Source organism: Rhea pennata, chromosome 19 (genome assembly GCF_028389875.1).
Source record: "Rhea pennata isolate bPtePen1 chromosome 19, bPtePen1.pri, whole genome shotgun sequence".
In the NCBI taxonomy this organism is placed as follows: Eukaryota; Metazoa; Chordata; class Aves; order Rheiformes; family Rheidae; genus Rhea; species Rhea pennata.
The window spans coordinates 9,878,788-9,950,876 of record NC_084681.1 but is presented as its reverse complement, the minus strand read 5'-3'; the positions used below and the strand labels follow the sequence as shown (position 1 = coordinate 9,950,876).

Sequence of the window (72,089 nt, the reverse complement as noted above, 5' to 3'; positions counted from 1 at the left end):
TCTGAACATCAGAGTGATGTGCCTCCTATGTAAATAAGCATTGTTTTCATTAACAGAATAGGATTATCTGAAAATATCCTGTTCAGCAGAAATAAACTTCTAATTAGTGAATTCTGAGAAGCCAAATTCAACAATTCAGTTCTTCATGATTAACAAGCCTATTCCTACCCCCAAACTACCAGCTGAAAGAGATCATGTCTTTCTCACAAAAAAAAAAAAAAAAAAAAAAAAAAAGTCAGCTGAAACACCTTATTTTATTTATGTGGGTAGTCCTTCAGAAAACACAATACTGATCAGAATAAATAATTTGACATACATAAGGACCTCAGATTCTGGGCACGAATAGGCAAAGTCCAAGGTTAAGCCAATGTGCAAGGTAGAGCTGAACATACTCACTCAGTACACAGCTCTGCCTAGAGGCCCCTAGGGGTCACCCTGCCCCAGGATGATACAGGCTAACTGGAGAAATTCCTGAAGGGAACAGCAGGCCCTCAGTGAATTAACAGCACGGATGCAGAAGGGAAAGGTTACCTTTGTATACTTGGTAAAGCAGCGACTGAGTGAAGTGGTCTTTACAGTTTAAGATGGAGAGGAAATCTTTACACAAAGTTCATACAATGCCCAGTTAAGTTGTATTTTCCATTTATAGCATTTGAGAATCACACATCAGAGCTATTGCTAATCTGATTTCTATTTTGTCACAGTCAGCATGGCAACGAAGGAACATACCATCTAACTTCTTTTTCTGCTCGAGTTATTTGCATCCTGACCTTAAAATTATACTAGTAACCCTAATTTGCCTTCCATCCACCTCCTTGTCCTTCTCTGACTCTTTCTGCCACCTGTTGTCCCTTTGCTTTCTGCACTCACCCAAAGGCTTCTAAGCCTTTTCACCCCACTCACCTGTTCTGTAACTGGAGTCACTCGGCTGCTAGAATATGTGAAGGAAAGGGCATTCTGAACGTCACTCTCTTCAGCTAAGAGTTACTTAATGCTTGCTGTGGAAATAGGAGGTGTCTAAATAACTACGCCTTCAGAGCACATTCAGTACTGCCCATTTTCAACCATAGGTTGCACATTTACCCAGCTTTCTACTCTCAGTTGGTTGTTTCAGGAACTTTCATGAGATTAAGGTGCTTAGTTGACACTAAGCAAGTTGCTTTTAGTTGCTTTTTATCTACGGAATTGAGAGTTATTACTGGAAAGAGAAGCGTTAATCTGCATGAAAGTCCATTATCCAAATTTCATATGTAGAGACATTAAATGTTTGCTTTCCTTTTTACGCAGTAAGACTAAATTACAAACGCAGAAATTAGTTCCTGAAAGTAACAGTATCAGGATTAGGAAAGAACGTGGCTTCTCTGCTGCTGCCATGTCTAAACTGCAGTACAAGCTAGTCTTCATCAATAATGTTCTCAAAGTGCTTATATTTACTCCTAGTATTGTATCATTCATTGATATATGTAGACAAATTATTAGTCCAAACTGGCTTTCTTCCTTGAAGATTAGTTCACAGCTCACATTAATAATGGTCCTTACTTGGTTATCTCCAGATATCTGTTCAAGTTTCCATCTTTTTTCTCACCCTCTCTCCTCCTCAACATCTGAAGACTTTATCAGGAACATTCAAGTAGATTTTTAGAGGACATCTTAACTAGGCAACACAGTGAAGCTCCATATTTAACAAGCATGTTCTGCAGGGAATACAGAAAATATTCCCTGTAAAAATTAATCTGGTCCAGTATTTATCAAATCTAATAAAGAAAGTGTGTCCTTACCATCACCAGGTCCAGTTCACCGCAACATGTTAGTGGAAGTGTAGCAATGAGAAGATTTGCTCTGAAGGATTAGTGTTCTGGCATTTCTGCTTATCGTCTGCCAACATTCCTGGGACCTCTCCTTTTACCCAGGGAACAGCAGGATGGGACTACGTTTTCTCAATCATACTATGTTTTACAGGGCCGCATTGATCTCTCCAATCATGCCCTACAAATTCTAAAGCACGTCTGACATTCTAAAGCACGCAGCATGTCTGACAATAGCATTCACAAGCTATAGACCATACAAGTAATGCTTTTTGAAATGAGTGTGCCAATTAAACAGGGAAAATGCAGATTTGTCTCAGATATTTTCTTTTCTGGAGAAATAGCAGGCTCCATTTTGTAGATGAGCTACCAGAAGCAGGGAAAGTAACAGCACCCTACAAACAGTCTGGTGACTGATATCTGAAATGTAATTTCATTGCTTTATCCAGAATGAATTGTGTTAATGTCTTGTGTTAATTGTGTCATTGTCTCACTCTCAGTGATACTTTTTTTCTGAAATCTCTTTTTTTATAGGATTTTGTCAACAGTCTTAAAACCAGCATAGAGATATATTCTCTGCTAACTAGTGCAACACCTAAGTCTGTTCTGTCTATGAGATATACACTGGGCAGAACCACCTCATTAAGTTTTCTGCAGTCTACTCAAAGCTTAGTATCCCATGCTTCTTAGGTACAATAATTAATGAGGAAGCATAGAGTAGGTAGACACAATCCCAAGTTCCAATGTTCCTTATAGAGTTGCTCTCAAAATAACATCACTTGGATACACTTCACTGTATATTGGCTGTTAGTTTCTGGTGAGAATAGTGTGAATCAGTTGAACTTGACTTTAGAAAAAAACCTCTTTTGATCCTTCAGCAAAAAATTATGTATTTTTTTTCTATATAATTCTTTCTCAAATTATAGGTTTTGACAAAGTTTCTTTTGAATTGTCAGTAAATGGATCTAGCAATGTCTCTAGCTTGTGAAACCTCCTTAATGCCTATTATATTTGTCCCTGCCACAATAAGCTATTAACCTATTCAGACATAAAAGATTTAGTGTGACATAGCTCTGAGGATTTTTAATATTATAGATAACATTTTTAATCATTTAAACCTCCTAAAAATATCCTTTTCTCTGCCTTTTATAGTGAAGATTAATACTGTCTCTCATTTGAAATGGATGCATACACATTTTATAATACTTGTGTATTTTTTCATACAAAACGCTTTTGAAACTTACGTGTTTTGGACATGTAACTGCTGCACCAGATCCATTATGGAAATTAAATCATAATATAGCATTTGAACATATGAAACGACTTGATCCACACAAGATATAGACCCATCTTCCCATAAATTCCAGATGAGATTTGTGGGTCTCTCTGGCTTTTCATGTCTTTGAGCATATTGCTAGTCAAATGGCAGAAGCTCATTGGTGAATAAAAGTTTCCCATAACATCCCCATAGGTAGGCTAGAAGGGTGCGTTAGATGAGTATACAGTGAAGAGGATTGAGAACTAATTGAAAGACAGAGCTCAGGGTTGTGATCAGCAACACAGAGTCTAGTTGGAGGCCTGTAGCTAGCAATGTCCCTCAGCAGTGAATACTGGGTCCAGTCTTGTTCAATTTATGCACCAGTGACCTGGATGAAGGGACAGAGGGCTCCCCCAGCAAGTACGCTAATGGTACAAAAATGGGAGAGTGCCTGATACACCAGAAGGTTGTGCTACCATTCAGAGAGACCTTGACAGGCTGGAGAGATGGGCAGAGAGGAAATTCATGACATTCAACAAAGGGAAGTGCAGAGTCCTGCCCCTAGGGAGGAATAATCCTTGCACCACGACAGGCTGGGTCTGATCTGTTGGAAAGTAGCTCTGCAGAGAAGGACCTGTGAGTCCTGGTAGACAACAAGTTAGGGTGTGAGAGGTCACGAGTTCAAATCCTGGATGAGCCCTTTTCTCCTTCTCTGGAGATATTCAAAGCCTACCTGGATGCAACCCTGTCTAACATGCTCTAGGTGATCCTGCTTGAGCAGGGGGTTGGACTAGATGATCTCCAGAGGTCCCTTCCAAGCTTACAAATTCTCTGTATGTATTCAAGTTAACCATGAGCCAGCCACATGACCTTGTAACCAAGAAGGCCAGTGGTATCCTGGGGTGCATTAGGAAGAGTGTTCTAGCAGGTTGACAGAGATAATCCACCCTCTTTACTCAGCCATGGTAAGGTCACATCTGGAGTGCTGGGTCAAGTTCTGGCTTCTCCAATACAAGACATGGAGCTACTAGAGAGAGTCCAGCATACGGCTACAAAATTAGGGCACTGCAGCATCTCCTCTATGAGGAATGGCTCTGAGAGCTGGGAATGTTCATCCTGGAGAAGCAAAGACTGAGGAGGGATTTTTTCAATGTGTATAAATATCCAAAGGGAGGGTGTAAAGAGGATGTGACCAGACTCTTCTCAGTGGTGCCCTATGATAGGACAAGAGGCAATGGGCATAAAATGAAACACAGGAAGTTCCATCTGAAAATGAGGAAAACTTCTTTCTTGTGAGGGATCAAAAAGTAATAGTACTTTCACTTTCTTCTCAGTCCCCTCATGTTGTCCCAAACAAGCTAAGTCAACTGTCCAAGAAGCTAACTTGAATCAGCTGATTATACTGCCGCTACAAGCATTCTGGATATCCTTAGGGTTCAGGTCTTCCTCCCGCTGTCTTGCCACCCATGAAAGATTCACATTTTAAAAAGAAGCAGACCCAAGTCAGCTAACCATATTGTCTGTTCTTCTTCTGACAAACAAATCTTGAATATCTGACTGCACGTAAGGAGTAAAATGTTTTTTTACATTGAATGTCCTACATACTAATGATTACAACACGGTCAGAGCTAGTTGTTTGACAGCCCTTTGGGCTAATGAGGGTACAGAGAACAGCAATTTCACTATCTCAGGATGTGCTGTAATCACTAGGCATTCCTGCAGCATTTCATTACACACCCTGAACTGAATTGAAAGGAATTCTTAGATAACTCTCTGCCTAACCTAGATCCCCAAAGATTCAGGCAGCAGAATGGCACCTGTCCCTCCAGGCTGAGGCTGTGAGTGTATCACCTGATGCTGAACATCTAAGAATATTTCCAGTAGGCATTTTTTTAGGCATTGTGAAGTACAGGTAGCATTGCAGAAAAGGCAGTCAGTATTGCTCTATTTAATGAAATTTAGGCAGTTGGAGGTTCCTCTCATTTGTGAAGTTCATGCTTATAATAAGGGAGGTGATATTCACTGCTAGGAGCTCCTATGCTCCTCTCCCTGTAGGCTTGTTTCCTTATGGTAAAGGCAACTTTCTAACTGGCCTTAGCTGGACTAGAAGTGTGATAACCACTACTACAGATATTTTGGCAGTGTCTTAGGTAACAACTGAATGACAAGTATATTTGGAAAGCTCCACTGTATGACTGGCTTGTAAGACACAAACCTTAGTATTTCTTGTCTATTTTAAACACACTGATTAACTAGTTAGTGTTGACATGTAGGAAGCTTGTTGGAAAATAAATCAGTAGAAGGGAGAGCAACTCATCCAAATAGACTGGATTCAAGGAGGCACACTGTCTTGTCCAAAGTCCTCTGAATCTTATGGCTTGTTTTGGGGTGGAGTCTGAGTTATTAGGCCAAATTTGGACACATTTACATGCACATCATTGCCTCAGGTATCAGTGCAGATGGAGAAGGCACCTACAGAGCATTTGGCTTATAGAAGTTACAAATGTAGTCAAGAAGAACTCTTTTATATTCAAGACTTCATTTGAGTTACAGAAACAATAAACTCTCACGTATATTCTTTTTCAAGTAATAGAAATTCCTAGATGCCAGTATGGTAATACCTGGCTGATCATGAGTATACTCCATTTCCTTCTACAAATAGGATACAACATACCCCTTTGGACAATTATTGTGGCATAATTTTAATGACACAGTTAGTGGAGAACTTGCCCATTCCTTGTCTAAGTCCTCTAATACTTTGATGAGGAAGTGGGAGCTGAGAGGGTTGCTCTAGAAATATTCCTTCTGAATCCCTAACTTTCATGCCAGTTCCCAATCTTTAGTGATCTTATTTACTCATTCTTTTTGTTCAGTTTTGTGGCCTATTTGTTATTCAATACAGAATCACAGAATAGTTGAGGTTGGAGGACACCTCTAGAGATGTCTAGTCCAATCCTCTTGCTCAAAACAGGGTCAACTAAAGCAGGTTGTCAATGGGAATATTATGGGAAACAGTGTCGAATCTCTTGCTAAAGTCAAGATAAACAATATGGACTGCTCTCCCCTTGTCCATCAGGCTAGTTACTTCTTTGCAGGCTGCTATCAGTATTTCAGGCAGGAATTTTCCTTTGTAGATCCATGTTGATTACTCTTATCCACCTTCTTGTCCTTCACGTGTTTTGAAATGGTTTCTAGGATTATTGCTCCATGCCTTTCCCAGGGATGATGGTGAGGCTGACTGGCCTGTAGTTCCAAGCATCCTTGTTCCTTGCCAGATTCAACTCCAGGTAGGCCTTGGCTTTCCTTAGCCTCAACTCTGCAAACTCAGACAATGTCTCTATATTCATTCTAGGTCATCTAACCCTGCTTCCACCTCTTCTATGCCTCCTTTTCGTGTTTGAGTTTAGTCAGGAAAAAACTCATACCACTGTCAGGAGACTTTTAGATTCTCACCTAACTTTTTAGATATTTGCAATGTAAATTTCCACGTTTGAGTTAGTCATCCTACAATCTCTACAGTCAGTGAGGAGAAAAGTCAATTCTAATTTTAGAGTGGAACGCATCTGTGGCACTTTAGACATCTACTTTAAGATGAGATCAGGTGTCCTTGGAGTGGAGGAAATTAGTATAACAGATCTCCAGAAGTCCCTTCCAACCTTACCCATTCTGTGATTCTGTGATTCTGTGATTCTGTAACTCAGTAGGAGACTTTACAGAAAAGGAAGATATTTATTTACAAAATCTCTTAGTCCATTCTTTTACACCTCACACTCTCATTTGTTCACAAGTTACATTTATTCACACACTCACATCCATATATTTGCAAGCACTAAGATACATATCCCATGATGCATAGGATCACTTGAGTGGAAGACAGAGGATTAGGAAAACTGGCCTTCAAATTCTTATTTTGTCTCTGGATTTCTTCTTAACTGGTGACAAAGACTATTTTTTGATAGATCTTTCATAATATCTGGGAGTCAACAATTGTTACAGGCTGGTCCTTAACTTCAAAATTTTCTTACTTCAGTTCCAGTAAAACCTAGACATACTTACTGATTATTATTTATTCATCCTTCTTTGAAAAATATTTGTATACAGATCTTTATGGTTATAATCTATTTTCCTGGTGAGCTAAAAAGAAAAGGAATGACATATTGTATGCTATAACCTCACTCCCATGCTGATGAGTTTGGATTTATGCTGATGAGTCATTTGTGCTTATCAAGTCTTATCGAAGTGCAGGCCTTCAGGTCTTGACAGAAAGAACATATTCCTCAATGTTATTGCTGGGAATGATGCTCTTCATTATCAATACAGGCCATTTTTAACCCTGTTCTGCTGCTTCTTCCAGTACTTAAACATGCACATTTGCATTCCTACTTTATTCATAGTAATGCAAACATTTTTTTGTTATAAATCTCTACAATTGCATAGGTAATTTTGCTTATTGACCATAAACAGATTCTAGATGATGCGTAATATGTAGATGCTTTATACTGTTGAGATTTAAAGACAGATTAGATTAATTCTGTATTTTGCAATTAATAGCCTGAGGTGGATTTGGGTTCCATAAACTTGTCCAATAATTTTCGTATTTATGAATATTCATGTAAACTCCCTTGAAAGAGGTAATCAAGAAAGCACTGGAATTTTGATGGTCAACAAGCAAAAATCACTTCTGCAGCTGTATCAGTAATTCTTCACAAGACAACAGGGAGAGTTGTCAGAGATCAGCCCAAAGAAGCCTCAATCCAAAACAGAAAAATCATTTAGCTTTCCTTCATGTTTAGATTAAGAGGGAGAAGTAATAATTTTATTTTCAGAGACTATGTGGAATCAATGACTTCCCTTCTAAGTGGTTATGAGAAAATAGCAAACTAGCTCGGGTACAGGTTATATCAACATTTATAAAGAAAGTTTCAAGAGAAACAGTGAAATGAATATAAATCACCAACTTGAGCTGCTTGTTTATAAAATGTTTCTCGTAAAGGTTTTACTATTAGCTAATTGGAATTCCCTTTGCTCTATATTCTGAAAACATTCATGTCAACTTGCAAAACTGGCAACATTTCAGACCACTGTCAGACTTTTAAAATTGTGATAATGAGCTTCATAAGATAGGAGCCAGTTACTTCTTTTGCAGCAGTTTATGATTTCTAAGTCCATAATATATGTAGGGACAGGACATGAGCATGAGCACTGGAACAAGGTCATTTAGTGTTTATCAGCACATTCTCTGTCCTAACGCTATTCCAGAAAGTACTTGGGAACAGTTCAGGAAACGGTAAATAAAGTCTGGGGTTTGCTCCTGCTAAGCAGTGTGGAAAAGGCCACATTGCACTGGAGAGAGATCATGTGTGCCATGCTGTGCACCTTGCCTTTAGGGACAAGGAATGAGTCTGAGCCCATATTATTTACTAGTGAAGACATAGCCAGATAGTATATCTACTTTACCAAGCAGGTTTATTCCCTGTTCCATTCCAAAACCTTGATTTTCCCGATTGTATATTTAGACCGCATACAAGTCAGTTCCTGGTCTCCCATTTGATTTTCTTAGCAGGATATCTAGCACAAAATAGTAAATCATTCATATCTGGGTCCACATTATACAGATTGGAAAGTTGAAGGCCACTCCCTCTGCATATGACAGATCTTTAGGAGGCCTCATTCCCTGACATACTCTGACATATTATCTACAATTAATACTATAAGCACCTGCAATGACAGACTATAAAACCAGAAACTCGACACCATGCCAAAAAGTCTTTCCAGTTATTTGGCCATCTGCCTTAACTCTTTAAATAAAAAAGAATATTAATGGCAGAAGGCTAGTGAGAAGTCACATGAGGCTTGAGGAGACAAAAGGCCAGTATTCCAATCTGAAGGAACTGGCCCAGTGATTGGCCCCTTGTGATTTACCAGCAATTTCTCAGAATTGCTATAAGGAAGTGGCATTGTCAATGAATGCCAGCCAATGTAACCATAGTGCTATGCAGTGATCTCTTATTATAAAAAGTTAGAAATGACAAGACGATTATTAGCATCATCTTCCTAATACATTTGATGGTGATCGTTATGGCCAGAACCAGCCATACCATTCAAGGCAGCAGTTGCTAACAAGTGTTCTGATGAAGTACTTTAGCACTTGGGCTGGAGGGACAAGCAGTTCTTGGGTGGACACTGCATGTCCTTTGGGTAGCAAGAGGTAATGGGATAGAAGCAGAACTGACAGATCCTTCAGGATCTGTGCGGGTGCACACACGTGTACCTGAGTCTCACATCTGAGCAGCTCCTGCTGTATCTTTTGCAGGGGCAAGCTTCCTGCCCTTCTAGTCCATTTGATGGTGAATTTTTATACCTAATGCCTTTAGCTCTGTCAATCCTTGCTCCCCCAAGGTAGCCATAGACCAGGTGGCCTACCTTTCTAATCAAATGGCCTGCAACTCATTGATACGTCTCTGGTTGTTCTACATATTTTGTAATACTTTTTTATTTCTGTATTGTTTCTTTCAGAGGATTATGGAGCTCTTTGATATTCATTCCTTTTGTTGGGTTACTGCGATATGGACAAGTGGACAACTTTATGGGGGATGACACAAAAGCGCATTCTGTCCCAGGTCTCAGGTCTGGAATTGAGATAGCAGGAGGATAGTACAGAAAAACCAGTCTGGGGATGTTTACTATTCCTGCTTCTATATACCTTGTGCGTGAAGGAAAGACTTGGAATGAGAATCAAGTTCTTTCTTTTTCTTGTCCCATGTCAGCAGATATCTCTGTCTTGCTGATATTGAACATGTCTGGACATATAGAATTCTGCACATTTTTGTGCTACAGTGCAGATTAAGCACTCTTTGTTGGACTGTGTGGGGTTATTCTTGACTTCATGTGTAGGTAGACTTGTCTGCCATCCTGGAAGCAAAGTATGTGGTCCTTGGTGTTTGGTTATGATCACATAAGGTAACAGAGGATAAACAGTATTGTCCATTATGCAGACTGTCATGATGACTTCACAGAGCTTAGTGTATCTTGAGGGGAAGAGAATAGCAGCTTCCCCTGTTAGGAAGACTGACACTTGGTGGAAGGCACAGATACTAGAAAGCAGCTCTGCAGAGAAGGACCTGGGAGTGCTGGTGGATGAGAAGTTGACCATGAGTCAGCAATGTACCCCTGCTGTCAGGAAAGCCAGTGGTCTCCTGGGGTGCATTAGGAAGAGTGTTGCCAGTAGGTCGAGGGAGGTGATCCTGCCCCTCTACTCAGCCCTGGTGAGGCTTCATCTCAAGTACTGTGTCCAGTTCTGGGCTCCCCAGGACAAGAGAGACATGGAGCTACTGGAGAGAGTCCAGCATAGGGCTACAAGGATGATCAGAGGGCTGAAGCACCTGCCCTAGGAGGAACGGCTGCAAGAGCTGGGCCTGTTTAGCCTGGAGAAGAGAAGACTGAGGGGGGGATCTTAGCAATGTGTATAAGTACCTGAAGGCGGGGGGGGTGTCAAGGGGACAGGGACAAACTCTTTTCAGTTGTCACATGCAACAGGACAAGAGGCAATGGGCAGAAATTGAACCAGAGGAAGTTTGGCCTGAATGTGAGGAGGAATTTCTTGACTGTGAGAGTGACAGAGCACTGGAAGAGGTTGCCCAGAGAGGTTGTGGAGTCTCCTTCTCTGGAGATGTTCAAGGCCCGCCTGGATGCAACCCTGTCTAACATGTTCTAGGTGACCCTGCTTGAGCAGGGTGGCTGGACTAGATGATCTCCAGAGGTCCCTTCCAGCCTTACCGATTCTATGATTCTATGATACTGGGAACTCAGCCAATTAGCTGTCCTGACCATCCATAATGTTTCTGCCATGGACAATAACAGGGGCTTGTTCTTTCTCCTTTAATGCTCCTATAGGAATGGGTGGACCAAAACACAGATGTACTCAAATTATCATTTTCCCAAAACATCTGAGGACTGGTTGATAATTCTGCAATGGAGTGATGGCAGAACACACCTGAGCATGGACCATGCTGCTATGGAAATCTTCCATTATAAAATTCAGGAAACTTTCCCTGGTAGTTTTACTGAGTTAAGGCTTATAAGACCTTTGATACTGAAGACTAGAGGGACAGAGAAGTGGCTGTAGCCTTTAGTTAATGCCACCTGTGTTTTGCCTAACACATGTTGTTGCTGCTTCCCTAAGTAGTTCTAATGCCACATATAAAACCACCCTCTCGCAGTATTCCACTTCTCAGTGCAAAACCAGTGGTGGAGAAATCTCTCTCTGAAGAGCTCTTCTATCTGGTCAGCCAAGGGAATTTTTCAGAGTTTGCACACAAGAACCTCTCTTCTTAACAAAATTAGATTTAATTGTGATGAAATAGGGCAGAAGAGCATGCTTATGAGGGTTATGTTCAGCAAAGTTCGTGTTTCTTTGAGGAAACAGTAGCCAGTCTGTACACTAATGCAGAGATTTCTTCCCAGGAAGGCACCAGGCTCTGCACAGCAATGACAAGATCAACTCAGAAGAAAAATGTTAGAAAACTATTTATAAATAGTGTGTAGGTACATGCAGGTGTAAGTGAATATGTGTGTGTACATGCGTGCAGGGAGAATCATTTCTTAAAATGAAGTTATGATGTCTGAAACAAATGTATAAATCCCTGAGTTCTTATATTTGGCTCAGATCATATTCCCTGTGCAGCTGACAGAGCCAAATGCTTCACTTACTCCTCAGAGAGCTCTAAGCTCCCCCTCATATCTTAAGATGCCAGTGAAAGATTAGCTTCTTTTTACTGAAACCCAATCCTAAGGAGGAACGACACTAACATCCATAAAAATAAATGTCTGGGCTGGGGTCCTTAGAGATGTGTTTATTAGATTCCTAAGCTCAATATAGAACAGAGATTTTCATAACATGTCAGGCCCCCTGTAGGGTCTCTGTTCAAGTTCAGTCCATTTAAAGAAATCAGTAGACACTGCAGTGTGTCAGGGAGCAGAATAACTTTCTCTGACTGATATTTTTGTGTATTTCAAAGGGATGTCCTTCCCACCCTCCATCTACAGGAAGCACTGGTGACATGAACCACTGAGAAATTGCATTTTCTTTGCAAATGAGGTAACCCAAACTCAGGCCACCTCTGAGCAGAGAGCTGAGTCCAGGACTAACCTCAGAGGAGTCTTATGCAGAAAACAAGGTCCCAAGTCTGATCTCAGGGGATGCTGGAGCAAAGTGCTGAGGCAGGACCTGATCTCAGACGACTGTGCGCTGCACTAAGCTGGGGCAAGAGCAACATGAAAGAAGGAAGTTGGTGACTGAGTCTGGGTCACTTCTGAGCAGCCAGCTCTGGCGAGGGCTAGCCTGAGAGAAGCCCCCTTATGGGGCTCTGTGGACCTAGAATTATCACTGAGGAGACTATCAAGGCAGGATGGGCATGCAGCTTGCCTGTAAGCATCATGCTGGGCAAAGGTATTACCAAAGGTAACCAAGGGGCAGAGACCTCAAGCATTTTCAGTCAGGGAAGGAAGTTTCTACAAGACAACACTATGGGGAGACCTCTTTACTCCTTCTTGAAAATTAGCACACTGAAATGCCTCTCAGAAGTGCCTGTACCTAAATGCACACAGCATGGGGAATAAACCAGAGGAATTAGAGATCTGTGTGTAGTTGCAGGACTATGATCTCATTGCGATTACAGAGACGTAGTGGGATAGCTCATGACTGGCATGTTGCAGTCATGCAATGGATGGCTATGCACTCTTCAGGAAGGACAGGCCAGAAAGGTGTTACCTCTCACCCTTTATGTGAAAAAGCAGCTGGAATGTATGGAACTCTGCCTAGAGGTGGTCGATCGGCTGGCTGAAAGCTTATGGGTATGGATTAAAGGGCACACTAACATGGGTGACACTATTGTGGGTATTTGCTACAGGCCACCTGATCAGAAGTAGATGAGGCCTTCTACAGACAACTGAAAGTAGCCTCATGTTCACAGGCCCCAGTCCTCATGGGGAACTTTAACCACCTTGATATCTACTGGAGGGACAAAATAGCAAGGCACAAGCAATCCAGGAGGATTGAGAACATCGAAGACAACTTATCAACACAGGTGATAGAGGAGCCAAAGAGAAGAGATACTCATCCTTACAAAGAGAAGAGATACTCATCCTTACAAAGAAAGGGCTAGTTGGAGAAGTGAATGCTAGAGGAAACCTTGGCTGTGGTGATCATGAAATGGTGGAGCTCAGGATCCTGAGAGAAGGAAGCAGGACAAAGAGCAAGATCACAACTCTGGACTTCACAAGAGCAGACTCTAGCCTCATCAGAGACCTACTTGGAAGAATTCCATGGGATAGAGTCCTAGAAGGAAGAGGGATCCAAGAGAGCTAAGAGCTGGTTAATACTCAAGGATCACCTCCCCCAAGCTCAAGAACGGTCCATCCCAATGAGCAAGAAGTTAAAGGGGGCAGGAGACCTACATGGATGAACAAGGAGCTCCTGGCAAAACTAAGCAGGAATATGCAGAAGGTGGAAGCAGGGACTGGTAACCTGGGAGGAATATAGGCATGTTGTCCAAGCATGCAGGGATAGGGCTACAAAGGCCAAGACCCATCTGGAGTTTAATCTGGTGAAGGATGTCATGGACAAGAAGCGCTTCTATAAATATATCAGTTAGAAAAGGAAGACTAGTGGAAATGTGGGCCTGCTGTTGAATAGGACCCACATAATGTCTCCCATAACATTCTCATAGGCAATCTTAAGAAGTGTGGGCTAGATGAGCAGAGTGAAGTGGATTGAAAGCTGACCGAATGGCAGAGCTCAGAGGGTTGTGATCAGTGGCACAAAGTCAGTTGAAAGCCTAGAGCTAGCGGTGTCCCCTATGGGTGTGTCCAATATTGTTCAACTTAATCATCAGTGGATGGTCACCAGGATGACAGGACAGAGGGCACCCTCAGCAAGTTTGCTAATGATACAAAAATGGGAGGAGTGGCTGATACACCAGAGGACTGTGGTACCATTTAGAGGGACCTTGACATTCTGGAGAGATGGGCAGAGAGGAACCTCATGACATTCAACAAAGGAAAGTCCACGATCCTGCCTCTAGGAAGGAATAACCCCCTGCACCAGTACAGGCTGGGGGCAGACCTGCTGGAAAGCAGCTCTGCAGAGAAAGACATGGGAGTCCTGGTAGACAACAAGTTGACCATGAGCCAGCAATGTGACCTTGTGGCCTCAAACATTCTGTGTTTCTGTGAACTCTTACGACTTTCTGTAGGACGGCAAACACTGGTCAGTCCCACCAGACCACAGAAGGTTTCTTTCCAGCACTCCTGCGTCCAGCTGGTGGCTGTTCTCAGCCATTGCAGTCTCTGGAGAGCTGCAAGCTTCCAGCTCTGAGCACTTCCTCCCCTGCCTACCACACCCTGGAAGTTTCTAGAAGTCGCCCTGCTCACTAAGCAGGATGTTGCTTGAGGAACAACTTGCTCCTTTGACCCTGTTGCTCTACTTAAAGAAACATAACATATATACTGAGAACAAATAGATTAGTTTGTAGCAGAATGTTTTATGGAGATAGTAGTATCTTTTTGTAGTATCAGTTGACATAACTGGGAAATAGAAATAACTTGGAGGCACAGCAACTTCACACAGGTCCTTTAGTCTTTCTTCAGGAGACTGAAGAAGACTTCTTGTATGTATATTGAAGCCCAGCTATCATACAAGTTTTATGGATGCAGATAGTGTAAAGAAAAGTCATCAGCCCAAATTACGGGTAAAGATAATTACTTTAGAGGAGTAGAAAACTTTGGAATAAAGGTCAGAAAACACCTGTTTGTTATTGAGAAAATAATCTTTTATCTAGAAGTAATACCTACAGCTGAAATTCAGTTAAGGCAAAATTAGGTTAGTTGCTTTCCCAGATGATTCCTGTTAGCGCTGGGAGGTGAAACAAAGTATGAGACATCAAACTCGGATGATGCTATACTGTGAATGTAATCCTTGAACCAATGTACCGGAATCTGAACAATCCCCTTTGGTTTGTATGTGCTACCACTGTTTTGAAGGGTCCATGAGAAAATTTTAACTACAAAGAATCATTTTCCACTGATACCTGATTTATGAGTGCAGTAATGACTCTCTTAAGTGGATATTGTCAGTTTATTAAGAGAGTTGACTTTAAAGTATGGCATCTTAGATAACTGTCTTAGGATCAGATGAAATGCTGTTTTCTTTCCTTTGAGCTGCGTCAATGACAGACTCAGAAATCTGAATTTTAGATATTAGAGGTTCAACAAGATGAATCCAACTCTCAAACTCCCTCCAATTCCATCCAAAGAAGAGATTTTGGAATCTGATAATTTGCCAAAATCAGAATGTATTGACCTTACACAGTGTTTTCCCAGGAGTGCATCCCAAATCAGAACTGCTCAGTCTGTTGTATAATGTACACTTTTCAACTGATCTCAGTGCACAAAGAATGGAAGGCAGCCAAAGTAACACCAGTTTTAAAAAATCATCAAGAATAATTGTAAGGAAATCAGAACAAACTATAATAAGATTGAAATTACTGAGCACATAGTTAAATATCCATTAGAGGTCTTGAGAGGCAGCAGAAAGGACAGGTCTAAGGCACAGAGATTCTTTAAATTGTCTGTTATGGTTATTTTCACTGTAGAAGTGCTATTCTTACTTGCAGGTGCAAGTCCTACAGTTGCAGGATGGCAACTAAAATTTTTCTCTGATTAGGATTTGAATAGTTATACCATTTTTATGAGCCTTTGGTGTTTTTGGAATTCAGTTAAATTATTAAATCATATATTAAATTATTATTCAGTTAATAAATGTATTTGTCCCTGTGGTTTTGTTTGCATGCTCTTCCCAAATCTTGTGTTGAGTGAGAGTCTGGTGATTGCATAGAATTGCCTTTCATTGAAAATTTTGTTCTCTGGTGCCCCCAAATTTCTAGTGCTCATAGGTATCTTGTCCTATCTGAGTGGATGTGTCCTTCTTTCTCAGGAGAAAACATTACATAGTTTTGTGCCTCATTTTTCTGCTCAAGGTTGGAAAGAAGAAATCTCAGATTAGGATAGTTTAGATGGGAGCTTTGCCAGCCACTTTGTCTTAGTTCCCACTGTATGACCATTAGCACAACTAATAGTGTAACTACGGAGATAAATTTTTTTAGCCAAAATCTGACAGAGGAGAACTAAGCTATTGACCAATCTGAAAAATGCTCAATTGCTTGTTGTGTCATTTTCAATTAAACTCTCCTAGAGATGTACCAGAGACATTAGTGTGATGCACCTGTTCCCCTTTCACTGTCAAAAAAGGTGTCAGATTTCTTCTGTGATTTACTAACATGCTGTGTTGCATGGACATGTTCCAGCATGAACTCTTGCGATGGAATAAGAACTGTGCTATTAAAAATTAGCATTTGTAGGAAGTCCTTCTCCAACACGCACTTTTACACACACTTTAAATGGATCAGTTTGCAGGCTCCTTCTCTATGTCTTTATCTTTGCATTTCTTAACTATTCTAGCTAGATGGATCATTTTAACTCTCATAGTGTCTTGTGACTATATGAAAAAATGAAAAAAAAGTTTAGGACCACATTGCTATAGAGTTTGATCCAACTAATATCCCACCATTGTTACATGAGCAACAGAAATGGCTATAGATGAGTGATTATGGCAAAGAATCCCAAAGCCAGAGGAAGATACGTGTTTAGGAGAACATGATAAGGCATGAGCAAACCTCATGATGATATGAAACTGGGGAATTGTTGATAGATCACAAAGAGGACCAGCATGAGCCTGGACTACTTTGGGAAGAGCATTGTCAAAAAGGTTGAGGAAGGTGATCATTCTGCTCTACTCAGTAACGGTGAGACATGGAGTACTGCACCCAGGTCTGGGCTGCCCAATACAACAGAGACATAGACCAATTCTAATGAGTCCGGCAGAGGGTCACAAAGATTACTAAAGGATTGGAATATCTGACCTATGAGGAAAGGCTGAGAATTGAGATTGTTTAGCTTAGCAAAGAGACGGCTAAGAGGGGGATCTTATCAATGTGTATAAATGTCTTATGGGAGGGAGTAAAGAAGACAGAGACAGACTCTTCTCAGTTTCATCCAGTGACAAGATAAGAAGCAATGGACACAAACTGAAATACAGGAAATCTCATTTAAACATAATTAAAGACATTTTTACTGTGAGCGTGGTTGAACACAGGAACAGGTTGCCCAGAGAGGTTGTATAGTCTCCATCATTGGAGATACTCAAAACTCAACTGGACATGGTCCTGGGCAACCTGTTCTAGCCGACCCAGTTCTGAGCAGGGAGGTTGGACTAGGTGATCCTGAGATACTCCTTTCCAATCTCTGTGACTCTATGATTCTCTGATTCTATACAGACTTTTTCCACCTAAGGTAAGAGAGAGCAACAGGTTCAACTCTCTTAGGCGATACTGGACACTATTAATAGTATTTGATATCTAGACAGCAATCTTATGTAGCACCAGAAGTACTGTAGCTGTTGAAGCAGTCTCACTGTCATTGGTAATACGAAGTAACAGGAAGAAGAAAATGTGAAACTTTCAGCTTACATTTTGCTATTGTAAATACACAAAAATCTTGTGTTCATACTGTAGAAAAAACTGAGGTGTATTTCTATTTACTGAAGGGCAAAGATTCCAATCGTACAAGTGAAATAAAGTTTGGTTTACTTTGGATAATGTCACAAATATGGAACAGACAATATGGATTTATTTTGAAGTATCTGTAAAATGTTTTAAAAGTTAATGTTTATTTATTTATTAATATTTGCTTATTTTATATTGTTTTTCACAAAAATAATATTGTGGAATATTTTGCATAGGAAAACTTAGCAGGTTTTTCAAAACAAAAATCTCCATCAGGTTGTCTGCTGTAAGTGGTGCATTCAGGAAATGCACAGAATTCCCTCATGTTGTGTTGTGCAAACCTCATCTTTCCACTAGACATCCTATAAGGTGTATGGGGGATTATCAGGATCAAAACAGAACATTAATAAGTGTGAAATGGAAAGTTAATTTCTCCTCACTTCGTGATTTGCTGCCGTACATAGAAGACTGGAGTCACTTTGCACTGATGCACTATTTCTGGAGTCATGCTGTCTGTCAGCTGGTAAGTGCTGATGCAAAGGTAACTGATCGTAGGGAAAACATGCATCCATAAGAGGCATAAAGGAACATCTCTAAGAGAAAGTTTAAAATAGATGTAGCCGATACCTTTTTTGTATTGCATAGACTTTCAAGTTCATAATAATATTGATGTGAAAGTAGCGTGCATTTCCTAAAACATGTTAGTTTAATTCCCTTTCCTATCATCAGAGTTAGTTGAATATATCTCTATTTCATAAAACGCATTTTTCTTCATGGGGTTTTAGTTTTCTAAGACTAACTAATGAAATTGTTTTAACTTTAGTAATCTGACTCCCAGAACTCAGTCTTGCTCCTGAGATGTAAGTTAAGACTTGATATTGGTGCTTTTTTCCACTGTAGGGAATGTTCACCTTTTGCACATGCTTCTGATATCTTTTGAAATCAAGAGGATATTAGTATGAATGAATATTATTTAAACAATAACAAGTGCAGGTTTGTAAGCTTTATGAGCAAATGTATAACTGAAGAAGCCAGGAATGAAGGGAAATCTCTGAGGAATGTCTGCAAAAAGGAGATCTCCTTGCCTTGGTATATTCTGTATTTGTCCATCCACTCATTTCTTGCCTATCACCTGGCTGTTTGAATGCCTATCTGACTGGATAGAGAGAAACAGTGTCTTGGGAAACAGATTTGGTTTCTGAATCTCTGCTGTGCCCTAGCACTTTAGGAGGGACAGCCCAGCAGACTGTGTCTGGTGCTTCCTCACACTCTGTCGAGTGTGGTCACTGGACCAAAATAAATGGCTGAAAACAACAAAGGGAGATGCACTTTTGGAAAACTGAGCTACCAGTAAGGCCTGGAGGGGCAGATAATGTGTGGGAGACTCCTAGGAGACCTGAGAGAGTGAGGGCACAGTAGGCACAGTATGAGATACTATTTTACAGCCAGGTAACTCTTTGAGATACAGGTAGTCTGAAAGTGATCTTCATTCAAACAACTATGAAGTCATAGAGCAGTGAGGACACAGCCCTTCTCCTCACATCTCCACCCGGACCACAGAGAGAGCACACCCTGTCTGGAAGCAGAGAGAGTTTTGGGTGTCATGACATGGAAAACACTGTCAGATAACCATGAAGCTCTAACACACTGTCTGTCAGCACTATACAAGAAATTGTTCATTTTGAGACATAGTATTTCGTTATAAATCAATCCCTTTGGTTATCTGACAGTGTTTCCCCTCTTACTCAAAACTTCCCCTATTTCTGGACAAAGTGTGTTGAGGGAAGGTTATACTACTTGCTCTGCAAGACAGTTCATGATCTCATGGTAGGGGAAGTTCACAGTGGACTGATTTTGATCCCTTTACTCCTGTGATTTTATTTAGTATCCCCAGTGACGTCAGTGGGGTTTAGGCAGGACAGTACCTACAGGCACAGAAAGCTGCTACGCCTAGGCAGGACTTGTAGGGAATTCAAATGAGATGGTGGATCCTGAAGCTTCCCTTTAAGCTGCTGATGAGTATTTATTACACAGACAGCAAACACAGGCACACATGTCAGAATTACATGAAAGACACATGTGTGTGATTATACGAAGGGCAATCCCACTTTCCTTTCTTATGCTCCAAGGCGGAATCACAAAAGCAGGATGATGAAGGCCACTGGAAATCCAGAAACCCGCTGAAAGTGATTAATCTTTTCCTCTTTGTGACTGTTTTATGCATGTAATACGTTCATCCACTCTCATCATAGTCTTTAAGACTAATTTTCCTGATTCTTACAGTCATGTCACATAGACTGCATTATTTCGTTTTTGAATTACGACATTTATTCTTTTCTAGATCCACTCGTTAGTTCTTGACCTTTTCTGAGATATTTTGCCTAAAATCAGAACTGAGTTTACCAATGTCTAGCAGAACAACAGAGCAATCCTGGTGTGACAGCTCATCAGGAAAGTGTTTGGTTTTTATGCAGCATAATGCTACTGACTTACATTGAGGTTATGGTCTATAATGAGCTCTCATTCTTTGTTCTCCAGAACTGATATCTACTAAGCTGCTCTCTATCTTGTGCAAAGTATTATTTATTCTTATTTATTCTATTTATTCAGTTTATTCTTCCAGTGTCACCTTCTGGACACCAGCACTGCCCTCCAGCACGTTTGCAGTCTCTTGACATCTGGCACCATTTGAAAATTCACCACCCAAACTCTGTATTTTATCATCACCGTGTTAGTGACAGTACTTACCTTGAACTCATCACTGCAAAATTCGGTACGTTCTTCCATTTTGATACTGACCAGTTGATAACTACTCTTTCAGCAGAGATGGTATTTTTAGTGTTATTACCTATAACTTGTTTTCCCAACTTGTTCATAAAAATGTGCTTTTAAGAAAATGTCAGGACTTCTCAGAACCTTTACTAAAGTTATTTCCTGTTCTTCCTCTATCTTGAGAGCCTCTTGGTATGGCACAGAACATTTAGGAATGGTTTGTTTTTGGCAGATCAATGCTGGCTACTATTTGATAGACAGAAAGGCCAGCTTTGTCATTAGGCTGGTGAAATAAAGAATCATTATTATCAGATTCGGAACCCAAACTAACTGGATTCCCTAACTCCACTGATTAAAAAAAAGGGCCCATTCTCCAGCAAAAAAAATTTGACAATCAACAAAGAATGGATAAAAAAAAAGCAGAAGGACGAGATATTCTGCAGTTTGAATGATAATGGAACAGGATTACAATGATTATAATAGATTACAATGACTAAGAGAAGATTTCCCTAAAGATTTAGATATCAGATAATGTTATGAAAGCACTTCTTCAGGTTCTTGCAAACAGAAATATAATACTTGAGCTGGTAATAATGACTGATAAGAACTTAGACTTCTTCTTTCTGTGCTAATAAGTATGTCAGGAATCCTTCCCAAGAAGCAGTGGGAAAACAGGGGCCTTAAGGAGGTATGTTCTGTCAGGAACAATAGATTTAGCAGATGCAGAACACTGTTGTTACTTATCTAATAATCCTGTTTCACGTTTTCCTTAAACAAAGACATGATATCTGACAAAGCTGCCTGGGTCAGTGAAAAAACAAAAGAAGAACAAACGTAATTCAGATAATTTGCTCTCCAAAGGTCTGTAAAGCAGCATGTGGAGCAGATGATGCAAGCAGATCTGCAGAAAAAGTTGAAAAGGAATTGGAAGAAATCAGAACCTTTACTTCTGAGAAAGCATTGAGGGATAAAAATAGTTGAGGATATAAAGCTGAGATGACATTCTTCAGAATACCTTCCAATTTAAAAGTTGTGCTACATGTTATTTTCATGTGTTTCCACTATTGTTGTAGAGATAAAATGCATGAATATTTAAAAGAGCAGGAACTAAACCCTAGATCTGTCTTCTCCATTCTGAGCATCTCTGGCTCCTTATCTTGCCTGTGGCTCCTGCATTCCTGTTGCATGTGGCTCTACTCCAGCTGGAAGACAGTAGCTTCTACCACTATGGCAGTATTGCTGCCCACCCTGAAGGTAACTTCCTGGGAAGTAGGAAATGTTAGCATGATCACTTCCTGCCTGAGTGGCAGGATTAATGCAATTTGCCGTCATATGTTATTAGAAAATTATCAAACTTACTGTAATGCAACAAAAAATGAATGCAATAACTGTACTGAAAAATGTGTTCATTATCGAAACTAATCTCAATAAAACAAGTATAGATGAAACTGTTGAGAAAGAGTCATTTAACTGGAACAAGTGCAGCTCAGGATTATTAAAATGGTCATGGGTATAGAAAAACTAGTGTATGATGAGTGACTATAAAGGTTTGGCTTATTTAGTCTAGCAAGATCAAGTTGAGAAAAAAAGGACGAAACACTTTCTTTAAGCCCAAGGTAAAAGTTAATAGTAGAATGAATGACTGTAAAGAGACCATATGTTAAGTCATTCTGCAAATTAAAAGTACATTTCCAGTCCTCAGATAACTACATGCTGGATCCAACTTCTGAGAGACTTAGAGGTAAACAAATGAGTTATATAGGAATATAGAACTGGAAAGGTGCTATCAAATTCTGGCCACTGCCATTGTGAGCACTATACCATAAATGTTTTCATATTCTTTCATTGTTCAAGATGCAGCATTCTTGCTTCTAATTTTAAGCTCACTCTTCCCTTTTTTCCCACAAATGCACTGTCGGTTGTGCAGCCACCTGCTACTCAAGAACTTTTGGCAGTGTTAAGGACAACAAATGAGTGACAGGGATATTTGTGAAGTTTCTCTGGCCAGATTTGTAGATCGGAAGTTGTGTTATTTTGTAGACAGGTTAGTAAGCCAAAAGAGCCAGTCAACAGTAGGAATATGTAAATTGCAAAAATTATTTCAACATAAACTTTCATGACAAGCCAAATATTTCCCACCTCTTAAGGAGAGAATTGCTAAGGGCAAAACCACATTCTTCTAAATACTGAATTTATTTCCAGATGTATGGATATTGTACTCGTTGGCAGTGGTTTTTCACTTGCTCTTCTAAAATGACTGTTGTAATGGTGCCTTTCCACAATGACTGAAGCACATCATTACACTTAGAAACAGATTTGTTTTATAAGTCATTTGATAGAATTTGCCTTTCTCTGTTTATGATACTAGAAGGAAAGTTTCAGGTTCTTCTGCTCTCTGACATCCACCTGTGCTCTGCACTGGATGAACTGCTCTCTGGAATTTACACATCATGCTATGGAAAGGGTTCATTCATGCTGCGTTGTACTCACTGATTGTAAAACTAAAAGTAGAATCACATTCTGGCTGCACTTGACTTCCACTTTGATGGCCTATATCAGAAGCAGCCTGAATGCTTTGCATAAAGCAGAAGCCAAACGTCCTTGTTATGCAGATAATCCACTCTGTAGAAAATGCAACACCACTCAAACTATTCCCAAACAATCCAAGTAGCAATTCTATGTGTGGATTGTTTCCTAGGCATGTTAACAGAGCTCTTTTCCATAAGACTGCCTCTGGCAGAGCTGCCATGTGGGAATCTTCACTGATGACATGAGGCAATTGCAAATTTGGCAAGTGAACTGATAGAAGCCAACCACCTTCCCACAAGCTAAGTGCAAAGCACTATCAACAGTCCCTTCAGCTGTAGCATGACTCAGAGTAGAGTGGCAATATTATAGCAGATGATCAGAATTTTTCTGCAGGAGGGATGAGATTGTCAGAATGACACAGGCTCAGTGATGCTTTTATACTCAGGAGAAGGTGTGTTACATTAGCAGCACCATCGTAGAGAAGCTCCTGGCAGCAATGCAACTCCAATAGTCACATCTATCCCTCTTCCCTTCCCTCATGCCTTCTCCACCTTAGAGAAGCAGGTTGGTACTGATCTGCTCCAGCTGCACACAGAGACATGCCCAAACTGACTGAGCCGTGCTGCCTGTGACCTGATGTGGCAGTGAGATCTTAGTCTTTCCTACTCTTTCCTTGCTGTTGAATGGCCAAGGGGTGACACGAGAAGGGGGCAGAGCATTCCTGCCACACAGTCTGGAGAGACTGTAAATTCTGCAAAGGCTAGTTCTTCTTTTCTAAGCTCCTGTAGGGATGGCTTTCCCAAACTTAGCTCCTGATCACTGTGCCCTTTTCCCAAAAGCTCTGGGGAATGTTGGTAATGCTACAAAAGAGGCGTGTCAAAACATGTCTGAGCAAGGAGCACATTGCTAAGTGAAATCTTCTACAGTAAAATTCAGAAAACTTTCTGTGATAGCATTGCTGAGTTGGTGCCTACTAAGATCTTTGATATGGAAGACTACAGGAACAGAGAAGCTACTGCAGCCATTTCTGAGGGGTACCCATGTTGTGCCCAACACAGGATGGTTTCTTAAGGAACTCTGATGTTACATATAAGACTTCTCTCCAGGTGTACTCCACAGAGAGCAGATAAGGGCAGCATTTCTAAAACCTCACTCCTGCTGCCAAAGAAGGAAAGCAATTCACCTCCCAGTGCAAAACCAGCAGTGAAGAATCTATCTTCCAGGAGTTCTTTCATCATGTCAGCCTGGGGAGGTTTTCACTCTCTGACATGTGCGAATCTCTTTTAATAATAAAAAGAGTGGTGACTACTTGGACTGATTTACTTGGCAGTAAATTTACTTTTAAGTGAAACTGAGAAGATGAAACAAAGCAGAAAAGTGATCATGGGGCTCATGTTCAGAAATATCCATGCTACTTTGAGATGAAGTATCCAGTCTGTACGTTCATGCAGAGACTTCTTCCTAAGAAAACTCCAGGTTCTGCACAGCAATGGCAACACCACTGCAGAAGAAAAATTTTGCATACTGTAAAATGTGTACGGGCAGAGGTGAGTGTAGATTCATTTTTTCCATGTGTTTAAGTTCCTGAATGTAGACAAAATAATATTTTAGATGAGCTTATGATTTCTAAAACATGTATAACATCCTTATGTTCTTATTATAGGACCAGACCATATCTTCTGTGCAGCTGACAGACCCAAATACTACACTCAATCACTCACTCCTAGGAGAGCTCTAAGCTCCCCCTCCAATTTTAAGATGTCAGTGAAGAACAAGCTACTTTCTTCTGAAAACCAATCCCAAGGAGAAACAACACTAACATCCATAAAAATAACTATCTAGGCCAGTGTCCTTACAGATGTGTTTCTAATGGAATGGCTGAGGCCAAGACACAATGTCCATATAAAATCAGATGCCATTTGGCCCCGTATCAGCCAAATCCATTTGAAGAATATTCTTGCACACTTTATGCACAGTGGAATATCGACAACTCTATCTCATTTCAGCCTACTCCTCAATCACAATAACAGATGCTGTTCTGAGGATATTCTCAACCTCAGAGTGTGTCCCACCCATAAGAAGCAGCATCCTATGGAGACCATTCAGTGTCATACAGATTCTTCAGACCACTTGTAATTAATCTGCATGGTCCTTGCCACCAGTAAAATGGATGCTAAATGTTTCCACCCAATGAAAAAGCAACCACAGAAATTCATGGGAGGAGAACCAAGCGTAGACTCCTGACTGCACCACACAACAAACACACTGGGCTTGGGAAATGTCTAAACTATGAGTGGCTGGAAAACAGGGCACTGTTCAGGGAGAGTATCCGTGCATCTTGCTTGTTCTCGAGCTTTCTGTACTACATCTGCCTCAAATACGGGAGATGATATTCATAGCCACTGACAGGAAGACACTGGTCTAGGCAGGACTTTGACCTGACCTAGTAAGTGATCTCCATATCCTGAAATGATTTTCAGGACTAGGACCTGGCAAAGAGGCCCTGATGTGGAAAGCTTGGAGTCTCGTAGCTACTATTTCAGTGCCAGGAAAGGCTCTGTTCCCTTAGGAGTGACAGTCACAGAATAACAGAATGGCTGAGGTTGGAAGCGACCTCTGGAGATTATCTAGTTCAGCCTTCCTGTTCAAGCAGGGTCAGCTACAGAACACTGCCAAGGATCATATCCAGAAGGCTTTTGACTGTCTCCAAGGAAGGAGACTCCACAGCCTCTCTGGTCAACCTCTCCCAGTGCTCAGTCACCCTCACAGGAAAGAAGTTTTTCCACATCTTCAGATGGAACTTCCTGTGTTTCATTTTATGCCCATTGCCTCTTGTGCTGTCACTAGGCACCTCTGAGAAGAGTCTGGTCACATCCTCTTTACACCCTCCCTTTGGATATTTATACACACTGAAAAGATCACTCCTCAATCTTCTCTTCTCCAGGATGAACAGGCCCAGCTCTTGCAGTCTTTCCTCATACAAGAGATGCTCCAGGTCCTTAATCGTACTAGCAGCCCTCCACCAGACTTGCTCCAATAGCTCCATGTCTCTCTTGTATTGAGGAGCGCAGAACTGGACCCAGCACTCCAGATGTGGTCTCACCAGGGCTGAGTAGAGGGGGAGGATCACCTCCCTCGACCTGCTGGCAATACTCTTCCTAATGCACCCCAGGATACTATTGGCCTTCTTGACCACAATGGCACATGACTGGCTCACAGTCAACTTGTTGTCCACGGGGACTCCCAGGTCCTTCTCTGCAGAGCTGCTTTCCAGCAGGTCAGTCCCCAGTCTGTCATAGTGTAGGGGATTATTTCTCCCTAGGGGGCATAGCTTTCAGGATGTTATGGGAGACAGTGTCAAAAGTCTTCCTGAAGTCAAGGCTGACATGCACTTCTCTCTCCTTATCTATTCAGACATTCAATCATAGAAGGCTATTGGATTGCTAAGCATGATTTTTCCTTTGTGAATTCATGCTGACTCCTTCTGATCATTTTCTTATCCTTCAAATGCATGGAGACGACATCTAGTTCCATCACCTTTCTAGGGATGGAGATGAGGCTGACTAGCCTTTATTCCCTGGATCCTCCTTCTTGTCCTTTTTGAAGACTGGAGTGGCACTGGCTTTCTTCCAGTCTTGAGACACCTCTCCTGTTCTCCATGACCTTTCAAAGATGATGGAGAGTGGCCTAGCAATGATGTCCACCAACTCTGTCAGCCCTCATGGTTCATCCAATGAGGGCCCATGGACTTGTGGATATCAAACTTGCTTAAAGGATTCTTAATCCAATCCTCTTCCACATAGAGAAGTCTCCATTTTTCCAGACTTTCTCCCTGGTTTGGGGGGGGTCTGGCTCCAGTCTTTGCAAGGACCAGGCAGTCTAAGCACATGTAGTGTCAGAAGCAAAGCTGAGAGTGGCTCCAGGCAAAGCATGCACCTTGCAAGGTGAAACACTCAGTACACTGATCCCAAGGCCACAGCTTTCTGACAGTCACTAGAATCAGAATCTGAAGTGTGACTGCAGCAGTGGTGGAACAGCTCACAACTGAGTGAATCCCACACATGGGTCACTAAGTGGAGACACAATAGCAGGAATTACAGCAAAGCTTCTGGAGCCAGGGATAGCTGTTACATTTTCTTATCTGGGCAATACTGCCCATACTGAGCCCTGCAGTACTGGCTTCAGGCTGCTGCTGGTTTCTGATCTTGCAAGTATGAGAGAGAGACTGGGAAAGCAACACCCTATAGGTTTGCTTTTGCAAGAGACACATCCCATCTGAAAGCAAGTGGGTGGCTTGTCAGCCTTCATGACACCTCTCAGGAGGGTTTTTGCTTCTCAGTGGATATGCCACAAAGTGTTTAGCTTAATGGGTGCCTGGGAGCCCAGGCTCCCTGACACATGACAAGCCAGTAGCCAGGGCCTAGAAATGAGGAGCAGCTCCAGAAGAGGGAAGCTGTGCTGTCACATCATGGAGAAAGGAGAAGCTGAGTGACTGGGACTGATGACAGACCTAAAACATGTTCAACTTGCATTTTCTATATTGTCAGAAATGTTAGTCTGTAGGAAGAGCTACTTGGAAGATTTCCCAAAGACAGCTCCCTTTGTGGCTATTCCAAATCTTGCTACAGTAATGCTACACTTATATTAGTAAATTAAACATGTCCAAGAGTATTCCCAGGAACTTAGGCCAATTGGCAAGGGACCACTTGTGCTTACTTCAGTAAATTATCTCAGTATTAAGAATAGTGAGGCTCAGTGCAGACTTTGTATTGGGAACAGGCCCAGAAAATGCCAACTGTCTGGTTATGCCTTGAATTTGTTTAGGAGAGTGGTAGCTGGCACAAGTCAAAAGCTTACAGGGAATGTGTTAATATTTTACCACTATAAGTGATTACATTCTATTTCCTCCAAATGTTCCCTGGCACAGTTCAGTTTTGCTAAAAAGACATAGCATGAGCCAACATTTCCTCCAGTGTTACTCACTAATGTCTACGGAGTTACAGTAGAGCAGAATTAGAATGGACTACTTCTGATCATAGACTTTTTTGGAAGAAGCTGACCAACCCTAAATACCAGGAAATATAAAATAATCAATGGTAGGAGGAAGATCAGGTTTATAAAAGAAAATAAACCTAGAACCAAGCTCGAGTAGCTCATGGGATGCTCATACTACCCAACATGAGTCTTTTGCATTTTTACTTCTTTTAGAGTGTCTTTTAGAAGGACACTCCAAGATAGGTGGTCTACAAATTTTCATTAATATCACCATGACTTTTCAACTGCAAGAAATTGTAAGAAATGATAACTGTATTGATAGTTTTAGTGACACAGAAGTGCTAAATATATAATGTTTTTCCATGATGCTCACCCGTTGATCATCTCCACCTTCAGTCTCTAGAAGCATGGTCCAAATGACTTTTCTCTGGACACCTTGCCTTGAAAACCTAGGCCCTAATGTGTAGGCTACTTTCCTTCTAGTAATGATTGAGATTACTTCTTGAGTTCATTAATCCAAAAAAAAGATTGATGAACTGTTTTGCCTTTTTTGTTTGTTTGTTTGTTTGTTTGTTTGGAAAGCTGCAGAAAGCAGAAACTTTCCATGGTATTTTCACAAGGATTACCTAAGAATGTTTGAATGTTTCAGGCTATTTTCTCCAGATGCTTTAAGTCAAGCCTCCCAGTTGACTTATTCATCAGTATTTCTTGCTTATGTCTGATGTCCTTGTGTTAATCTATGTTCTCCCAAGTCAAGAGAATTACTGACAATACTAAAAAAGTTCCTGCTGAACAAGTGTTTGCTGTGGGCGCTGTTCTTATGTAGGACTATAAATAGCCAGCATATTCTCTGCAGGGAAGCTGCTGAAATAAATCTGCTCTCCCAAGATTCAGCTAATATTGTGATAATAGAGATTTCAAAGTTATGGTAAACTTTTGCCATATGTCCAAGTTTTTTTTTGTGAAGCTCTGATGGATTTTACCAATTAACTTGCAAGTAAGACATGTAAATAAGCTACATTTTTCACCTTACTTTCCTTCTTTCATACTTTTTATATTGTCTAATCAAAACCAAAATGTTGTAAATATTTCTCAATAACGTATAGTTTCTTCCTTCAAGCAATAAGAGTTTTACTACTCACTACAAAGATATCAAGTAAGGAATTTTCCTTTTTAACTATTTTATTCAGGATAAAAGATATTCAAGATAAAAGAAGAAGGGCAACAGATAAATTAAAAAAAAAGTATTAGCATTTTATTTTTACTTTCTCAGTGTGGCAAATTTAATGTTGTGCTATGGGATTCCTCTAAGATGGCAATGACCTTTGAGTTGTTACTGGGATAAGGGTGTCAGCTATCACCTGTGAGATGAAGGTGACTAGATCTGCAAGAACTAATGACAGTCCTTCTAAAGAAATAAGATATTACAATGTCTTTTTTATTGAATGTTCTTCCTACTAGGTTGGGATGTAATTAAATGAGTCTTAAAAACACTTGCAACAATGAGATATTTTTCCACTATTGTAGAATAGCCTAAATATAGATCAGTGAGTTTAGTTCCAAGTCCCAGCCATTTAATTATGTTGTTTCTTTGTTTTGACACTGAAAACATCATTATTTAAATATCATTCCAAAAGGAGGTTCTTGCAGCCTAAGAGGTTGTCAGAGTTTAATCTGTTCTTTAGTTCATCAGATAATTGGAAGTTTTCTCCAAGACATGAGCCTGATTTATTTTTAAGCTTGTAGCCAATCTACCTCTAATAAATCACCTGCCTTTAGAAGAAATATAGTTTCCCAGTTTCTGCCAAGATACTCAATACACTGTTGGAGCATGTGTACACCATTGCCTGTTAGGATGAGGCAGTTTCCTTTCCTTGTGTATGGTGAATATCTGAGAACAGATCCCAGGGGAGAGTGCAGCAAAATAGCTCTCCTTGCTACTCAGGAAGGCAGGTAGTTCTCTTAACATAATATTGTTGAATTATTTTTAACTGAACTGAATTTTCTCTGTAAACTATAACAAAGACACAATTCACTCAAATGTAAGACAGCATTCACCAATGCACTCAGTACTGGCCCAGTCATGCCCATTTGAGTGAACAAAAATTTACTGTCAAGTAGGACCAGCGTTTGGCCAAGAATAAACATACCAGAGAATTTCACTTATAAAGAATCCTTCAGTTTTATTAACACATCTCTCTGTGGCCATCTCCATCACCTTGGATCATTGTGTGGCAGAGACTGCTACAGTACAAGCTTCTGCAATGCTGTTTCAGTGTGGTGCTATTTCCCTGGGAAATGGTGCTTGTACACAGAAAAAGAGTTGAGAGGGAGAAGGAAAAGAGTTCTACTGTCACCCTGGGAGTGGAGTAAAGAGTAGGGAACATTGATAGCGGAGAGAGAACTTAAGAAGGAATGAATTTCTCCTGCCATCCCTGGCTGAGGTTCTATTAAGTCTTGGCAGCACTGGGAATCTACCACTATTTTTCTCAGCTGTTGCTGCAACCTGGAAAGAGCCCCTCTCCCCACCCCCCACCACTTCAAGGTCATACTGAAGGGGAGATCAGTTCTGCACTAGACCGTTTGAATGGAAAAGGCAGCAAGGCAGTTTTCTTTATGAGAAGGCTTCACATTTTAGATGAGCACAGTACATAGGCATTTTCCTAAACATTCCTGGCAGGACACAAATAATCTCATTCTTCTCTTTGTAAATTGAAAACAAACTGAATTTGCCATTCTGCCTGAGTGCACATTCATGTGATTGTCTTTAAATTGTTATTACTCTCTCCAAATTCATTTCTTGAAAGTGTATAAATCATATATAACTCTAGGAACTAGCTGCAAGTTCTTTGTCATTATATATTTCAACCTTTTTGCACTATTTTTGGGCAGTATAAGGTGACTATAGTGGGAAAAATTGTGTGTAGTTTGAATTTTCGACAACTCTTAATTCAGTAAAAGGATAGTTCTATAACATTGAACTTTTCAACAAGAAGACAACAATTGGAAAAAACTCCAGAGGATTTAGAGTATTTGAAGAGACAAAAATGCACTTTAACTTATTGGTAGCAACACAAAGTGACACCTGAATTTAGAACTGGGAAATATATTGATAGAAGGCATATTGCTCATGTACAGAGAAGACATAAAGCAATATATCAGTTGAGATCTAAATATCCATATAAAGAAATATAACTTATTGTAGGTCTGTGGTATAGGAGGCTTAACAATATATTTTCACTTATTTTGCAGACTTATTGTAAGTATTATTTAAATTCTCTTCCCTGATATTCATGCTATACTACAAAGAAATATACACAAGTAGGAGATTAGGCCTGGTTTTCACATCCCTTTTAATATCACTATTAATTCAATGCCATGACAAAGATACATATGGATGTTTTCTGCTATATAGTTGTGGAACAGCATACAACTTACAGTTACACCCTCCTGGTAACAGTGAGCAAACCTACAAGAATTTTAATTAAAAAAACATGATTTGCAGCTGGAGGAAATGTCACCTGTCTGCTGAAAAGAAGTTAGGGACATGGAGGTGTGAGGAAGGAATTCTTCTATTTTCTTTCTAGGCCTGGCTCACATATGAGAGGCTACCCTTGCATGAGATTGAGACCACTTTCAGAAAAGATTTTTGGTTTCTAAAACTGACTTGTGTGAGCCTACCCAACTTCCAGGCCTCCATTGCAAAAGCATTACTGAGTGACAACAAAAGCCAAAGAGACACTTAGACTTACTAACCACTTTCTTTTCAAAACAGACCTTCTCTTGGTGGCTGTTGTTCTGCACTGACTGTATGCCCAGGATGGCCTAGCCACATGCCTCTCTCCTGCTTATGAGATAGCTGGAACCACATCCTGCACAATATAATATTAAGAACCCAGAAAAGGCCTACCGAGAAGGTACACCAAGTGTGGAGTCATCACTGAGAATTGAAATGTTAAAGATTTTCATTCAACATCTAGACTAAGAGACTCAGCTAAACTCCTTGTATGTCCCTGGAGACACGGACACATCCTGAGGGCACCTTGTACCATCCTGACAGCAGAGCATAAAACAGGCTTACTATGTATCACTGAGAGGAGCCCAACAGAAATGAGATAGCAGCTAGTTCATACTTGATCTGTGGATGCCAGAGGATGAAGGATGCTGCTGCCTTTGCATCCTCTCTGAGGGCCCACTCTGAGGAGCATCTTTGTGCTCTGGATCCCACTGGAAGGGAGGTGTCCCTTACCAACAGTCTCTCAGTGCCTGCTCCTCAGAGAGGCAGGACTTCAGATGCACCCTCATGCTTACCATTTCCTGGTGACTGGCTGATTCTGGGCTCCTCCCTGGATAGGGTCAAAGGTGTTTGTATCAGCCTCCTCATATTTTATGTAGAGACCCCAGAAATGAGTTCTGGGTTTGGACTCCAGGCTGGGGTTCCTCCACCCAAAATGTGGATGCTGCAGTGCCTGAGTCCTTGGAACGGGCTCTATATGCACAGAGTATTGCTTGATGCTTGATATTATCCCAGACCCCACACACCATTTTTCTAACCTTGTGCCTGTGTTATTCACAGAGCTCTTTCAATAACTGAAATGCCAGTGACCAGGAGAAGAGTGTGTTTCAATCTGACGGGATTTAAAGCAGCTCAAGTGACAGTGCCCTTCTTCTAAAACTAGATCAGGCATTCTGCTGGACTACCAGCAAATTCCCCCTTTCTCAGAATATCAGCACTGTATAAGACTGCCTACCACATCTAATGCTCTGATACAGGCAGCACTAGGTTTCTATTTTTTTTGGAGCACATGTGAATATGCAAGTGTGCAAGGTAATTTTGATGCAATAGGAGTACTGGACTGAGGATGTATCAGAGTGGGACCGTATGCTGAAATGATGTGTATATAGGATCATGTGAACAGTTATGGCTGGGTGAAGGGGTATTTGGGGCAGTTGTAGGTAGGGAAGGTCTACTGCAGTCTCTACTGTTTCCTGGCTTGTGCATGTTGACAGTAGGCACATGCATACAGGAGACAGGCTTAAGCTGAGATTGCTTTTTCGCTTTTGTGAGGGGAAATGGAACGAACTGCTGTGTGTTGGTAGAGAAAGAAGGTATCTGAGAGCTGCAATTTTTTTAGCTAGGTTGTCTTCTGCATGTGCAAACTGAGCTCTAGAATGGCAACAGTCTAGGAGCAGAAATTCTTGTAAGAACAGTAATAAATTTGGCTGATATTTTGTCTCTATAACCACTCCCGGGTGAAAAGGCATATAAAGATTAGAATGGCATAGATTTCTACAGGCCCAGTTCTTTACCTGAGCTATTTGCTCTTTTCACTCTACAAACTGACAAGATTGACTTGAAAAAAGACATATGAAAAAAAGAGGTCATTTCTGAAATTGCCAGACTTGGTCACCTTAATGAATTAAAATGTTACCAAGAAATAAAGGGAGCATGTCTTGCTCGCTTGGACTGGCCTGCATATATATCTCACAGCATACATTATAAGCTCTTCCCTAGCACAATCTCATAATAAGATTTCTTAGTGAATCTCACACTTTTTTACAATTTAAAGAGTACTGATGTGCACATGTGAGAAATCCTCTGTATACATGAATGCATGCATGCTCTTCTTCCTGCATCAGAAGTGATCTCACATCTCTCTCTTAGGCTCCAGCCCAGAATTTCAGCTAGATTTCAGCCTCCCATTTCTGCAACTAAATCTTTGTCTCTTGGCTGACCATTTCTGTCGCCGTTTCTGTGAATTTCCTTTACCATCACTATCACACTGAGGAACCCAGATTACTCTCTAATTTCATGATTTTACCACTGCAATGGCCAGATGCTTTTAGTAATGTTTATTTCCCTTTTAGTGATCTGACTAATGTATTACTCTTAAGCATTTCTTACACACTTCACACCATCACATGGGGAAGATAAATGTTATCATCCCCATTGTACAGCTGAGAGAGTTGCTGCACAGACATACCAAGCAATCCACCCTGGGTCATACAGTGAGTCGGTGGGAAAGCCAGCAATAGAATCCATAAGTCCTTCATCCAAGTTCTCTAAGTGCCTTGACTAGTCCAGATTCCCCCCTTAACACCCTTGTCAAATTATTTATAGGAGATGTATTCATATAGTCAGTAAGACATCAAAATTTTCTAATTATATCTAGTCATGTCAAATGACAATTATGCCCTTAGTTCAGTTTGCCAGACAATGCTTTGCCAAAGAAGGTTTGCCAAAAATGTTTTGACCGAAGAAAGAGTAGGCATCTGCAGCATCTACAGCCTAGATCCTATAAAATGTCCCTGTGACAAGTCTGCCCTGTCTCCACGAAAGCTTCAAGGTAAGTGTATGGGGTGTGCAGGCTTGCAGAAAGGGAATGGTGCTCTTATGTTCTGTTGCATTCCTCCTGCCTCCAATACTTATTTGCAGGAGAGGACTCTTATTTCTCAGCACAGGTTTTAAATCTGCTTTCAAGATGCCTGCATATTTTCACTCTGGAATTCTGTGCAGCAATAAGTAGAGAGTTACCATTTTTATTTTACAGTACTGCCCAGCTGCCAGCCTGTAAGCCACCTGACTGGTATCACAAGAGGTAAGAATCTGATTTATTAAATCTGAGAGGACTGAGAAAGATTTTTTTTGGATGGGATTTTTGAATGGCTGAGTGAGCAGTCACTGTTTCATCCTATGTTCAAATCCAATGTGATTACAGTAGATTGATGGAGGCATGCCCATGGCTAGTAAGGTTTTCAAGTGGCTAGGTTTAAAGCTTCTGACGACTGATGGCAGATCGGAAAATCCTCATGGGGTTATTCCTTACTTCTGCCTAACAGATCTAACAGAGTGAGGTATGATGACTTTAGATCTTTGCTATGACAGCAAAATAACTGGACAGAGATAGGCAGAGGAAGGAAAAGTAAAAAATCATATATTTTATCTTGGAGCATGTGAATTAATGTATTATTTTGTCCAAAATTTACTTTTAAATTCCTAAGATGTTAGAGCAGACAGAGCTGTGATATGAGCAATCAAACTCTGGTGGTCTTCTCTGTAAAATGCGGCACTCCAGCTGAGTTCCCCTTGCTACTCTGCATAGTCTCTATTTCATAAAAAATGGAAGCCTCAGTCCTCCACCTTTCTGTAAGCCAATGCCTGGTCCTGCAGAGAGAAATGAAGAATTGTTATGTTGGTAACTCATTCAAGAATGGTTATGTTGGTACAATGTAGCATAATTGTAAAAGCTATTGTAAATTTTAGGTACCTAAATGAATACAAGGCATAGCAATAAGTAAATATTTTCCTGAGCTGCCCACTGCCATTTCTGAAAGTAGTCATTTCTTAGGGAGACTAATAATGGCTTTAGATTTCTTCATTTGAAATTCTGGAGTTGAGCTTTGAATCTTTGTGTTTAAATTCTTTTTATTATCATTGTATTCATTTAAAAAAGTAAAAGGAAATAACTGGAATGTTCAGAAACAACATTACTCCTCTTTTCACAGACACTCATTAGACCATGCAGTGTATATGTTTACACCTGGATTCAAGACTTCACTAAAATTAGCAAATAATATTATCATAATTGTAAAGTTTTAGAGATTGAAACTGTCAGTAAGGTGTGCAAATTATCTGTAAGTCACTCAAGACTGTAGTATACTAGCCTTCTGCTCCAGCTTCCTGAATTAGTATTACTTGGAAAGGCATTCATTTGTAGCCATGACATTATAACCATTTCAAGTGAAGTTTCAAAGGTTGTCTAGATAATTGGAAAGAATATTGGGGTTCTTTTTCTCTGCAGTACAGTGCCTAATTGCATTGAATGGCCACAGGTTATTTCAAAAATGATTTTAGCACAGGGGTCCCTCAACCCAACAAACCCCAAATAAACATTTTTCACATTTTCCCCAAAGGATAAAGCATACTAATGAAAAAGTATGCAGGAATTTCCAAAAAAGCTTTGAACAATATTAATATAGTATCGTTCTTTTCCCATATTGTCTTCTTCTAGAAAGCCCCTAATAAATTGCAGCCATGTCTTCAGACTCTGAGATGGCTGTTTTTGGGGAGGCAGCTCCTTACCTCCGAAAGTCTGAAAAGGAGAGAATTGAGGCCCAGAACAGACCTTTTGATGCCAAATCATCAGTCTTTGTGGTACATGCCAAGGAATCTTTTGTGAAAGGGACAATCCAGAGCAAAGAAGGAGGAAAGGTCACAGTCAAGACTGAAGCAGGAGAGGTGGGTGAAAAACAAGGCTTAAGGACAAAACCTATTTCCCATTCTGGGTTCTCAGCTAACATACAAGGATCTCTCATTTCCTTGGCAGACTCTGACTGTGAAGGAAGATCAGGTCTTCTCCATGAACCCTCCTAAGTATGACAAAATTGAGGACATGGCCATGATGACCCACCTCCATGAACCTGCTGTGCTGTATAACCTCAAAGAGCGTTATGCAGCCTGGATGATCTACGTAAGTACCAGCAGCAGTCTTCCTGCAAGCAGCTGGGAAGAACTGCTGCAAATGGAAGCCAATGTTCTGTCTCTTTTCCTCACAGACCTACTCGGGTCTCTTCTGTGTCACTGTCAACCCCTACAAGTGGCTGCCAGTGTACAACCCGGAGGTGGTGTTGGCCTACCGAGGCAAAAAGCGCCAGGAGGCCCCTCCCCACATCTTCTCCATCTCTGACAACGCCTATCAGTTCATGCTAACTGGTGAGTGACTTCACCTGTCTCCATAGGATTGTATCATGAAATTTTCTGAATGGACATCCTGTGCTAGGAATACAGTGTGACTTTTTCAAAGCTTTCATCAATCTGATATGTATATATTTTGAGCTTTATGATATTTACACCATTGTTTTTGCTATTTTAAATGAAATGTATCTCTATACTTTTTTTTTCTTTTTAATCAGGCTGAAAGCATACAGTTTTAACCAGCACAAGAGAAATTGATACATAGATAGAAATATACAGATAAATTGAATCAGAAGAACACATTCCACTCCCTGTGCCACATATGAATTTTTTGTTTGTTTTTGGAACTGATTAAAAGTAGTCCAAATCAGCTCTGGCATTCTCAGTATGTCATTTGCTCTTTATACTTGAGCCACCATAAAGTGTTTTTTTCCCTTTGGCTTCAAAGGTTGTTGTCCCAGTTTCCCAACAATCTTGGAAGCTGAAATACTGGAGTTTTTTTGAGATGTTTTTGAGGATTTGGGATAAACCTCTGGGCTTCTCATTTTTTGACCCTTCTATGTTAATTTGCTCTTGAGAAAGTGTTTTTTTTTTTCATATGTCTATACAGTAGAATTTGGTGAAAGAAAGTAAAAATTAGATATTTACAAGCCAAAGGCCTTTTTATAGTTTGGGAGAATCAGGTGACTATAACTCACTTATTTACTCTGTTGAAAACCTAATTGTCCTTGAAGTGATGCTGTGGAACATTTCCATTTTACTTTGAAAGAGTTTCTACTGTGATATGGAATGACTATTAAAACACTGATATTTGAATCTCTACCCTGACTTAACTTTGTTCTTCTCTTTGATCCTTGGAGGCAAGAGAGGAGAGGATGACTAAATGTATCATTTGTGTTTTGTTTCTTTTTCATTCTTTCTTAGATCTTTATGTCCAAAAAACTTCAGTTGCCTAGGAAAGTTACAATGAGGCTAAAGAGAAATAATCAAAAGACAGATGGAAAAAAAAAATTAAAACCCCTCACCTCAGTCTTTACTCTTCTGTACTCAGCAGAACAAAGGGATGAAAACAGGAATTACTTCTTATATTTGAATTAAGTTAAAAACAATCAACATTTTTCTAAAAATGGAAATAAATGTCAATTCTTTTGATTCACCTAAAGTTATCTGACTACTTTTCACTCTTTCTGTGTTGTTTACTGAATATTAAATAAGCCCTTTATTTGTGTCTCTTTCACAGATCGTGAGAATCAGTCAATCCTCATCACGTACGTACATATACATTGCCTGCTTGTGTTCTTCTTGGGTTGCTCTGTGCCAGGGGAGCTGCTGCCTGACCATACGCTCTCTGGTTCTCTCTCTGGCTTCACAGTGGAGAATCCGGTGCAGGGAAGACTGTGAACACAAAGCGTGTCATCCAGTACTTTGCAACAATTGCAGCTAGTGGAGATAAGAAGAAGGAGGAGCAGGCGGGCAAAATGCAGGTGAGGTAGGAGGGACAGACTAAACACTTGGCCTGTAATTGCCACATGGGTTAAACACTTAACAATGCTTACCATGTTGCAGGGAACGCTTGAGGATCAAATCATCAGCGCCAACCCCCTGCTGGAGGCCTTTGGAAATGCCAAGACCGTGAGGAATGACAACTCCTCACGCTTTGTGAGTTGCTCAGCCAAAGGGTTCCTGAACAATAATAAACAGAAACATGTGACAATCATAATTTCCTGTAGTTCAAGCTTAGGGCTTACAAGATCTTCAGATTTTGAAAACAATAATTCTATGAAAAATTTGATCTATATTATATTAGCACGCAAATTCTTTCTCCAATAATGCATTTCAATATGAAACTGTATTTTTAGTGATTAATATATGCTTATGTCCATTTATAAAAGAAATAATGGAATAAGGAAAGAAAGGGAGGGAGGGAGGGAGGAAGAAAAAGTAGGAAAGAAAAAGCTACGTGAACATTAAATCAGTCTTTGCTTGGTATGATATTTAATTAAGCAGAAGTAAAATTGCTTATTAGATACCAGGAGAGATTTAAGCATCTGAACTGGTTAAATGGATATTCTCACATCATTCAGATGAATACTTTCTGTATGCAGGATATAGTTAGAAGAGTATGGAATGAGATATAAATGGCCTAATGAAATCCACCCATTCCTTTCCATTTGTGCATTCAACATAAAGGAAATATACAGCTGTGGCTCTCCTGGCTATCTTCATGGTTAAAAATGTGTTTAAACCCCATTAAAATTAAGACTTTATCTTAATGGTGGAAATTTATCTGACTCTTAAGAAAATATCTCTAATATAAAATCTTCTGCCCAGTAGAGTAAATAGCAAAACCTGCCATTTCAGATACACTTTTTATGGAGGAAATTTTAAGACATTTTTTTTCCTTTAAAGGGCAAATTCATCAGAATTCACTTTGGTGCCACAGGAAAACTGGCTTCTGCTGACATTGAAACATGTAAGACACTTTTCTGAACTTTTCACAATCCGTCCATCCAATATCTTTTCACTCAGACATCTGTTCTGCCTTCCCTGCTTTTCTTTGTGCCTTCTCCCTACCTTCTCTTTTTCCAATTCATGTTTCTAATTATATTTTTCCCCTAGACCTGCTGGAGAAGTCCAGAGTCACTTTCCAGCTCAAGGCAGAAAGAAGCTACCACATATTTTATCAGATCATGTCCAACAAGAAGCCGGAGCTAATTGGTAGGGAACTAACTTTTTTGGAAGAAGATCACTGAGCACCAGCTCAAACTATTACCTGGTTGACTAAATTAAGCCTGCATGATTCCTCTTCTTGCTTTCAGATATGCTCCTAATTACGACCAACCCATATGACTATCACTTTGTGAGTCAAGGTGAGATCACTGTTCCCAGCATCAATGACCAGGAAGAACTGATGGCTACAGATGTAAGTAACATTCATATGTATATTGTATCTATTGTCATGTCTCCAGACAAAGCTTTTATTTTACTATTTCTATTGCAGAGTGCCATTGACATCCTGGGCTTCACTCCTGATGAAAAGACCGCCATTTACAAGCTGACAGGGGCTGTCATGCACTACGGGAACTTGAAGTTCAAGCAGAAACAACGAGAGGAGCAGGCAGAGCCAGATGGCACTGAAGGTATTAGTAAAGTCTGCTGTTCATCTCTTAGTAATAATATTGTCTTTGGAGATGAAGGGTGAGAAGACTTGAAATGTGTAAAGAGAGTTTAGGTGGAGCCAGCACAAAACCGCCACCCAAAATATCCCTTTTTTTCAAAGAGTACCTAATCCTTATTTGAAGTATAAATTGAACACGTGCCCATAAATCTATCCTGGGCATTTATCCAAAGCTTTGAATAATACAACAATCACCTGAATGTTACATAAAAAGTGAGCAGTGATGCATGATGTTTTAAAATGACTCACCTGGCCTACTTCTTTCAAATAATTCTCTTAGATGGTTAACTTTAGGACTTGATTTGGGGTTTTGATCCAGAATAAATGAATATTGGAGATGGTGGAGTTCAGGATCCTGCAGGAAAGAAGTAAGGCAACAAGCAGGATTGCAACCCTGGACTTCAGGAGAGCAGACTTTGGGCTCTTCGGAGACCGAATTGGAGGAATTTCATGGGTTAAGGCCCTAGAAGGAAGGGGGGGGGGGTCTAGGAGAGCTGTCTAGTATTCAAACATAATTTCCTCCAAGCTCAAGAGCAGTGCATCCCTATGAGTAAGAAGTTCAGCAAAGGGACAGGAGACCTGCATGGGTGAGCAAGGAGCTCTTGGCCAAGTTCGGACAGAATAAGAAAGTACACAGAATGTGGGAGAGGGGACAGGCTACTTGGGAGAATTACAGGAATGCAGTCAGAGTATGTAGAGATGCGGTGAGGAAGGCTAAGGCCCAGTTGGAATTGAGTCTTGCAAGGGATGTTAAGGACAATAGGAAGGGCTTCTCCAACTACATCAGCAGCAAGAGGAGGACTAGGGAAAATGTAGGCCTGCTACTGAATGGGGCAGGGGCCCTGGTGACAAGGGATACAGAGAAGGCAGAATTACTGAATGCCTTCTTTGCTTCAGTCTTCACTGCTAAGGGCAGCCCTCAAGAATCCCGTAGCCTGGACGTGAGGGAGAAAGTCTGGAGAAGGGAAGACTTTGCTTTGGTTGAGGAGGATAGGATTAGAGATCTTCTGGGCAGGCTAGACATCCACAAATCCATGGGCCTGGATGGGATGTACCCATGGGTACTGAGGGAGCTGGCGGATGTTGGTGCCATCGTCTTTGAAAGGTTGTGGAGAACTGGAGAGGTGCCTGAGGACTGGAAGAAAGCCAATGTCACTCCAGTCTTCAAAAAGGGCAAGAAGGAGGACCCAGGCAACTCTAGGACACAACTACTGTGTCCAGTTCTGGGCTCCCCAGGACAAGAGAGACATGGAGCTACTGGAGAGAGTCCTGCATAGGGCTACAAGGATGGTCAGAGGGCTGAAGCACCTGCCTTATGAGGAACGGCTGTGAGAGCTGGGCCTGTTTAGCCTGGAGAAGAGAAGACTGAGGGGGGGATCTTAGCAATGTGTATAAGTACCTGAAGGAAGGGTGTCAAGGGGACAGGGACAACCTCTTTTCAGTTGTCCCATGTGACAGGACAAGAGGCAATGGGCAGAAATTGAACCACAGGAAGTTCGGCCTGAATGTGAGGGGGAATTTCTTCACTGTGAGAGTGACAGAGCACGGGAAGAGGTTGCCCAGGGAGGTTGAGGAGTCTCCCTCTCTGGAGATATTCAAGGTCCGCCTGGGTGCAACCCTATCTAACATGCTCTAGGTGACCCTGCTTGAGCAGGGTGGCTGGACTAGATGATCTCCAGAGATCCCTTCCAACCTTACTGATTCTATGATTCTATGAATATGCTTATGATTTGTTTTGAGTATAACAATAACTCTCAACAGAGTGGCAAATTTCAGAGACGTATCTCTACTGAGCACTCACTATCAACCACGCTGTGGCAGTTCTAAATTCAGAAAGCCCTGCCTTTCAATGATATGCCTGCTCCCAAAGCAATGTACGGGGAGCCCAAGTATTTAAATATATGTTTTGGAATATACTCAGGCAATCTTCCTGCTATCATTTTAGTGTTTTGGTGCCTGGATACCAATTAGCTCCAGAATGAAGTGATGAACTTCAGCTTTCACGAGGAATTTTTAATAAATAATTTATTTACAGATACTTTGGTGAAGTTTTTCAAAGACAAAAATATCATTTAGGTGTCCTACTGTGAAAAATTTTCAAAACAAATATCAGTTTTATTTTCATTGCTGCCATACTTCCTCCAAGATTAGGTAAGCAGAATTTCATCACTAGGCATTCAATGTTGAAATTACTTTGGAAAGAGTTGCTCACTGAATATACTCCATGTATTCTTATCCTTGATTTTTTTATCTCATTGTCCCTGTATTTAGTTGCTGACAAGGCTGCCTACCTGATGGGTCTGAACTCAGCTGACCTGCTCAAGGCCCTGTGCTACCCACGAGTGAAAGTTGGGAATGAATATGTGACCAAAGGTCAAACTGTGCAGCAGGTAAGAAAACCCTTGTGTGATTGGGAACCTATGGCTTGTATTCCTTACTGTCTTATTACTCCTTTTTTTTTCTTCTTTCTTTTTTTTAGGTGAACAATGCTGTAGGTGCCCTGGCAAAAGCCGTCTATGAGAAGATGTTCTTGTGGATGGTTGTTCGTATCAACCAACAGCTGGATACCAAACAACCCAGACAGTACTTCATTGGTGTCCTGGACATTGCTGGCTTTGAGATCTTTGATGTAAGGAATATGTGTTTCAGAGTAGCTCTTGGAAAGGGAAATTAAAATATCAGAGGACTACCAAATGATATTTTTCTGAAGATAGAACAATTAATCATTTGCAATTTTCTGGAAAAAGAAATCCTTAATTTTCTTCTATAGCACAGAGCAAAACCCTCGGAGGCCTCATTAGCACAAAGATAAAGTTATGTTTTTCTGTGTAAAAGTATCTATTACAATTTTGCATGCTGTAATATTTGAACTTAATGATATTTATATTAAAAAATAATTACAATCAGCTGGTATAAGAGCTCTTGTATTTTAACTGGGACTTGGGCACCGAATGAAAAATACATAACAGTTTGAAGATATGGAAATTGTTTAATGGAACAAGAAATAAGTGAATAAATGCTTGATCAGGGAGGACAAGTAGGTCAAATGAAAATGAAGGTCAGGGCACCAAGTCATCATGTTAGCTGAACAAAGAAACATCAAAGTATCCGATGAACTTTAGGAAATTCACTGGGAATATCTTCTCTGGGAAAATTTTCTTCTTCTTTCAGGCAGGCACTTCATTGGGGAGCTGCATATAGGCCCTGCTATGGTGCAGTCCTGATAATACTATTGTTTTAAAGTAGGAAGTTCTATAGAAGATTAATAATGATCAAGAAAACTCATGATGCAACTGTGCATGTTGACAATGGATGTCTCTCTTTCTGCATTGGGAAGTTTAACAGCCTGGAGCAGCTCTGCATCAACTTCACGAACGAGAAACTGCAACAGTTCTTCAACCACCACATGTTCGTGCTAGAGCAGGAGGAGTACAAGAAGGAAGGAATCGAATGGACATTCATTGACTTTGGAATGGACCTGGCTGCCTGTATTGAGCTCATTGAGAAGGTAAATTTCTAATTCAAAATGTCCTATATTTCCAGGAACTCATTGCTGTTTATTACAGTCCACACATTACATGTATTATAAGTCCACTAATAACTATGGAAAAGATTCCTCAAAAAATACATCTGTATGAAAGATATTTGAGCCTGTTTTACTGAAGAACATTTTTCTCAGAAACATTCATGAGTTCCCAATATAAAACAAACATATTTTCTTAAGATGGTTCATATTAAAATAACTATAGGCCAATATAGTCTGTGCCTGTCCTTTGAATGCAAGATAGTGAAAGAGACTTTGTGTAGTGCAGTAGAATTTAGGGATCTGATTAAAAGTACTAAATTGTAGTAAATATACAATGACCACCTTTGTGAAAGATATATTAAAATACAATCACAGTTTTTCTCCCTGATTTTTTAATGTAACTTTTAGCTTAAAAAAAAAAAAGTCTGAATCACAGCACTGAAGTTATAGTCAAAGAATCTTATCTCCTTACAACTCACTTTTTTAGAAGGAAATGTTCTTCAGAACAAAGCTGCAGCTTTGTTTCTCAGCTTCCTATCTTTTACTATATTCCCGTTCTGATCAAGTGGTCAATGTATTATCTTAGAGGCACCATTTCTCTACTGTACTGTAATATATTCCAGCCTATGGGCATCTTCTCCATTCTGGAAGAGGAGTGCATGTTCCCCAAGGCAACTGACACCTCTTTCAAGAACAAGCTCTATGACCAGCATCTGGGCAAATCCAACAACTTCCAGAAGCCCAAGCCTGCCAAAGGCAAGGCTGAGGCCCACTTCTCTCTGGTGCACTATGCTGGCACAGTAGACTACAACATCACTGGCTGGCTTGAGAAGAACAAGGACCCCCTGAATGAAACTGTCATTGGGCTGTACCAGAAATCATCTGTGAAGACACTTGCCTTACTCTTTGCCACCTATGGAGGAGCAGAAGCAGGCTAGTTTTCTAAAATTCATACGTTCCCAAATTCATAATATAAAAAATGAACCAAAAAAGATAACACTATTTTTTTTCTTTTTACAGAGGCTAGTGGTGGTGGTGGTGGTGGTAAGAAGGGTGGTAAGAAGAAGGGTTCTTCTTTCCAGACAGTCTCAGCTCTCTTCCGGGTACAGTATGAATTTCAGTATCTCTAAAGTGCCATGAACATGATTGAGAATCTGAGCTATCTGAACTCTCATTATTCTCCTGACTTTGGTTTTATTGTGAATCAGTAAGAAGGATGAAATGAGCAGAGGATATCATATCAACCATTCTTTACCTAATCCCCTGAATTTCTTTCAAAAGAACACTTGTTCCATGTGACTTTTTTTTCAGAAGCTGGGACATAATGTAAATAATTATGTAAGTAATTTAGATTATGCTAAAATGTTGGTACGGTAGCATTTCACTTCCATATGAAGCTATAAAATTTTCAACTTTAATAAGAATACATAAAAAAACACAAAGAATCTTCGGTTAAATATAATTTTTGATTTGTTTGCTACTTTCTCCTAAAATTCTATCTGTGTATACTCATTTTATTAGTATCCTGACATCTAGAGGCTGAGTGTGCAGAAATAAAATTTGTAATCTGAACTGCTACACATGATTCCACAGGAGAACTTAAACAAGCTGATGACCAACCTACGGAGCACTCACCCCCATTTTGTCCGTTGCATCATCCCAAATGAAACAAAAACACCTGGTAAGAAGCTCATGCAGAAAGAGATGCAATACAGCTGTTGGCCTCTGCCCTGGAACCCATGGGTTTCATTTGTGTTCTCAAATGTTAGGTGCCATGGAGCATGAACTAGTGCTGCACCAACTGCGTTGTAATGGTGTGCTGGAAGGGATCAGAATCTGCAGGAAAGGATTCCCCAGCAGAGTCCTCTATGCTGATTTTAAACAGAGGTAAGAGGTCTCCACATTTTGGCAGCATTATAACCAATGTTAAGTACCTTCTAGGTTCAGTCAGGCTGGGCTCTATGGCAAAGAATAGACAGTAGCCACCATGCACTGGTTAGGAAGAACAACCTTTTCTTCCTCCTTCTCTTTTCACAGGTACAAGGTGCTTAATGCAAGTGCTATCCCAGAGGGACAGTTCATTGACAGCAAGAAAGCTTCTGAGAAGCTCCTTGGCTCCATTGATGTGGACCACACCCAGTACAAATTTGGTCACACCAAAGTACAAACACTCCTTGACTCATGTAGTGTGTGTCTGTGCTTTGCACAACCTGACAGTGATATGCTGCAATGCTCCCTTTCTCTAGGTGTTCTTCAAAGCGGGGCTGCTGGGACTCCTGGAGGAGATGAGAGATGACAAGCTGGCACAGCTCATCACTCGTACACAGGCCAGATGCAGGGGCTTTCTGATGAGAGTGGAGTACCAGAGAATGGTGGAGAGGAGGTAGACATTTCAGATACAAATAATCACTGGAATTTGGAGAAAATGTCTACACCATTCAAACCCAAAATATTTAATGTTTATCTTAATTGCATTCAGGGAATCCATCTTCTGCATTCAGTACAATGTTCGTGCATTCATGAATGTCAAGCACTGGCCATGGATGAAGCTGTTCTTCAAGATCAAACCCTTACTGAAAAGTGCAGAATCTGAGAAGGAAATGGCCACCATGAAGGAAGAATTTGAGAAGACGAAGGAAGAGCTTGCAAAGTCTGAGGCAAAGAGGAAGGAGCTGGAGGAGAAAATGGTAAAGCTGATGCAGGAGAAAAATGACTTGCAGCTCCAAGTGCAAGCTGTGAGTATCATGAGTTTATTTTTTTATAGAAGAAAATGAGTGAATAAGATCTAACTTTTCTTAGAAGTCTCAAACTGCACCCTAATCTGCCTTACAAAATATTCTAAGCTGAATTAAAGGTGACTAAAGGTAAAATTCAGGCCCCCTGCTTTGGGCCCTCAGTGTCACCATTGCAAAGTGGGTTCCAGCTTGAGAACGACTTTTAAGTCTTACTCTTAGTGCCTACAGGTACATGCGTCTATGTGAGCTTATAGTATAGGGTACCATTACAGTCATTGCAAAGTAAATACAGTTTATGAACTGTGGGCACTGATTCAGCTGACCATCCTATCTTAATTCAGTTGCCTACATAAAAAGCCTGCTGCCATTTCTTATGATGCAGAGTATCTCACTTGTTCTCCTGCAGCTACTAATCCAGGAGAGCACAGAGGCCCAATATGTCCCATGAAACAGGTGCTGGCCCTGTGTGTATGTCTCCAATGCCATTTGGCATTTCAAAAGTATCAGCAACATTTACGCAATGCTCTTGAGCTCTAAGTGTCTGTTCAGGGTTAGGTGAATTTTGAAAATGACTGTATTGACTAGGTATCCACTGACTAATGGAAGTTCAGATATCCAAATCTCACACAGGCACGCTCATTTACAGATGTAAAACTCAGTTGCATTCTCAGTATCTACAAAGAAAGCCACGTGTAACACATTAGAAAATCCCCCATTAAATTTCAAATATATTTTCTCAATGATGGATGACCAAAGCAAGATAATTCACCTTACAGAAAACACCAAATAATTTTGAAAATGGCACATGATTAAAATACAGTCATTTTCAAATGAACAGTATCAACTACATTCAAAAAAAAAATAATAAAACTTAGATAAACAAAGTGAAAAATAATGGCACTAAATCCAGTATCTGATGATGCAAAAAGTTCAAAAAATAAAACTGAATGAAAACTCCTAGTGAATTTGTAATGAGGTTGTGCAATAATCATTTCCCGAAAATAAATCCCAAGGGTCTTACTGTTCCACATTTATTCTTTCAGCATAAAATATCATTTTATATTCACCGCTAAATCTGTAATTTTTCAAGCAAAACTACATTTATCCAACAGGAAGCTGATGCATTAGCTGATGCAGAGGAAAGATGTGACCAGCTGATCAAAACCAAAATCCAACTCGAAGCCAAAGTTAAGGAGGTGACCGAAAGGGCCGAGGACGAGGAGGAAATCAATGCTGAGCTGACAGCCAAGAAGAGAAAACTGGAGGACGAATGCTCAGAGCTGAAGAAAGATATTGATGACCTGGAGTTAACGCTGGCCAAAGTTGAGAAGGAAAAACATGCCACCGAAAACAAGGTATAGCAGAGAACCCATCACTCTCGCTCCAGAAATCAGTGCTGTGCTGGTACAGCACGTTTGTAGCTACTTCCTTTAATTACCCCCTGCTCCCTTTTTCTCACAGGTCAAAAACCTCACTGAGGAGATGGCGGCCCTGGACGAGAACATTGCCAAGCTGACAAAAGAGAAGAAAGCCCTCCAAGAGGCCCACCAGCAGACTCTGGATGACCTGCAGGCAGAAGAGGACAAAGTCAATACGCTGACCAAAGCCAAAACCAAGCTGGAGCAGCAAGTGGACGATGTAAGCCCAAATATACACTCAGCAAGAACAGGACAGTTGTTTAGGTAGACCTGGCTGGCAGAGCACTCATGACCTTGTTCTGTTTAGCTCGAAGGGTCCCTGGAGCAAGAGAAGAAACTGCGCATGGACCTTGAGAGAGCCAAGAGGAAACTCGAGGGAGACCTGAAGCTGGCTCACGATACCATAATGGATTTGGAAAATGATAAGCAGCAGCTGGATGAGAAACTGAAGAAGTAAGTGTGGCTGTGGGGCACCTTTGTGTTGTGCAAATGTGCCTGTGTTTTTCGCTGGGCACTAACACGGTTTGCTTTGTGCAAAGGAAAGATTTTGAAATCAGCCAGATCCAGAGCAAAATTGAGGATGAGCAAGCCCTGGGCATGCAATTACAGAAGAAGATCAAGGAGCTGCAGGCAAGTCTTTGTTCCTTGCCTTCTCTCACACCATCAGAGGTCAGGCAGGGGCAGGGCATGGGTGTGAATGGTGCCTAATGTTCTCCAGGCCCGAATTGAGGAACTGGAGGAGGAAATTGAGGCCGAGCGGACCTCTCGGGCCAAAGCAGAGAAGCATCGGGCTGACCTCTCCAGGGAGCTGGAGGAGATCAGTGAGCGCCTGGAAGAAGCAGGGGGAGCTACAGCAGCTCAGATTGAGGTGAACAAGAAGCGTGAGGCAGAATTTCAGAAGATGCGTCGGGACCTGGAGGAGGCCACTCTGCAGCATGAAGCCACAGCTGCTGCCCTGCGGAAGAAGCATGCGGACAGCACAGCTGAGCTTGGGGAGCAAATAGACAGCCTTCAGCGCGTCAAGCAGAAGCTGGAGAAGGAGAAGAGTGAGCTGAAGATGGAGATTGACGACTTGACCAGTAACATGGAGTCTGTCTCCAAAGCTAAGGTACAAAAATACTAATTCAAATTAATTTGAAAAGAAAATGTTTTATCATATCTTTTTAAAATATAATCAGGTTACAGTATACAACTGCGTCCCTAAATCTAGTTCATCGAACTCTATTTCTAAGCATGTAAGCCCAACAAGCAGGATGTAGTGTGTACCTTATAGCCACAGTTTTTCTTATGAGAATCCTGCTGATAAGGAAAAGTCCCCGTATTAGTACTCTTTCATTTTTCTTATTATACATGTAGGGAAATTTAGAGAAGATGTGCCGTACTCTGGAAGACCAGCTGAGTGAGATTAAGACAAAGGAAGAGGAGCATCAGCGTATGATCAATGACCTCAATGCTCAAAGAGCTCGTTTACAGACAGAAGCTGGTAAGAGAGCATCTCTGATGAGGAATGGGGATAGCATCCAAAAAAAATTTAATTCTGGTCCTAAATGACAATTAACACATTTCTTTTCTATATACTTTCCCAGGTGAATATTCACGGCAGGTGGAGGAGAAAGACACTCTGATTTCTCAACTGTCTAGAGGAAAGCAGGCATTTACCCAACAGATTGAGGAACTGAAGAGACATCTAGAGGAAGAAATAAAGGTGATGACTTTCCTACAGCTTGCAACTGAAAGGATACTCAATTTCACACAGTCTATTTAGCACAAATCATACTGAGAGTCAATTATCATTGTTGCAGGGAGAGTATGTAGTGAATTGTGCCCTCCAGCTTTAAATTAGTCATTCACTGTACTTGAACCTTCCCAGTGGTGACATTCCATTGTTAAATGCATACACTGCCAGAGATTTCCTAGGATGTACCTACTCCTTGTTCCAATTCACCTGTCCTCCCAGGCCAAGAACGCCCTGGCCCATGCCTTGCAATCTGCTCGCCATGACTGTGACTTGCTCCGGGAGCAATATGAAGAGGAGCAGGAAGCCAAGGGTGAGCTGCAGCGTGCCTTGTCCAAGGCCAACAGTGAAGTGGCCCAGTGGAGAACCAAATATGAGACAGACGCCATTCAGCGCACGGAGGAGCTGGAGGAGGCCAAGTACATGGGGACTGTGGGGAAGGCTGCAAACAGCTAACAAGGGGAATCTACTGAACTACTGTCAGGAAAAAAAAATAAGGCAGTGCTTTGGGAGAAGGAAATTAAATCTTATGATGCATTTATTTTGGATATATCAAAAAATGGAATTACATTTAAACAGAGAAAGGAGACACCAGCCATATTTGGTGTACCCATGCATGTTAGAGCATGGACATTGGCCATGGGAATACAAGGAATGCCTGGGAGAGGCCTTGCACACCTAAGGCATAGCAATCATTGAGTGAAAAGAGATAAGCCTGCTGTTCTGACAAGTCCATTGGCTGCACAAAACTACCTTCTATTTGCTCCCTAACTGGGAGCTTTGCTTACTACTTCACAGGAAAAAGCTGGCACAACGTCTCCAGGAAGCAGAGGAACATGTTGAAGCAGTGAATGCGAAATGTGCCTCCCTGGAAAAGACAAAGCAGCGGCTGCAGAATGAAGTAGAGGACCTTATGATAGATGTGGAGAGGTCAAATGCTGCTTGCGCAGCTCTGGACAAGAAGCAGAAGAATTTTGACAAGGTAACCAGGCTCCAGCCTCATGGTCTGGGGACAGAGCGTCTCCTCATGACTGCCACACTCATACTGCGGCCCTGTTGCTCTTCAGATCCTGGCAGAGTGGAAGCAGAAGTATGAGGAAACGCAGGCTGAGCTGGAAGCCTCCCAGAAGGAGTCTCGCTCTCTCAGCACGGAGCTGTTTAAGATGAAGAATGCCTACGAGGAGTCCTTGGACCACCTGGAAACCCTGAAGCGGGAGAACAAGAACTTGCAGCGTAAGTCCCGGGTGCTCTGCTCCTGCCAGGGCTTTCTCACAAGCTCCTCTATCCCCACCACTCCACATGGGTCTGTACCTGCAGTGCTGTGAGGATGCCTGTCACCTTCCTGTGGTAGGACATTTCCCCCATGCCCCGTGCCTGACCCTGCCATTTGTCTCTGTCCTTACAGAGGAGATCAGTGACCTCACGGAGCAGATTGCAGAGGGAGGAAAGGCCATTCATGAGCTGGAGAAAGTGAAGAAGCAGATTGAGCAGGAGAAATCTGAAATCCAGGCTGCTCTGGAGGAAGCTGAGGTAAGTGGCCAAAATCACTGATTTCCAGTCCTAGAGTCCTGAGAAACAGTGTGAAAAATAATAGCTTGAAGCTATAAGGCATATGGTACTGCTCTTTCGCTGTTGAATTTGAAGCTGCAGCCTCTGTTTCCACATCATACAGAAAGAAAGAGTCACAGTTTATTGCACAAGAGAGAATAACATTAAGGAATACACTTTTATTAATGCAGTGCTTTTTGTTCTTTTTCAGGCCTCCCTGGAACATGAGGAGGGGAAGATCTTGCGCCTCCAGCTGGAGCTCAACCAGATCAAGTCTGAGATTGACAGGAAGATAGCAGAAAAAGATGAGGAAATTGAGCAACTGAAGAGAAACCATCTCCGAGTTGTGGAGTCCATGCAGAGCACACTGGATGCAGAGATCAGGAGCAGAAATGAAGCCCTGAGGCTGAAGAAGAAGATGGAGGGAGACCTGAATGAAATGGAGATCCAGCTGAGCCATGCCAACCGTGTGGCAGCAGAGGCGCAGAAGAACCTGAGAAACACACAGGGAGTGCTCAAGGTCTGTTAAGACAAATACGTGTGTGCAGGCATCTAGGTTGGGTAATATACTTGCATTATAACTACACGTATAATAGTGATTGTTACTGTCCAGCACTGATGCAAGACATTCATTTCTGCTGCCTCTTTTACAGGATACCCAGATACACTTGGACGATGCTCTCAGGACGCAGGAGGATCTGAAGGAACAGGTGGCCATGGTGGAGCGCAGAGCAAACCTGTTGCAGGCTGAAATTGAGGAGCTACGGGCAGCCCTGGAGCAGACAGAGCGGTCGAGAAAAGTGGCTGAGCAGGAATTGATGGATGCAAGCGAGAGAGTTCAACTTCTCCATACGCAGGTCAGACTCCTATGTGAGAATACCTTGAACAGGCACTGGTGGAGGTCATTACCGTGTAAATAACATACAAGGAGAGACTGTGGCTCTTCTGAAGTTTGTTGTCAAAGGCTATTCTTTGGGGTTAAATAGACTTCCTCCATGGATTAAAAAATAATAGTAATACTACCTTAATTTTGCTTCACATTTTCTCATGATCATGATGTGAAGGTTTAAATATCTTGATTTTAATGATGACTACCTCATTATGACTGCTTTCAAAATGTGTCCTGTGAGCTATAGCATTTTTCCTTTCCAGATTGTTCATCTATGTAAATTCTTTAGACTATCCTTTATGGTAAGAACTTTAACCTGAATTGAAATTGCTACCTCAGACCAGGAATCAGATTATAGCTCAATGAATATGATTTTATTCAGAGGAGAGAGAACTGCATTTTAAAATGTTTACAGCTCTCTGTTGACTACCTTTTTATAACATAACTAGGTGATTCACGTGAAGCATACTGATATTAGATATATTGATAAAAACCACAATTTTTAACAGTGGATTTCTTAATGTAAATGTTGTACCTTGGAGCCAAATGAGGGGAAAAAATGATATTTTTGTTCAACAGAATACTAGTTTGATCAACACCAAGAAGAAGCTGGAGACGGACATTTCCCAAATCCAGAGTGAAATGGAGGAGACAGTCCAGGAAGCCCGCAATGCTGAAGAGAAGGCCAAGAAGGCCATCACAGATGTGAGCTGGGGACTCCTTTCATTGCTGGTGGTGAGTGGATTCTGCCCCAGTATGTCTCGCATCCCAAACTGGGGCTGTTCCTTTGCTCTCCAGGCGGCCATGATGGCAGAAGAGCTGAAGAAGGAGCAGGACACCAGCGCCCACCTGGAGAGGATGAAGAAGAACTTGGACCAGACAGTGAAGGACCTGCAGCACCGTCTGGATGAGGCTGAGCAGCTGGCACTGAAAGGAGGCAAGAAGCAAATCCAGAAGCTGGAGGCCAGGGTGTGTAGAGCTGCTGTTTGTGCATCAGGGAGCACGTCCCATGAGGCACCACCAGGGGAGCTCCAAGGCTGGGCTTCTCATTGCAGGTGAGAGAGCTGGAAGGGGAGGTTGATTCTGAGCAGAAGCGCAGCGCTGAAGCCGTGAAGGGTGTGCGCAAATACGAGAGGAGAGTGAAGGAGCTGACCTACCAGGTAAGGCCTCAGGAGGCCTCTTTGTGCTGACACCCCCTCCTTCCAGGAAGGCAGAATGTTTGCACAGAATTCTCAAGGGGAATTGTTAACCATATGTGGTGGGGAAAGCAATGTCCTCTCTTTCCTGCTTTCCAACTGCTCTAGTCTGAGGAAGACCGGAAGAATATTCTCAGGCTCCAGGACCTGGTGGACAAGCTGCAAATGAAAGTGAAATCGTACAAGAGACAAGCTGAGGAGGCTGTAAGTACTGCTCAAGCTGAGGCAAGAGTCACTTTCGGTAGGTTCATCACAGGTGCTGAGGAGATGAGTGTGAGAAACCTGGAAACTGCCACTGGTCAGCAGAGGAGGGCTTCAGGGTCTTTGTTATCCTCATACCATGTTCCATAGGCATAAAACCAGTGAGAAAATAACTACAGGAATGTCAAGACCAAGTGAAAAAAATTACCCCTGCCAACGTGACACATTGCTGTATTGGGGTTCTAAGTAAGGGAGGACAAGGAGGTTTGTGTGAGGTCTCTTGCTAAGTGGTGGTAAGTGGGGAATGGAGAGTGTAAGCTGTGCCCTTTCTCTTAGGAACAAGTGCAGCTCCTTCAGTCTCAGTGGCAGGAGGACGGGAAACCCCTGCCCTGGACTCTTTGCCACCACCTGCCTCTCCCCCTACAGGAGGAGCTGTCCAATGTCAACCTCTCCAAATTCCGCAAGATCCAGCATGAGCTGGAGGAAGCTGAGGAGCGGGCTGACATTGCAGAGTCACAGGTCAACAAGCTCCGAGCCAAGAGCCGGGAGTTTCACAGCAAGAAGATAGAAGAGGAAGAATGAGGATGTCAGGGGGCAATGAAGTGACATGGGTCGTTCACAAAATGTGAAACCCTCTGTCACTTTCTTTTGTAATTAGTCTTTGTAACCACCTCAATGTCTAGATAATAAAGACTGTGAATTACTCTGCATACACAGATTTGCAATGGCTAGATTACTCTGTGTGCACAGGATGCACACAGTGGCTTTTTTTGCTATGCTTCAATTCCACAGTTACCTTAAGTTTGGGGCATTTTCAAATGAATAGCTTTATTTCATTTCTACACCTGGATAGTAATACAGCTTTCATTACTCCCTTCCCCAGTATTTCTCGATCATATCCTTTTCCACTGCTAAGTAAGGAATAACAGTAATTTAAATCCCATATTGGCAAGAGGAGAGGATCGTGTGAGAGGTAGACAGGGTACCTTGTCTGTCTAGGCACAGTGCAGTGGGTAAAATTGCTTCTGCCTTGGGGAGTCTTCTTTCCAAAAGGGTGCGGTACATAGAGGCCATTTGTTATCTGAAGGAAGTGATCCTTCCCTTCTACTCAGTCCTGGTGAGGCCACATCTGGAGTACTGTGACCAGTTCTGGGCTCCCCAGTACAAGAGAGACATGGATTTACTGGAATGAATCCAGCAAACTTAAGGCCGCTTAAGGGATGCAGCACCTCTCATATGAGGAGCCGTTGAGAGAGTTGAGATTGGTTAACCTGGAGAAGGGAAGGTTCAAAGAATCCTATCAGTGTTTAAAAGTACCTGAAGAGAGGGTGTCAAGAGGATGAGGCTAGACTCTTCTCAGTGGTGCCTAGTGACAGGACAAGAGTCAATGGGCACAAACTGAAACACAGGAAATTCCACTTGAACACAAGAAAACACTTCTTTATTGTGAGGGTGGTGAACACTGGGACAGGTTGCCCAGAGAGGTTGTGGAGTCTCCATCCTTGAAGATATTCGAATCCATCTGGACAGGGTCCTAGGCAGTGTGTTCAAGGTGACCCTGCTCGAGCAGAGGGGTTGGATCAGATTACCTCCAGAGGTTTCTTCCAAATCCAACTACCCTGTGATGTTCCCATTCTCACTTTTTCATGCTCAATTTGGAGGCCAGATGCTTCACAACAGCTCCAGAGCCACAGGGCTTCTGGATGGGTCTGAGTCCTCATAGTGCCCTTACAGTGAGGAGGGAGGTGCTATCACCTGTAGGTAGCCGAAGCCCATGCTTTCTGGAAGGCGGCCCTTTGTTAACAAGGAAAGTTAAAGACCACAGGCACATAGAAAACAGTAGGAAGCACTTCATGTTTTTTGTTATGGAAAAAAGTTGTTAACAGGTAGTTTTTAATCAAATTAAATACTGTATTTACATAAGAAAACATTGTTATTCCTTATTCTGTCTAACAGGGACAGAATAGCCAATATTAAGAGATTATACTGCTGTTGTAAATTAAATGGAATTTGAACAGATTGATACACTAAGTGTGAAAAAGAGGAGTCACTAAGAGATAAAGCCCTAACCACTGTAGCAGGTAGAGCCACCAGAAGAACCTAGGAATTTTGGCAGTACTGTGTAGTGCTTCCTAGTAAGGAAATATTTATTTAAGACTTTAACTAGTTTTTACTTCAAGGAAGAACGTAAATGCAAAAAAAATAACAGAAATTAGTTTTAGTCATGTAATATAAAACTTCAAGCGGCAATAATCTTGGGAACATACAGCATGAAAGAAGTCTCCAAGTCTAGTACTCTGGGCAAGAAAACACCACAAATGGTAACTCCACCTTATGTATACCTGTCTGGCTCCTACAGCAACAGATGAATTGTAATGTGGACACAAAGTGAATCACGGGTGAAAGGGAAAAGCCACTTCCAGGGAGTTCTTCAAACAGCTCTGAAATTGTTGGAGAGGAACTGGGGAGAAGAGAGCAGGAAGAGTGCTGATGTGCATTGACCGCAGTGGTCAGTGTGGCTGCAGTGCCACCATTCATCATTAATTTTCCTTCGCCCAAGAAAGCTGAGCTTAGCTGAGCTTAGCTGAGCTAAGGAATCTTTCCCTGTTATAATGGAACATGGAGGTACTTTGCTACGGAGTAGCTAAATATATTTAAGGAAAAGATGACACCCTATGTTGACTTCTGTGTCATTGTGGGATTGCTTTTTAGAGACGCTATTTTTATGTGTGAAGCTGAGAAAGGTGCATTAATGCCAGAGATAGCTGGGCACCAAAGAAGGGAAACAACCCTTCCTCTCTCTCCATTCCCCAACATGCTCCAGAGAAATAGGTGGGTTTCCTTCTCAAAGACAAAACTTTTGTTTCCACACCTTGCAAGGAAACAAAAGAATCTCTTTGGTTCTAAAATGAATATTTCTTTGCTCACTAGACAAATCTTTTTCATGGCACAAGTATAGTGGAAATATTCTCCTTCTAGTGTGGGTCGAAAGAATATTTCTGGCCTGGTCAGTTGTTCTCTTGTGAACTGCAAAAACTACCTAATGGCATAATGGAGAAAAAGACACACTGTCTAGCATTCAAGAATATCCTACTTCAATCTCTGTAATCCATTCTCCATGAGGAACATCAGACACCATGCTCTCTCATTCTCTGTCTTTCCTCTAGCTTAATTGATAAGCCAGTGTGTTGCAACTATGGATCAGTAAAAGCGTGGAGACGTATCTCTAGCTTCATGGGTACCTTTGTTTAATAAGTAGAGTAGCCAAGATCACAACAACTTTGGGGACCACATTTTGATGCCTAAGCCATTGTTCTCCATGGAAAATATTGCAGTGACCAAACAAAACAAATGACCTGGCATGAGTGTGAAAGAACCATGACGCACTTGGAAAATGTTAGGCTCTTTTTTTGCCTGTATGTAATTATGGCTTGAGAATTTATTCCTAAATGTTAAACTGATGAAAGGCAAAATGGCAGGTTCCTTGAATTACAAAATCTCACTCTATTGCCTGTTTCAAAATTCACATATGGAAGTCCCACAGATTGCACTGTGCTGACCTGGCAGGGTCCCTGAGCATTCCAGAAAACATGATCTTAGACTTACTGGTATCAGAGTACAGCATGGGTAGGGAAAGTTCATTTCTCCTCACTTTGTGACATGATGCACTACATGTAGGACAAGAGTCGTTTTGCACTGACGCACTATTTCTGGAGTCAGGCTGTCAGTCACCCTGATAAGTGCTGATGCAAAGGTAACTGATCTTTAGAAAAACATGGTCTATAATAGCCCTAAAGCAGCATCTAAAAGAAAGTTTTAAATACATGCAGCTGATGCCCTACATGGACCATGGAGGACCTCAGACCTGTGACAAGTTGGGCACTAAAGAGTGAGGTGTCTCTCCTGAGTACAAAAGCAATGGCCCTATAATATCACCAGGACTGTTTGAAGGTATTTCTGACCTGCAGAAGCAAGGTCCTTTTAGATGCTACTGGTCAATAACATCAAACCGAGCATTTCAAATCTGCAGGCACTTCCTAGCTGTCTGAAACAGTGCCTTGCTAGAAAAGTGCATTTCGATGAGGGAGAGGGAGAGGGAAAGCGAGCAAAAAAAAAAAAAAAAAAAAAAAAAAAAAAAAAAAAAAAAAAAAAAAAAGGAAGAAAAAGAAAGAGAGAGAGAGAGAAAGGGAGAGGAAGAGAAAAATATAGAAAGACAAGAAGGAAAGAAGGAAGAAAAAGGAAGGTAGAAAGAGAAAGGGAGAAGGAGAGAGAGAGAGAGAGAAAGAACGAAAAAGACAAAAAAAATAAAGAGAAAGAAAAAGAAATAAAAAGAAAGAAAAAAGAAAATGATTGATTGAAAGAATGATCAAACGAATGCCATATAGCTGTTGATGCCTAGCTTTTAGATTTTGAGTCTACTGCTTTTGACCACCTTTGGAAGCATTTTTACAACCTTGAGCTTCCTCAAGTGGTTGGATTATGTTGTAGGTAGATAGCTGCTATTCCTAGTTGCAGAATAGTGGCTTCAGTGGCCAAAGATGTAATAAGGCAGGGAGGGGATTCACTTGGTAGTGTCTGTAATGGCAGTACCTACACTTAGGAAGGGAGATCCACATTGCTCTTGTGAACTGATTGTTATTCATCCATTTATTTCACACCCATTGCCCAGCTATTTGTATACCTATCTCTCTGGGTAAATTTCATTGGGAAATAGATCAGGTTTCTGAACCTCTGCTGTGTCCTGGCACTTCAGGAGGGACAACCAGGCAGGCTGTGTCTGGCACCTCCTCACACTCTCAGTATGCTAACTATGAGTCTCAGGACCAAAAGAAATAGCTGAGGACAGCAAAAGGAGATACATCTTGGGAAAGCTGAGCTGCAGGTGGGGACTGGGAGGACAGACAGTATGGGACACTCCCGGGAGACCAAAAAGACTGGCAACATACTGGCCACTGTATGGCATACTACTTTACAAGTAGGTAACACTTTGAGGTACAGCTTCTCTGAACGTGATCTTCATTCAAACAACTATGAAGTCATAGAGCAGTGAGGCCACAGTCCTCCTTACATCTCCAGCTGGGCCACAGTAGTAGCATATGTATGTCCTGCAGGGTAACCACTATAATCCAGTCAAGACTCCAGTCATGCCACAGGTGAGGTAATAAGGAACTTAAAGTTCACCTTTCAGAGATTTGCCATAATGTTGTGTCAAAGTTTTAGATGAGGTGCAATGTCTGCAAAACTTCCATTTTTATTATCAAAAGAGAGAACTGGAAATGAAGCTGGTCTTCCTTTATGTTGAAGTCTCTAAGCATCTACAGCAGTTGAAGTATACCTCATTTTCTTATTTTCTTTCTCCCTAAAAGCCAGTTATTTGCTCTTCCTAATATTAAACTCTGCACACTTACATCTCCTCCCTTCTTTACTCTCCAACACCTCATACATCTCCAGACATCCTGTTCTGCCCATTTCCTTTTCAGTTTTTCCACCTCACTCAAGTTTGCTCTAACTCCAGCGTGCAGTGGAAAAGGTATTCTATGTATAACTCTCATCTTATTTAAAATACTGCTCAGATATCTTCTTCACAGGTTTGCTGTAGTGGTAGAAGTTTAAATAATCAGATAACTGTGATGCACTTTCCAGAGCAAGACTATCTTCATAAAACAGGACTTTTTTTTTTTTTAACCTTCCTGTCCTCTGCTCAGTGACTTGCTTCTTTCCCCTTCCCCTTCCCCTCCAACACAAGAGAAGGAATAACATTGCTTTCAATGAACTGAAGCGAAGTCCTGAGGATATCAAGGACTACAAAAGGAGGGAAAGGACTGAAAGAGAGAAAAGTCAGTCACTGATATCACGAAAACTTCACCAACAGCACTTTTTGGGGGCTTACACTCTAGCTCCAGGGATTTTAGCTTGCATCCATCATAGCCTAAGCAATGAACATCCTTAACTGCCTTTCATCCCAGAGGATGAGTTCAAGTTTCTCATTAGTTATGATCATTAACAACTTTTTTCCAGAGGTCAGTTCATGTTTCCAACTTCTTTCATCTGCACCAGAATGGAATTCTCTATTAGGAATGCCAGTGTAGATCCCTAAAGCACATTTTGTAACCAGACAAGACAGCATGCCAGCCACAGTATGGTGTACAAACAGCCAAAAGGAAATACAGAAAGGTTCCCTCACTTTAATTTAATCTGACCAATTCTCATTAATTTCCATGTAGAAAGAATGCCCTTACCATTGCCACGGTCCAGCGCTCAGCTGCATCTTAGCAGAAGGGTAGAGAAGTTTTGCTCCAAAGGATTATGCATTTCTGTTCAGCTTATGCTAACATTCCTGAGAGATCTCATTTTACACAGAGAGCAGCAGAAATACTGCTGCAGCAGAGGCTAGGAATTCTCTGTCAGATGGGGTCCACAAGGTGCACTGATCCCTCTAAGCATGCCCTACTCATCCTGAGATCATAGTCAACAACAGCACTTGCAATCTACAAATCCCACAGGGGATGTTTCTGAAATAAAGTGATGTACCAGACAATCTGGAACAGCACAAAAATTGATTTCACTGGAAATGTTGGTACATTTGTCTATGTTCTTTGTGACCTTCTTAGTAGCAAGCTGTCGCATAGCAGATATTCTCTGTGCCTCTGAGTATCTTAGTGTTTGATATGACATTTCTAACAGCTTTAGTATTTAATCTGGAAAACGACAAAACCTAACACTGCAGGGTGATCTCCTTAACTCTGTTGGGAATAATTGTGAGAATTCTCATGTGAGAAGAAGTTCTGAAACATTATCCAAATGATCTACTCCAAGCAATTAACATATACTTATATATGTCTATTATACACATTTTATGAGCAGAAAACCTGTATAAGAATTTCTATTAAGAATTAGTAATGATTAAGATATAAAAGAGTATTGAAGGAAAATAAGGATATTTCAGAAAAGTTAAACAATTTGTGCTGGTGTTTACTTCAGAAGGGAGGATGTTTCCAGAAAGAACATCCATTAACAGAAATGAATCAGAGAAAATCTCTCAGCTTAAGATCTCTGTTGAATATTTCAGTTTTTAGGAAATAACATTGTATTAAATAGTAGCATATCTGCTAAATTATATATACTCAAGGATATTCTAAAAAAATCAGAATTGTTGTAGAAGTGATCTGTTGATTAAATCACGCTCAGTATCAAGGGATTAAAATGTTGTAACTGTGATATTAGACTTTTAAACCTGTCCTAAATCTAGGGAAAATAGATCTGTCAAGCTGGCATCTGCATAAGATGAATTGATAGAAACCAAAATAAGAATAGTCAATATAGTATGATGAGATTTTTTTGAAAAGTATGTGCATGCTCCCACATTAAATGGTCAAAAGTTGCTACATGACCAGAAAAAATACTTACTTTGTGGATTAAAATATAGGGGACAAAGTATGGAAATAAATGCTCAGCTGACTAATAGAGGGAAGCCACCAGCACAGTCCCATGGCTGGAATGTGTATTAGGATCTGTGCAGTTCAACATATCCATAAATGGCATGGAAAAAAAAGATTAAAAAGATGACAAAATCATAGCAATTGCACAGGATTTTGGGACACAGAATGACTGGATGATTAACTAAGAGGTCAGATGAAATTTAGGTAAGTGGTATTTCACATTTCAAAAATAATTATTATGATAAACTCCTTAAAAATGGTTTTAAATTAGATATTAGCACTCAGAAAAGAGATCTTGTTATCTTTGGGTGGTTCTCTGAAATTGTCAACCCAAAGACAGGTTAATAAAAGAAATTTAAAGAATAGGATTTTTAATGGAAGAGACTGAGAACAAATCAGAAGATATAATTATGTCATGGCATAAATACATCATGCACTTATATCTTGAATGCTCCAGTTTTAGTTTTGGCAACCAGATCACAAAACGGTACAGAGGAGTGTCCCAAGTAATACCAGAGATAGAGAACTTCTCTCATACAAGGACATACAAGGTACTCAGATGACTGGGACTCTTCAACTGGAAAAAGAGATGACTGAGCTGGGATAGACAACTATAAAATCAACAGTTGTGTGGAGAAGGGGAAGATAAATGGGTTGTGTCACGTGTATACGTGAAGCAATCAGCAGCAAGTAAATTTATCTTTAACGCTAGTACAGACTGGCCATTCTGCATTTCTTTGTCAGCTGCTACATGAGGGAGCAACACATAAATCTTCCTCTGCTGTTTGGCATATGCAGAACAGTACCCCATGTGAAGGTTTACAGTGCCAGAACTGCAGTGTCTCTGGGAGACACAGTGGGATATATCCTGACAGCGGATAGGCCAACTAAGCACCCAGGAAATCATCCTTCAAGCGTATTGCTTCCTTCAGAGTGGTTATTCAATACCAACATCTACATTGTCTTTGTATGACGCCCAGGAAAACAAACCTTGTTCACAGGAGCATGTGGTACAGCCTTGATCACATCACTACTATGGTTCTTGAGTAGGGACCTCCGGGTATGGGCTTTGGCCTCCCTGCTGTGCACAGGCTGCAACACCCTGTGATGTGAGAACTGTTCCATAGCAATCTGTATTTCCTTTGCCTTGCCATGTATGCAGCATGCACACGGATTTTATGCCCTACACTCAGTACATATAAGCACATAGTAATCACTGTAAAAGGAGCACAGCAAACCAAGCAACCCTCTCCTCTGTTTGGCATTTATATCACCCTGCTGCCTGAGCATCTTAACTTTGAGCAGCTTGTGAAGCTAGCTTTAGATAATTTGACCCCCCGGGAGGTACTTTTGTTTTGGGGAGAGAGGGAGGTGGGCTCCAGTGGAGATTTCAGGAGCATTTAGAAAGTCAATAGATGATCAGAGTGTAAAAAGGGCACTGAAGAAAATGAAGCCTCTTCAGAAAATTTGATTTCCTTACATCAGAGAAACCAGGGATATTCCCACATGATTTTTGCTGAAGAGGTTTTGGAACATATGGAAGAGTAGCAGTGCAACAGGAATAGATGGCACTTGACTAATATTGTTAAAAGAATTAGAATCTGAAGTAGCTGAATTATTATCTGGGGCACATAACCACATTTAAAAAAAAAAAAAAGAAGAAGAAGAAGAAGAAGAAGAAGAAAGAAAAGTTAGACACTTGGATACAATATATTGTCTACATACCAGCATTCTTTTGTAGAATAAAAGGATGCCTCACAAACCTGCAAGTGTGTGCAAAAAGAGGTCTGACTCATGCTGAGGCAGTGCTAAGACTGCCCTGAAGCCCTGTTACTCTATTATCCTAGGTATTGATAGGGATGTGCATTTAGTGGGGGTGTGCCAATTTGATCTCACAGCAGGAAGCTCAAGTGGAGATCAGGAAACAGTACAGTTCACAGTGCAGTGCAATCTGGGTTGAACAGTCCTGAAAGTGCGTCTCTGTGAAGTAAAAACAAAGCTGTGCTCCTCTGGCTTACTTTTAAGCCCCCAAATAAATACAAGCTGGCCTTGTGGCTTGCCCACTCTTCAGCACTGTCACACCAGCTTTCAAGAGCCCCTTTCACATTGCTCGTTTTTCTGTTACCAAGGCAGGCATAAAGAGTCAAGTAATGCAAGGTGTGGAAGAAGGTCATTGCTAGTCCGTGTTTTCAGGGAACATGCCTCTGAGCACAATTCTTCTGCTGGAAAAATTTTACGGCAGCAACATGAGGCCACCATTCTGGTTGAGGTCAAATCTACTCCAGTGCAGAGCTATGACAGTTCAGATCTAAAAAATTTCAGAAAAGTTACCAAAGAGGTCAGAATGGTCCTTTGATGGGAGCTCATCATCCTTCTGTTTAGATGAGAAAGCTGGACCACTCCATTGTTACTTTCATCACAAGTTTAAGGTCCTTCTCTTTGCCTAGGACAGTGGGATTTGCTGTAAGCAGTTCAGCTGTGCAGAAAATTCAGAGAAGAGGCTATGAGAGATAGGCACCCTTTTTTTGGCAGGGTTACTTTTAACTTTGTCAATTCCTTTAATCAGTTCACATGCAGTACAAGAGACAGTTGTGTCTCTACAACTAGGAGAGCAGAACATCAAGGTAAGAACTCATTTAGCCGATGTTTCTAACAAAGATCCTCAGAATCATGGGCAGAGTTCATCAGTCTTGCGTGTAGATTAGCTAGGATACATTTAAATCAATGTTATAGCATTATCAGGGATTTCTATACAGATAGGCACATGGAAAAGAATAGCAGGAATGGGTTCACAGTCAAACAAAATCGGAAAGGAAGTAGGTGGAAGTAGAGAGCCCAGAAAGAAGGGAAAATAGAGAGAAGTCTTATACACTGCAATGTGTGGGGAAAGGGAAGAAATCCAAATGAATCACATCTTAAGAAAGGAATTGAGAAAAGAAAAAGCATATACATAAATAAATAGGAAACAAGAACGGAGAATTCGAACCTGTATGAAATGATCACAAGGTGGACATTATAGGTAAGTTAACAGACTCCATGCTGAATGTCAGTAAATGTCAGTATAAGTTTTACAGTGTCTAATGACTTTGAAGTAGTCCGTTATATAGCAAGGGATCTTCATTCCAATACCAGTGTCAAAATCTGCAGGTGCAGTGGGACCACAGCATATATTTCCTATACGATTCCTGCAGCCAGGACAAAAGACCTGGGAAATAAAACCCCATGGAGACACGAACAGAGCCTGTGGTTTACACCTGAAAGCTGAGTGAATGGAGCAGGACCAAGTGCTCCTCCTCGGTTCTTTTTCTCAACTGAGGAAAGGTGCCAAAAAGATGTACCTGCAACTCCTGCTCCAGGACATTCTCATCATTCTCTTGTTTCCTTCTGACTTTTCATACCTTTCTCAAGTACTGTACCCCACCAAAATGCTACAGTATTCTTGGGGACCACATACGGGATGGCTGCTAATGCACATGGGGGACCAACCCTCTCTCCAAGGGGCAGGAATAGGACTGATGTCCAGAACAAATGTACACACTGAGGCCAGTCCAACACAATAGAGGAATATTCAGGCTCAGTTCACTTTCCTCTCTGTGTAATCCAATCACCTAACCTTTACAGAATGAAGTGGAAATGTTCTACCCACATGTATGACAGTAACAGACCCCTCATGAGCTATTACCATAGCTTCATGTGATACGATCAAGCAACAGAATGCATACCTTTGCACTAGAAATGCAGTCCAAAAACAATGACAGCTCTAGTGATAACTGTAAAGAAGCTGCAGCCCTCAGAGATTTGGAGCCATGAGGACCCATGAATATAAAACAAAAAAATCACAGATGGCATGCTTCTGCAGATATCAGCAATTCAAAAAAGTTATGAAAGTCAACATTTTGAGCTGAGAAAAAAAAAGTAATAAATACTGTTAATAGGAGTATGACAGAAAATGTTGAACTAGAGCCTATAAATAATATACATACATAAAGTAGGAAAACACTGCTTTGTAGAAGGCAGAAAGAGGGTATCTAATAGTGGGCAGAACTTAGTATCAAATACAGGTTAGTTGCAGAAAAGAGTAAAAGCTTTCTGCTCCCTTCTGACATTAACACCCGGCACAGTCCCCCTTTAGGAAGCATTTCCAGATCAGCCTTCTTGCACATCATGGGAAACGCACCATGCAGGGGCTGGAACAGGGCCTGGGAACAATAGGGCCTGAGAAGGAATGACTCTCTGGAGGGTGGGGAGTCATTCAAGAGGTAACACTCTGCAAAACAGTTTATTAGACATCACACTACAAGGAAAACGGGATGAAAGGCAGTTTTCCAAAGAGGCTAAGACAGATTGACTGTCATCTGACTGTGATATTGCTGACCTACCTGGACTTTAGAAGCAGCTCTGGAAAAAAGCCAGCTGGGAAACTGCTGTTGAAGTGGGAAAAAGACACAGATTCAGATCTACATTTTAAGGTGGTAAAGGGACATTTCCCTCCTGGGAAGTGAGCTTTCAGGTTGACCTCTTTCAGCTAGCAAGATTTCAGGGACATGCTGTTCAAAATATTCTGGCAGTGTCTTGGGCAACAAGTGAAGGACAAGCATATTTGGAAAGCTCTTTCATCTAATCTGACTTGGAAGGCACAACCCTCAGTGTTTCTTGCCTGTATTAACTACATAGGTTACTCATTCAGCATTGACAAGGACGAAACTTGTTGGATAGTAAATTGATAAGAATAAAAGGAAGAGGAATCAACAGAGTGGACTGCTTGAGATCCAGCCATCTTGCCCAATATGCTTGGACATATTGGTAAATGCCTTTTGCCACAGGTCAATCAGCCTTAATCAGTAGTGACATTTCCCAGATCTGCTTGGAGAGATCAAGCACTCCAAGGGAAGGCCATGTGAGAGCCCTGTGTCTCCTCTATGGCAAAGTCTAAGTTCTTGGAAGAAATTCCCACACATTTCTACACAGAGCTCACTCTCAGGTGGCGCTGCAGGTAGAGGGCATGTGGCTCAAGGCAGTAAAAGGTATGTGTAGGCATAGACATCCACATACACACTCTCTCTCTCACACACATACATACACTGTCTTATACACACATACATATAGCCTAGAAAGGCTGGCTCTTGTCACCTGCTGATTGACAGACACAATTCAAAAAACATCTTTTCAGCATTTTCTCCTCTGAATAGAAGCAATCCTAGGGACAAAATCCTCCTCCTCTGAGAAAGCAAAGTTGTACTCGTATCAGAATCCAGTCTGTACCCTGCCTGGCTCTGAGGCTACCTGTTTCATGTATGCTGTGCTTCTACTGCACTGCGCAGTTGGCCTATGCTGGAAGCAGTCTGAATGCTTTGCATAATGTGGAAACCAAACTCTTAGGTGCCAAGCTTCCTTGTTATGCAGATAATCCACTCTGTAGAAGATGCAATGCCACTCAAACTATTCCCACCACACAATCCAAGTAGCAATTCTATGTGTGGATTGTTTCCTAGGCATGTTAACGGAGCCCTTTGCCACAGGACTGCCTCTCATGGAACTGTCAAATGGGCATCTCTGCTGAGGACATAAGGGAACCACGATTTGGCAAGAGTGAACTGATGGAAGCTCAGCACCTTCCTGTTAGCTAAGTTCAAAGCACTGTCAACAGCTCTGTTTACTCCAGTCCCTATGATACCTTGCCGAGTTCATGATAACTATGCATTTTTCTACACCAGTTCTGTGACCACTGAGCATGTGCTGCTTTCTCTTGTGCTGATGTAACTTTTTTTGTTGAACAGAAGGATGGGAGGACATATCTGAGTGGGGAGCACATTGTGAAGTCTTCCACTGTAGAATTCAGGAAACTTTTGCTGGTAGTTCTCCTGAGCCAGTGGCTGTAAAGACCTTTTATGTGGTAGACTGGGGGGTCAGAGAAGCTGCTGCAGCCATTTCTTGGGTAACTGTGTTGTGCTCAACACAAGAGGATACTGGTTCCCTAAAGAACTCTGATGACACATGTGATACCTCTCTCTAGCTCTCCTCCACAGAGTGTAGACCAAGGCATCATTTCCTCACTTCTGCTGCCCAAGAACGAAATGTATGCCCAAGAAAGAAATCTCTCTCCAGGAACTGCTTCATCAGTTCAGCCTGGGAAGATTTTCACTCCCTGACAAGCAGGAACTTCTTTTATTACTAAAGAGAGTTCTTAGTATTTGGACTGATTTACTTGGCAATAAATGATAACTGGGAAGATGAAACAGGGCAGAAAAGTTTTATCACAGAGGCTGTGTTCAGAAACATTCATATTTCTTTGATGAGGAAGTAGCCAGTCTCTACAATTAAGCAGAGCTTTCTTCCCAGAACGATTGCTTTTGTGTGTCTCTAAGTAGAGACGATCATTACATTCAATGTATTTTTGATATCTACAACAAACGCACACATTCTGAAATTCTTGTATTTTTTCCATATCACATACCTTCAGCAGTTAGCAGAGACAAATGTTGCACTTGCTCACTCCCTAGAGAGATGTAATTATTTGCAAATAAATATATATATATATTGCAAATAAATTTTCAAAAAAAAGTCTCTAATTATTTTAAGATGTCAGTGAAGAAAGAGCTTCTTTCTTCCAAAAGCAAGTCCAGAAATATTTTGACTACATGAAATTCCCAAAATGAAACTGCCTGGGGTTACAGATCTTCAGAGGTGTATTTCTAATGGAATTTCATAGGCCAAGACACAATTCAGATATCCATATCAAATCAGATGTCATTTACCTTCACATCAACCATGTCCATTTCAGCATTGTGGAATAAGGATAGCTCTCTGTCTCATATCAGTCTGCTCCCGGATCAAAACAGTGGAAGCTCTTGTGGGGGTCCTCTCAAACGCTGTGCATGGGAGTGTCTTTCCAATCAGAGAAACATTTCCTGGGAAAAAGCTCTCTATGGACACCATCTGTCATCCAGCACTGACAGCTATGACTTTCTTCGGAAATGCCCTATCAGCACCAAGCTACAGAAGAGATAGACAGCATTTGGTTAAGAAAATGTCTGCAAAATCACGAGAGGACAACAAAAAGGAATAGGGAGAGGATGAATCTCTGCATAAGAAGCAGTGGCATCAAGTGAAATTAGCAGGTGGCAGATTCAGAACACAGAAGGACGAGATTCTTCAAATCAGTCATAATTAAACTGCACAATTCCTCAGCACCAAAGGAGTGCATGATAAAAGTGTCCATCCAGCCAAAACACCACTGCACAAATTCATGGGAGGAGAATCCTGACTGCATCACACAACAAACACCTCTGATTTGGGAAGTGTCTGAGCCATGAGCTGATGGAAAATGGAGCACTGTTCAGGGAGAGCATCAGTGCATCTTGCCTGTTCTCAGGCTTTCTCTACTTTCTTTCCCTCAGACACTGAAGATGCTCTTAGCCACCAACAGGAAGATACTGGTCTAGGCAGGCCTTTGGCCTGACCCGGTAGATAACCTCTATGTCCTGACATGACTGTTACCACCAGCCTATACACAGCAGCAAGACGAGTAGGCCCCACTCAGGATTAGAAATACTACCATTAGAACCCACTTCTTGTCTGGGCAACACTGTCCATGCTAAGCCCTGCAATAGTGGCTCCAGGCTGCTGGTTTCTGAGCTAGCAAGTTCATCACTGTGAAACTCATGAGAGAGAGACTATGAAAGCAACACTCCATAGGGTTGCTTTTGCAATTTAATTTACTTTGTTATATGTGAGAATTGAAAAGATGAAACAGGGAAGTGGAAACATCTGAGTCATAGTCAACAGTGTTCATAGTTCTTTGAACGAAAACTCCTCTGTCTATACACTCATGCAGGGATTGCTCCTGCTGCACACATACACACATACACACACACACACACACACACACACACACACACACGTGCCAAAAGACTCCAGACTACACAGCAACAGAAAGACCTATCCAGAGAGGAAACACTACAACACCATAAATGGTGTGGGATAGGCATATGTGAGAGTATGCATGTAAGTAGAATCATTGCTTTGCATTAACTTCTAACATCTAAAACAAATGTATAAATCCCTGCATTTTTATATTTGTCCCTGATCATATTCCATTTCTCCACAGCTGGTGGAACCAAATGCTTCACTTACTCACCAGAGAGCCTGAGCCTTCCCCTCAAATTTTACAATGTCAGCGAAAAGTTAGATTCTTTCTTCTGACCCCCCGGGGGTAGTGATATAAATAACCATTAAAATAGGCACTTCGGTTAGAGTCCTCAGAGACATGCTTGTGTTAGAATTGCTGAGCCAGGCTCCATCAGGTTTTCCAGTATAGGCCAGCCCAATCTGAGGAGATCCTTATACACCTTATGTACGGTGGGGAGAAGGGCAAATTTTCAAGCACCCCACAGGGGTTGCTCCCACTGACTTGGGTTTCCCAGAAAGAACATTCAGTGTCATCTGGTATGGACATTTTAATTGTCTTTCCACACTTGGAATGGTCAAGTCAGCCTTGGACCCTTGGAGCTGGAGAAGAGGCAGCCAGCAGAGTTAAGAAAATGTCTGCAGAATCATAAAGAATAGATCATTGAATCTCCCTGCATAAGAAATAGTGGCATCAAGTGAAATTAGCAGGTGGCAGATTCAGAACACAGAAGGACGAGATTCTTCAAATCAGTTATAATTAAACTGCACAATTCCTCAGCACCAAAGGAGTGCATGATAAAAGTGTCCATCCAGCCAAAACACCACTGCACAAATTCATGGGAGGAGAATCAGGTGTAAACACTTGACTGCAGCATACAGCAAACATATTTGGCTTGGGAAGTGTCTGAGTCATGAGCTGATGGAAAATGGAGCACTGTTCAGGGAGAGCATCAGTGCATCTTGCCTGTTCTCAGGCTTTCTCTACTTTCTTTCCCTCAGACACTGAAGATGCTCTTAGCCACCAACAGGAAGATACTGGTCTAGGCAGGCCTTTGGCCTGACCCGGTAGATAACCTCTATGTCCTGACATGACTGTTACCACCAGCCAATACACAGCAGCAAGGGAAGTAATCCTCTCAGGATTAGAACCTTGCCAAGAGACCCTGCCACAGAGAGTCTGGAGTCTCATTGCTGCTGTTTCAGTTCCAGAATAGGCTCTGCTCCCTTGGGAGTGACAATGCCCCAGTGTTTGCACAGTCCAGGCAGTCCAAGTACATGCAGTGTCAGCAGCAGCTGCTGTAAGTGCCTCCAGGCAAAGTGGACACCCTGTGAGGGTGTCTTGGTAGACTGTAGGTCTACTTGGTAGGGCACTTGGTAGACTGATCCCAAGAGCCCTGAGCCACAGCCCTCAGATTCACTGGATTCAGAAGCTGACATGTGACTGCAGCACAGCTGGGCCTGCTCAGAGTTGAGCGAATCCCCCTTGTAGGATGCTAAGTGCAAAGAACACACAATCTCAAGGGCTATAGCAAAGCTCATGGAGCTTATCAAATATTATGCAATGTAGAGTTACATGAACTAGTGTATACTGTTTCTTGTATGGGTAGAACAGCTTATTCTTTGCTGCTCAGGCTGCTCTGTAGCTGGAATCATAGAATCAACTAAGGTTGGAAGGGACTTCCAGAGATCACCTTGTCCAATTCCCTGCTCATAGCAGGTTTAATCAGAACAGGTTGCTTAGGGACCTGAGGATCACTGCCGAACTCACTCCACTATTTCAATGTCTTTCATCACTGGGGAGCTCAAAATTGGATGCTATGCACCAGATGTGATCTCACAAGTGGCAAAGAGGGGGGAAGGAGAATTTTCCTGGATCTGCTGGCTACATTCTTACTAATACAGCCCTGAATGTGGTTGAACTTCTTTTCTACACTGCTGACTCCTGTTCATCTTGCTTCAAGAGGATCCCCAGATCCTTTTCTGCAGATTTGCTTCCTAAACTGTTGGCCATCAGCCTGTATTGCTGCAAGGGGATAGTCCACTCCAGATACAAGACTTTGTATTGGCCTTTTTTTTTTTTTTTTTTTTTTTTTGAACTACACATGGTTCTTGTCAGCTCATTTCTCCAGTTTGTCAAGATCTCTCTGAATGGCAGTCTTTCCCTGACCACTGACAGCTCTACCCAGTTTAGTGTCATCCACAAAGCTGCTTAGAGTGCACTCTAAGACATCAACCAATTCTTTATAGAATCACAGAATAGTTAAAGTTGGAAGGAACCTCTGGAGATAATCTGATCCAACCCCTCTGCTCAAGCAGGGTCACCTCGAGCACACTGCCCAGGACCCTGTCCAGATGGATTCGAATATCTTCAAGGATGGAGACTCCACAACCTCTCTGGATAACCTGTCCCAGTTTTCAGCCACCCTCACAATAAAGAAGTGTTTTCTTGTGTTCAGGTGGAATTTCTTGAGATTCAGTTTGTGCCTATTGCCTCTTGTCCTGTCACTGGGCACCACTGAGAAGAGTCTGGTCCCATCCTCTTTACACATTCCCTTCAGATATTTATACACATAAGATCCACCTGAGCCTTCTAGTCTCCAGGCTGAACCATCCCAACTTTTTCAGCATTTCCTTGTATGAGAGGTGTTGCATCCCTGAACCATCTTAGTGGCCATTCACTGGACTTGCTTCAGTAAATCCGTGTCTTTCTTGTGTTAGGGTGTCCAGAACTAGACACAGTACTCCAGATGTGGCCTCACCAGGACTGAGTAGAGGGAAAGTATCATCTCCCTTGAGGCAACACTCTTCCTAATGCAGTCCAGGGTATTGTTAGCCTTCTTAAGACTTTAGAAATATTGGCCCTAATTAATTGCCCTAATTAAACATTAGACACTAAACAGTATTGATCTCTGAGAGATCTCACAAATTACTGGGCACCAGCTGGACTTTGCACTGCTGATCACAACTGTCTGAGCCCAGCAGTCCAGCCAATATTCCATTCACTTTTTAGTTTTCATGTCCAGCCCTTATCTCAGTAGTTTGGTGATAAGCCAACATTAGTAGACTCTATCAGTGGTCTTGCTAAAGTCAAGGTATACAACATCCACTACCCTCATCACAGAAAGCAACAAGGTTGTTCAGTTATGTTTTGCTCTTGGCAGATCCATGCTGGCTGCTCCCAATCACCTTATTGCCCTTCATTTATATAGAAATGGCTTCTGAGAGGATTTCCTCCACAACTTTCCCAGGGACTGAGGTGAGGCTGTGAAGACTGCCATTCAGTTCCATTCAGAATTTGTCTGGTCGTCACCAGCAGCTCTTCAATTTCTGCCTGAACAGCTACAGGATAACTGTAGATCGTATGTCTGGCTATGTGAAACCTGACTGCTGTTTTCTGCCTGCTTCACTAACAAAATAAAGTATGCTACCTTAAAATCAATGGAGACTATTTGGTGAGGATAATAGCATAAAAATTGTATTACTTATGAGTAGAAGTTCCTTTCAGAACACTACATTGTTCAAATGAGTTTTTCCTACTTGAAGTGAAACCATCACATAGCATCATGAACAAGGGGAAGTTCTCATGGGACTCCTGCAGCAGGCAATCCACAAGAATTCTGAAACATTCCAATCTTATTTTATCC

The 72,089-nt window shown here is 41.4% G+C and overlaps 1 protein-coding gene across 4 annotated transcripts; it reads left to right on the top strand.

Moving 5' to 3' along the window:
• Positions 1-36,012: 36,012 nt before the first annotated feature.
• LOC134149158 (myosin heavy chain, skeletal muscle, adult-like) lies at positions 36,013-53,680 on the top strand. Of its 4 annotated transcripts, none has more exons than XM_062592043.1 (38): positions 36,013-36,216; positions 36,305-36,448; positions 36,534-36,690; positions 37,913-37,940; positions 38,045-38,156; positions 38,239-38,331; positions 39,082-39,145; positions 39,292-39,390; positions 39,492-39,595; positions 39,674-39,812; positions 42,122-42,240; positions 42,330-42,479; positions 43,188-43,358; positions 44,000-44,299; positions 44,399-44,479; positions 44,970-45,057; positions 45,146-45,263; positions 45,414-45,537; positions 45,623-45,759; positions 45,856-46,111; positions 47,224-47,466; positions 47,573-47,749; positions 47,837-47,982; positions 48,069-48,159; positions 48,248-48,637; positions 48,886-49,012; positions 49,116-49,234; positions 49,487-49,683; positions 50,063-50,246; positions 50,332-50,497; positions 50,670-50,794; positions 51,024-51,332; positions 51,466-51,669; positions 52,281-52,406; positions 52,500-52,670; positions 52,757-52,861; positions 53,006-53,101; positions 53,525-53,680. In XM_062592043.1, the coding sequence occupies exons 1-38, from the start codon at positions 36,013-36,015 to the stop codon at positions 53,678-53,680; spliced, it is 5,820 nt and encodes a 1,939-aa protein (XP_062448027.1). The 4 variants fall into 4 exon arrangements, with proteins under 4 accessions (XP_062448027.1, XP_062448026.1, XP_062448024.1 ...); XM_062592042.1 differs by having other exon boundaries at positions 44,000-44,305; XM_062592040.1 differs by having other exon boundaries at positions 44,000-44,309; positions 44,397-44,479.
• The last annotated feature ends 18,409 nt before the right edge of the window (positions 53,681-72,089 follow it).

Coding starts and splice junctions, on each gene's coding strand:
- LOC134149158 (XM_062592040.1), top strand. CDS start 36,013: ATGTCTTCAGACTCTGAGATGGCTGTTTTTGGGGAGGCAGCTCCTTAC. Junction 45,058..45,145: donor AAATGAAACAAAAACACCTG/GTAAGAAGCTCA, acceptor CTCAAATGTTAG/GTGCCATGGAGCATGAACTA. Junction 49,235..49,486: donor ATCTAGAGGAAGAAATAAAG/GTGATGACTTTC, acceptor CTGTCCTCCCAG/GCCAAGAACGCCCTGGCCCA.